The sequence below is a fragment of the Aristolochia californica genome, unplaced genomic scaffold (assembly GCF_029961685.1).
Source record: "Aristolochia californica isolate CCGP_79_NKW_82.1479 unplaced genomic scaffold, dmAriCali1.0.hap1 SCAF_16, whole genome shotgun sequence".
Lineage (NCBI taxonomy): Eukaryota > Viridiplantae > Streptophyta > Magnoliopsida > Piperales > Aristolochiaceae > Aristolochia > Aristolochia californica.
The window spans coordinates 16,371,610-16,436,106 of NW_027181837.1; the positions used below are offsets into that span (position 1 = coordinate 16,371,610).

The following is a 64,497-nucleotide window of genomic DNA, read 5'->3' on the forward strand; positions in this document are numbered from 1 at the left end:
TTAACCTCTTTCTTTTAACTCTTACTAGTAATTATTACCCTCCATGCTGGTGATCAGGGGACATGGGTAAAACGGTCATGATGAAAAATTAAGAGTCATAAAAGCAGAAAATTAATTCCTTTTTTTTTTGTGCTTTCGAACGCTTGTGTGGTCCCCCACACCCTGAAGCCGTGGGGTCCGGCGAGGAGAACAAAAGTGGACGGTCACGATTGCCTCATTGTGTATAATGGTAATTTGGAGACGAAATGTTGGAAGAGGGAGTAGCTGGTAATTTGATTGACCAAACAGGGGCAGTTGGGAGGGTCATGGCCTCATGGGGTGCTTCTTCCTTCCCTTTTTCTTTCTCTACTCGTCTCGTGTCAAAACGAGAAAACACAAGGGGAGAGAAGAAAAAAACACAAAAGTCGTTCCTGTCTCCCCCAATCTCCTTCTTCCCCGTTGCCAAATCCGATTTTCGAGCTTTCGTTCCCGGCGCTGAGGGCAGCGATTTTTGTTGGATCATCTGATTAGGTACTCGATTGGAGACTCTGCGGTTCTTCTATTGTCGTTTGGTTGTGAGATGGCTATTGATTGGAGGGATTGGAGGAGCTGCGTCGTGGCTTAAGTGAGAAGGGGAGGGAGGAAATATGTCGTGGAAAAGTAAAGGAGTTGATGTGTCTTCCAGGAGCGTGGTTTCTAGAAAATGGGCTCTTTTTCTCTGTCTTGGCAGCTTCTGTGCTGGATTGCTCTTCACTAACAGGTACGGTGTTTCTTCAAACTGCAGCGTTTTGTGAGATGTGGAAGTTGCCGTTGATGGGTGAATGGCAGTTTTTTCTTTCTTACGGAATTGGTGAAAGTGATTCAGTTCATGGTCGGAGATGGGGGATGTTGTCTGAGTGGTTTGGTCCAAACTCGCCTGATTGCTTTCTCTTTTTCCTTTTTTGGTGTTTTTTATGGCTCTGAGTATGTGCTTGATGGGGGTGGAAGTGGGCTTTCTAGGAAATGAGTGTTAGCTGCCATGAGTGCGGAATTGGCTTCTTCTTCTTTTTTCCCCCTTTAATTCCTCAATTTCATTTTCACCGTGGCCCTTTTACATCTCTGTCTTCGAAGTTGTCTATTTCTTTCGTTCCTATGTGTGGTTAGTATAAGGGATTTTGTGGATGTGCACTGGAATTAATTTCTGTAACCGATACATAGTCTTCGAAGCTGTGGGCGTTTTTTTTTTTTTTTCGTTGGATATTTTAATGGATTTTCTTCTTTTGAGACTGCTTTCCATCCCATTCATTTTTTTTTTTTGTGATTTTCTATGTCTATTGACAGAGATTAATGTTGAAGTAAATTTTTTTAATTTTATTTTTTTTCCAGAATTTAGCGTCTGTGAATTTCTCCCCTCTCTCTTGCTCTCTGTCTGTCTTACCATCTTTAATTTATTTTTATTATTATTGTTAACATTTTTGTTAAGAGATGAGGTAGGAAAAGAAGCGGATCTGTATCTAAATTTGCGGTATCAATCCGAAGCAAATGTTTAATATGGAAGGGATGAGTGTTTGTTCGAAACATGATTATTGTTGATTTTTGCGTTTGTAATTAATGTTCTGAGTGGCAGATCATCTTCTCACGTGTTTACGATTTGCATTTATATCTTTGCCTATATTCAACTAAATCGTATCAGATTTTTAGCTTTTTGGATTTAGGGTGCTTAATTTAATAGATCTGTCTGAGACCGAGAGAGTAAGATGTCCCTTTTCTGACCCATCATAAAAAAAAAAGGAAGCTGAGATTACCTATTGACTTTACTTTTGCTTTCTGCTTTCTTTTGCTAACTTTTTTGCTTTGAGGCTCAGCCATGGCCAGCGTATTTTCGTTCCTTATTCATTTGAATAACATGAAGACCCTGAATAATTTATATGGATTTGAATATTTAAATGTGGATGCTATTGTCACGTTTGATCAAATATTTGTGTCAGAATGTGGACTGTACCTGAACCAAAAGAAGTAAATAGGACAAATGGGATCGAAGGAGAAAAGCTTAAGCTAGTTGCAGATGGTTGCGGCCCAAGACCTGTGAGTTTCTTTTCTCTCCATTGTTTTACTTTCCTTTGGTTTTTCCCTGCTGTGTAATGTTGATATTGATGTGGTCGAATTTGTCCTGCACTATCCTTCTTATCATCAGAAAGAAATAAGGCGAGAACCAAAGGATATTCTGGGAGAAGTTTCAAAGACCCATTATGCCATACAGTAAGTTCTTGCTATCTTTCTTTTGTTCAGTATTTTGGTATTATTTGTTTACCACTTGTCTTGGTTTAACTTCTGCATGAAATATGTTTAAAATCTGACGTGATGATCACCTGGATATTGGATTTGCAGAACACTAGATAAAACAATTTCAAATTTAGAAATGGAATTAGCAGCTGCAAGGGCTGCACATGAATCGATACTCAATGGCGCTCCTGTATCAGAAAGTTTAAAGACAGCTGACTCCACTCGAAAGCGGAAATATTTGATGGTTGTTGGAATCAATACTGCTTTTAGCAGCCGAAAAAGAAGGGATTCGGTTCGAGCAACATGGATGCCACAAGGTTCATTTTTTGGATTAATTTGCTCGTTACTCTTGCCCTGTGAAATTTCAATTTCTGTCTCTGACTATTCTGCTATAAATGAAATAGGTGAGAAAAGAAAGAGGCTTGAGGAAGAAAAGGGCATTATAATACGTTTTGTTATTGGTCACAGGTATGAAAAATTTGCTACTGCTTTTCCAACAAATAAGAGACAAAAGGAAAATGACTTGCTCTTGCAAGAAGCATTTGTATTATCATTGGATGAATGACTAGCTTGCTGATGAAAATAATGTTATTATTCTTATGCATATGTTCTATAGGGAAGGACATTTGCTCCAAGTTTAATATCCACTAGTTACTTCTTGTGTATAATGTTGGAATGGCAGTGGATTTTCTTTTTCTTGTTTTTTTGGTTAATTTTATTTTTTCTTTTTGGGGTGGGGTAGCCAATCTTGATGGAAAGGGGGCAAAACGCATGGGTTCCCAATGTTTCAGGGATGCACCCCCTCTCCCGTCCCCCCGTCCCCTTCCGTACTCTGGCTGTCTTTATTGTGCTCATTCAACCAATATGTGGGTTTGAGCTGACTGGTCTGTCTTTGTTATCTAGAAGAAGGGAGGAGAGTTAACATCAATTGCCTGTCAGATATCACCTGCAGTCAAAATTAAGCTGCCATTTATGTTAAAGAAATCTCAATATGGCATTCATCTTTTCTCTCCTGAGTATATTATCCTGGTACTGAAAAATTGAGTTTAACTTCAGTGCTACATCTGGAGGCATCTTGGACAAAGCAGTTGAGGCAGAGGATAGAAAACATGGTGATTTCATGAGGCTGGTAATGCTCTTTTGTTTATTTCTTTCGAAGACAAATTCTTTTTCTTTGCTGTTGTTCAACTTGTCTTTCTTTTTTCTTTTTTTTTAAAAAAAGTTGCTCTCTGATTCTTATTAAATATCAGTGTACTAAATATTTAGGGATGTAGAGTCTCAAGTTGACCCATGCAAAATTTACTTGAGAAACATTCATCTTCTGAATACATTCATGTCTTCAAAATCTCTGGTTGGATGGTATTGAACATATGATTCATGGCCAAAAACTTTTTGGTATAAAAGATAGAAGCAGCCTGGAAATTCAAAATTCAATATCCTTTTTCTAAAAGCACATATGTGAGAAGTTTTGCTCCCATGATCAGCCTATCACAGCCATTGTAGGTGGGATGTTGTTAGTATCCTATACTGTGATTTCCCTGGCTTGCCCATTTAATGCTTCATGTGACTATTTCTCAAGGTACCCAATATTCATGTTTTTCAAGTTAGTTTTTGGTGGGGACCCAGTAAATAAGAGTTTGCATTCTGTGCCATAATCACAAACTAAGTTGCTATTGCAGGAACATGTTGAAGGATACCTAGAATTATCAGCCAAAACAAGAGCATATTTTGCAACAGCTGTGGCAACATGGGATGCAGACTTCTATGTTAAGGTTGATGATGATGTCCACGTAAATATAGGTAAAGAATCTCTGCAGATGTTTTTTTTTTTTACAGTTTTTGTTATATATTTTATTTTTGGGAGAGAAGCCATTATATGCTTCCTTCTGTTTCCACTTCCTGACTGCAGCATCGACCAAATCCTTTTGATAAATTTTTTGGAATGGAACAAATTATTTTTCTCATTTTTTATCATTCATTTGGTACATGTAACTACATCTGCTCTTGAATAATTGCAGCAACACTTGGAACAACACTGGTGAGACACCGATCAAAGCCTCGAGTTTATATTGGATGTATGAAGTCTGGTCCTGTTCTTGCTCAAAAGTAAATCATCTTGACTCGAAGTGCTTCAAATTTATTGGACGATGGAAAGGTTGAAATAATTATAATTTTCTTGTTTGGGTTGCTGTAGGGGTGTGAGGTATCATGAACCAGAATATTGGAAATTTGGTGAGGAGGGCAACAAGTATTTCCGACATGCTACCGGGCAGTTGTATGCCATCTCCAAAGATTTAGCCACTTACATATCAATAAATCGGTAAGCCTACTTCTATACGCCCTAGAACTACAACTATTTTGTTATTCTTGATGAAGGCTTATATATTTTGTCTATAATATCAGACATGTGCTTCACAAATACGCAAATGAAGACGTCACACTAGGAGCATGGTTTATTGGATTGGATGTTGAACACATAGACGATCGGAGGCTATGTTGTGGTACTCCTCCAGGTTAAGTTCTCTGGCCCCACATAACATAGAAAGGGTCTTCAATATATAGAGGAATACATATTTGTCCACTAAATCCCTGGAGAAATATGATAGCACTGTATCTGTCATGCTTTACTGCAGTAACTCTCAAAGAAAATAATTAGTTCATGTGTGCTTTTGAAGTAACAATTGCTTCTGATCCAGATAGCTATTTAAAGTATTTCATGCATTCAGCAAATAAATGTGGTATTGGACATTCTCAAAGATGTTGCTTAATAGTGGGAGAGCAGGAAGTTACCGTCGCCTGTGTTTTGGTCTCCTCAAAATTGATTAGGCTATCTTTATATATTCAATTCATGGAAATGTGTTTAAACTGTTGATCAAGAACTGGAATCAATTCCACTGACAATCAGATTAATGTGCATTCTAAAGACTCCCACAGTGAGCAAGGAAAGTTCATTCAAGAAACTTTAAGATGTGAAAGAAAAAGAAACTGACTTGAAGAAAGAAAATCATAGTTGGTATTAAGCTCCTAAAATGGCAATTATTCATATATTTGATTTGTTTACTTGAGATATATGGAAACGAATGTGCTGAAAACGGTTGAAATGCATGAATGCAGATTGTGAGTGGAAGGCCCAAGCAGGCAATGTCTGTGTGGCTTCTTTTGACTGGACTTGCAGTGGTATCTGCAAGTCTGCTGAAAGGATTAAAGAGGTTCACCAGAGATGCGGGGAAGGCGAGAATGCCACGTGGAATGCAGTTTTCTGATGGAATGTAGGAGTGAGAATGTAGTATATGTAGAGTGAATGTATGTAATTTTTGGTATAATGTAGAATTTATAGAGAGGAAGAGGACTGCTCATGGGGAGGGGGGACCTTTTCCATTTTAGTAGTAGAGAAGTGAGCCACCCCTGAAGCAGAAGGAAGCGAGGGAGTAAATGATAACCACGGCCCTGCCCCCATTCTTTGCAAAATTTGCTGGGTTGGCCATTTCTGTTGTATGTTAGTATGAAAGAAGGCTACCAGCCGCAAAAAAATTGTTGTTAATCTATCTTTTTGGGGTAGCCTTTGGCTGCCCAAGTTTAATTGATCAATGATTCTTTCATCCTATCTTCATTTTTGCCTTCCCCCATTTGACTCCTTGTTTGCAGTCCACAGCTTTCCTATCTAGACTTCTACTTCTTCTCCCCACCCAATCCTTTTTCTTTTTTATTGTTTCTGTTGTTTTAATGTCTTTTGGCAGGCTTGGTGTCGTAATAGCCCATAACTGGGTTAGTTCCTCAACCAGATTCATAACGGCCAGCAAAGAGTAAGAGCTTTGAGGCAAATTTTCTTTGAAATTTAATGATAGATGCAGTAATTGGTTCTAGTCACCATTATTAGCCTAGAAGACAATAAAGCCAAATTTGGTGGACCACAATTAAGGCTTTGTATTCGAGTGTCTTGCATTCATCTTGTGATTTGATTTGAACTTGGAATCAATTATGGCATTTGGTACCAGGCATCACTGTTGACTGTACTTATCTACCAAAATCTATTGAAGACCTACTTGTTTGACTCTATTTGGAATTGCCTCTCGTTCTTGAAGTAATTCTTCGATTACCTACAGCCTGCGCGCGGTGTGGGTATGGCTGTACTGGGCTATATAACCTGCAAGAGATATGTGAGATGCACCTCTGAAGACGAAGTAGGAATTTTGTTGGTAGGTTATAAATCATTTTAAATATTTTTTATTTTAAAATTTATTTTCCCTCTCTAATAAATTAATTCATCAAAAATAAAAATAATTAACTATAAAAGAAACCATATATTAGAAACATATGTATAATAAAATCTCAATTTTTTTTTACAAATTTTATAATTTTTTTTGAAAATATAAAAAATATAAAAATTATATAAAAATAAAGAATATGTACCATCAGCTGGAGGATCTAGGGGTGGCTGACTTTAAGTGTGCATCTGCATCTTTAAATTCTCCATCTTACATTCTTGCTCCTCAGTATGACGCTCTTACTCCTCACCATGACTTGTGCTCTTGAGTTTGGGACAATGCCTCTTTAGTTTCTCGCAACTCCTCCACTATACGTGTAATCGCTTAAGACAAAGATGGTCGGATATTTTTGGGTAGAGGTGGTCGAGACAAACCCAATCCTTTAATGTAGCCAGACTGAGATCCCAATGACACTCTCCATGACGCTCTCATCAACTGTCTCACCTGCATCTTGTGCCTTTCGTATCAATTGTTGCATCTTCTCTTGTGAAAAATAACATAAGTTAAAATTATTATTTTTAAATAAAATTTTATATTTATAATAAAGTTATTCTTACATATTGCTCAGATCAATGGGTTATCTAAAATGGCTCAATATCAAAGCAATTTATACCATACACATTTAGAAGGACACATGCATGTATTAATGTTAGATTAGTAGTATATTAAAAAAAATATACTCCAAGTTAAATACATACCATTTCCTCTCTAATACGTATAAAAAACTTTGACCTTGTAGTATGTCGAACATTATGTTTCCTAACATTTTCAACATTGACTTAAGAATGTCTCTGTAAATAAAAATTAGATATGAGTAAAATAAAAAATAATTGATATTTTAAAACACAATCCCTAAAAGTCTAATCACCTAGAGTTTCTCCCCCTCAAACATGTTCATGCATAGCCATTCCTAGTCCTTGAGGGAAACCCCTTTATAAGGTGTAGACAATGTCGTAGGGTGACCTCCACATTCCCTTTACCAGGCGTGTGTAGAGTTTGATGCAATCAAAATATAACACCCAATATAGAGTGCATGATAGGTCATGCACCTGCATTACCATTCAAGTCAACATCTAACTTATCCTATAACACACAACATTGTCAAGTTAATATTGTAAGATAGAAAAAATAAAAGGAAAATTTAATTGAACAATTTTTTATATTTACCTCAATAAAAGGATGTTACGGTCCTGGGTCATGGATCTTGTAACACAACACTGGGAAGGATGATTAGTGGACGAGTTCTGCACTGCAGTGGCTACCCTTGGTTTTGGTAAATGGAAAACAGAAAAAAGAGAAAGGAGAAGAAATCAGATTCGTGAGGGAACTTGGACCTTAGAATTCGTTGAGGACAACTCCAAACCCTAGTGTTCGTTGAGGAGAACTCCAAACCCTGTTTAGGCTAAAATCAAACTTGTCTCTTCCCATTCCACTTTCCCCCCTAAGTAAGGTTGGCGTCAACACAAGTTCAAGATAAAAGATTACAATAATGCCCCTACGACATATTAACTCTTCAACTGAAATAAAAATAAAGTAAAAGTAAATTGTAAGAAAAACAATTAACTAAATACTAAATAACTCAGCCACAACGCCTCTGACTGACTCGGCATGCTATTGAGTTCATAACATCACTCCTCCCTGGAGAAACAACTTGTCCTCAAGCTCAAAGGCTGGGTAGGCTTGACGAAATGTCTCCAAATCTTCCCATGTTGCTTACGCTACATTTGTGTCAGCCCACTCGATGAGAACCTCCCACCTATTATGAAGTTGTCGGGCTTGCAAAACTGTGGTTGGAGAGAGGATAACATGCCCCTCCTTCACTGGAGGTAAGAACAGAGGTGGAGGTGGTGTTGTACCCCTAAAGGGTTTGAGGAGTGACACATGAAAGACATTGTGAAGTTGAGAGTCTGGTGGAAGCTGAAGCTGGTAAGCCACCTGGCCAATGCGTTAGAGAATCGAGAAGGACCCAAAAAACTTGGGTGATAGCTTGTGGCGGGGCCCAACAATGGAATGTTGATGGTAGGGTTGGTGGCGGAGCCACACATAATCACTTGGGTTGTAAGTAACATCTTTGTGCCCCTTGTCATAGTATGCCTTCATCCGAGCCTGAGCTTTCTGGAGACGTTGGGTAGCGTCATGGAATACCTGATCACGATCCATCAGTGCTTGGTCAAGAGCTTCAACTCTGGTGGAGCTGGCCATATATGAAAGCAATTGTGGAGGATCCCTGCCGTAGAGGACCTCGAAAGGGGTAGCTTGCAAAGTTGTATGAAAAGACGTATTGTAGCAATATTTTGCCCATGGAAGCCATTCTATCCATCATTTAGGGCAGTTGCCTACAAAACACCGTAAGTACATTTCCACCGTGTAGTTAATAACCTCTGTTTGCCCATCGGATTGCGGATGATAAGAAGATGAAAAGTTGAGTTTGGTATCGCATAATCGGAAAAGTTCTCTCCAGAAGTGGTTGGTAAAAACTGCATCACGATCACTCACGATGGACTTCGGAATGCCGTGCAAATGAACAATATTTTTTAAAAACACTTGAGCTACTCTGGAAGCCGTATATGGATGAGCCAATGGAATAAAGTGAGAGTACTTTGAAAATCTGTCAACCACCACAAATAGGATTGATTTGCTAGAAGTTTTGGGGAGGCCATCAATGAAGTCCATGGAAAGATCAGCCCAAACCTGTGTGGGAAGGGCGAGTGGTTGAAGGACGCCCACTAGTGATAAATGTTCGACCTTGTTGCGTTGGCAGGCATGACACGAGGCCATGTAATCAGCCAGGAAAAATCAGCCCTAATCCGATGCAACGTCTTTGGAACGCCCTCACGAGTGCTATCATGATAAGTAGATAAAATTACTACAATCAAGGGAGAGGAGTGTTGTAAATAGATGTGATTGTCATATAGTATAATGTTGTCCCAAATAGCCCACTTGGAGTCCATTGTCCCTGCTGTAATCATATGAGACAACTCCTGGAGTGCTGGAGTAGTCTGATAGTCCTCTTTAATGGAGTCTAACAGGATAGACTTTGGCTGACTAATGGCATATACTTGGTGTTGTTCATCCAGACGTCGGGATAAGGCGTTAGCCACCTTATTCAATTTGCTTGGCTTATGTTCCACCGTAAAGTCAAATCCCATTAATTTGCTGATCCAATGCTGCTGTGGAGAAGTAGCGATGCGTCCCCACAAGTAGGGTTGCCAATGTTGAACAACCTTGGCCAACCCAATTAGCTCTCGTTCATAAGCTGGTAACTTCTGGTGATATGCCGCTAATTGGTGGCTAAAATATGCAATGGGATGCTGAGTTTCCTATAAAACCGCCCCAATACCTTCCGTGAAAGCATCACACTCTACCACAAATAAGGCCTCAAAGTTAGGCAATTGCAGGACTGGGGTGGAAGCTAAAGTCTGCTTGAGCATATTGAAGGAGTCCGTAGCTGCAACGCTCCAATTGAAGGCATTACGTTTGAGAAGACTGGTCAAAGGAATGGCCAGTGTTCCGTAGTTTTTTATGAACTTTCAATAATATCCAAAAACCCCAAAAATCCTCTTAAGGCTGAAATGTTGTGCGGTTGGGGCTAGTTGGTGACTGCTGTAATTTTTTCTGGGTCCACTATTACACCCTTTGTTGAGATGATGTGGCCAAGATATGCAACTTGGGGTTCCCCAAATGAACATTTAGAGTGTTTCAAGAAGAGATGATGTGCTCGGAGGAGTTGGAAAACAAGTCGTAAGTCTTCCAAATGCTTTTCCCTTGATGTGCTGTAAATCAAAATATCGTCAAAGAAGACTAACACAAACTTTCGGTGATAGTCATGGAATACCTCATTCATCAAAGCTTGAAAAGTGGCAGGTGCATTGGATAACCCGAATGGCATCACCACGAATTCGAAATGTCCATGGTGAGTACGGAATGCTATTTTCTCAATATTGGAAGGATGCATTCTGACTTGGTGATAACCCGATCATAAATCCAACTTGGTAAAAATTATGAGAACCTTGCAATTCGTCCAATAACTCATCCACAACTGGTATGGGAAACTTGTTTTTGACTGTTTTTGCATTTAGATCCCTGTAGTCCACACAAAATCTTTATGTGCCATCATGTTTCTTAACTAATAGGACTGGTGAAGAGAATGGGGAACAACTGTTGCGAATAAGGCCTTGTTCCAGCATTGCTTGGCACTACTATTCTATTTCATCTTTCTGGAGGTGTGGATATTTGTAGGGTCTAACAACCACCACATCTGATTTGGATTTTAAACAAATTCTATGATCACAATGCCTCAATGGAGGCAGCCCTAAAAGGCTTCTGAAACAAGTAAGTGAACTCTTCCAGTAACTTTTCTAAGGTGTTGCCCGATGGTTCCTATTTATGTAGTAGGTGGATATGATGTGCCACTTCAGTTTGACTGCCCTTTAGAATTACTTGAATTCCTTCTAACACAAAAGTCATAGTTAAGGCAGAGAAATCCCACAAGATTGGGCCCAAGGTTTGCAACCATTTGATTCCAAGTATCATATCAAATCCACCTAATGGTATGACCAAAGATTTAGTGGTAAAATGAGTGTTACCATAGAAAACTGTACCGCCTTGCTGACCCTGTAGCTAGGAACTTTCTCACCATTAGCAACTGAAACCGTGGCAATTGGGTGAGGCTAGATCCCAAGTTCAAGATGTTTAGCAGTTGTTAAGCTTAAGAAATTGTGGGTACTTCTAGAGTCCACTAGCCCACAAGTTCCTAGTCTAGAACCCTTGCCCGCATTTGCATAGTTTTGGCCGACTTCTGTCCAATAATTGTATTTAAAGAATTTCTGGTTCAACCTCCTCTTGCGGATCCTCATTCGATACAACCTCCTCTTGCGGATCCTTTTACTTTGGTGGCCTGCCCTATAAGGTTCATCACAATTATAATAGAGGTTTTTTACCCTGCGGTCAACCATTTCCAAACCAGTTAATTTTCGTATATATTGGGGTGGTGAATTGCTGGTCCTTGTATATGCTGCCACAATATTAAACAGAGTATTTTTGGGTGGCTACACTGTTGGCAAGGTCACCCGAGGCGAATAGTTCCTCCCCCTTTGCCAACCAGGTCAGATGTTCTTTCCCCCTTGCCAACCAGTCCTCTGACTTTGAACTTTCTGTCTTGCTTCCAGTGCTCGAGCTAAATATATTGGTCGAGCCAAATCAGTAGGTGAGTGGAGTTCCACCTCTAACCTCAAAGACTCATTAAAGCTTGCTATAAGTAAATTTACCTGCTGGTCGACTCTAACCATTCGGCTTGCTCGAGCCAATTTATCTTGGAACTGTTTCTGATAAAGTTCCATAAATGCGGTTTGTCTCAATAGGACCAAATCTCCCAACGGGTTGATGTGTGCTAGAGGGCCGAATCTTATGGTACATAACTCTTTAAATTCCTCCCAATCCAGCACCAATCTCTCCAATTCTACTTGATGAAACCATAGTTACGCTTCATCGAGCATGTGGAAAGCGGCCAGTCCCACCTTGTCAAACTCAGTTGTCCGTTGATTTGAAATTTTTTTATCACATCATGCAACCAAATTAAGGGGTCGTTTGACCCAGTAAAAGTGGGAAAATCTAACTTTGTGTACCTGGGTACTGTGCCTCCACCCTGCTGTGCATGGACACCAGTGCGCCCTGCAAACTGCTCCCCCCTTCGGTCTGGGGTTGTGTTTCTTTTAGCCAAATGATCCGAAACCATACCTGAGAGTCTCTAGAGTTGCAGGTTAATACTTGGAATTTGTTCTAGTTGTTGGTTGTAATTTGTCATTCTCACCTGCTGTTCGGCCTGTGCGCCCTACACCTCTCTGACCATTGCTCTTAGCTTTTCATTGCTGGATGTATCCCCCATGTTATCCTGCTTTGATACCAAGTTGTTACGGTCTCGGGTCATGGATCTTGTAACACGACACTGAGAAGGATAATCTAGAGCTTAGTGGACGAGTTCTGCACTACAGTGGCTACCCTTGGTTTCGGTAAATGGAAAAGAAAAAAAAAAAAAAGAGAAGAAATCAGATTCGTGAGGGAACCTGGACCTTAGAGCTCGTTGAGGAGAACTCCAAACCTTGTTTAGGCTAAAATCAGACTTGTCTCTTCCCATTCCATTTTCCCCCCTAAGTAAGGTTGGCGTCTACACAAGTTCAAGATAAAAAATTACAATAAAGCCCCTGCAACATATTAACTCTTCAACTGAAATAAAAATAAAGTAAAAATAAATTGAAAGAAAAGCAATTAGCTAAATACTAAATAACTCAGCCACGACGCCTCTGATTGACTTGGCTTGCTATTGAGTTCATTACAAATGATCAACACACGCTATCTAATGTTTAGTGTAAGCTTTGAAGTTTTCCATCTTCACCTCCATATAAGTTCTCATTACATGGCCCACCCAATGAGTGAAAAGTCAACTTTGGACTCCCAATGCCCTTGCAGTAAACCTCAAATCTCCATTGGGATCTTGCTGAGGTTTCTCATCAGCTCATCAACTATGGAGCCCTTGCTCACGCCTCATGATTGCCTCATCTATGAGGATGCAGATACAGTTGATGCAGATGGAGATGATGTGGATGTATCTATACACATAAAATATTAATTATTGTAGGTAAAATATAAATTAACATAAAAGAGTGATAATAATTAGTTGATTATCATACTCTTATGTCTCTGGGACACAATCATCCCTTCCAACTAACTTACTATCATGCATTTAAAATAATGGATCTAGTGAAACCTATCTCCTTGGATGATGCATGACTTGAGACTGGTTGTAGCCTAGTTAGATAAGGAGGCATGATATCTGATGAACTTGCATATTGAGTATGCTTATAATATCAATAATATTATTTCTAAAAAATAGAATAACACTGCCGATATTTAAAATAAATAATTTTACAAAAACTAACGTTGTAGACCTATGAAATAAATATTCAGATTCATCGTCGTCTAACAACATTATATATTGTTATCACTTTCTTCCACTTCTCTACCAATCTCGTCTTTTTCTTCTTATGCTTCATCTTATTCTTCACCGTACTTGTCTTCTACCTCAACTTGTCTTCTTCGTTTATTTCCACTCCTTGTTGTCTTTATCCTTAAACCACTAATACACTAATATGATTTGGGGTAACATTGGGTCTTGTACATCATCATCCACTTGGTCCACATTAGAATTAGTTTTTTTATAATTCCTACTCGTAGGCAGTCGTTTCATCATCTGTAGGTAACTGTTGTTTTAACACATCAAATACATTTCTCATAAGCACAATTTGAACTAGGCACCACAAACCACCATTTTTTGGGTCTTCCATGGAATACACTTGTTCGATTTGAAATACTAATGCAAAAGGGTCATCATTACACCAGGTTGTCGAGATATTAACACTTATAAATCACTCCTCCGTATTAATACTATGCCTACTACTACTTATTTCAAATTACTTGCACTTCAATAAATAAATAGAATTATTACCCAAGTACCATAATTTGATTATATCAGTTATGACCTCATAATAATCAAGGCAATTTATCTTCATAGTATTACATCGTTGTTTTGAGTCCTATGATTTGCCTAAAGTTGTTCGGTGTGGACGTGCATGCCAATACAAGACGAGTAGCCATTAATATAGGACCTATTGCTACATGGTAAATATTACTATTCATAAGCTACTAAAGTTTTGACATGTAATAAATTAGATTATATCAGACCACTTGCATAAAACCAAGCGATCTTGAGCTCATATAGTTGATTGATAGAATTAACTTTTATTTAAATCAAACAACAAACTTTTTTTCATGTCATTGGTCTAGGTTAGTTGTAGCCACCATTTGCAAAACTTCTCTATGTTCACTGTATAATAAAAATAAAATGATCTAAAATCATGTTCAATGACTAAACCTACGATATGAACTCAACAATCAATTACAAGATGTATTGTTTAATGTCATCACAATTTTAACTACAACCCAAAACATCTTGTCATACAAATCTGTGTCAACAAGGGCTATGAGCTGTAAATGGGTCGATAAGACTAAGAAAGACTCATTAGGCAACATCAAGTTATGCAAGTCTCAACTTGTTGCCAAAGGATTGACACAAAATGAATAAAATTTTTATTGAGATATTTTTCTCTCTTATTTCAAAGAAAGATTCCTTCTATATCATTATGACATTAGTTGCTCATTTTGCTTTAGTTTTACATCAAATGAATGTGAAACTGTATTCTTCAATGTAGACTTAGGAAGAGGTTAACACGAAACAACCTGAAGGGATTACCTCATGTGATGGTGGTCACCTGGTTGGCAAACTTAAGAAATCGATATAGGATTAAACCAATTTTCCCATGATTGATATTTGAAATTTCATAATATTATAAGTAAATGTATATACCACAAAGTTAGTTATAATAAAGTTGTCTTTTTGGTTTTATATGTGAATGATATTTTACTTGCAACCAATGATATAAGTTTACTAAAAGAGGTGAAAGTTTTTGTTTTTCAAAACTTTGATATGAAAGATATGGGTGATTCCTTTTATGTCGTTGGTTTTTAGTATCTATAGAGATAAATCACAAGGCATCTTGGGATTGTGTCATGCAATCACTAGTTACTACGTTACGTCTGGTAAATAAACTATATCTTGGAAAAATATGAAGCAATAGCTAGTTACTATGTCTACAATAGAAGCTAAGTTTGTTGCATGTTTTGAGGCTACATCGCAAGGTATATGGTTGAATAATTTCATTTTTGGATTTTGAGTTGTCAATTCAATCTCTAAACTATTAAGGACTTACTATGACAATTCAATTGTCATGTTCTTGGCTAAGAATAATAAAAGTAAAAAACAAAGTAAACCAGATCTAATAACCAGATCTAATGAAGTGCTCATCAAACACATGCATACAAATGGTTACAAATGCTTTGTTTAGACACATGCATACAAATGGTTACAAAAGCTTTGTTTAGATTGGTCACTTTACATTTGATTTCAAGTGTTGTATTTTATAGCCCCATTGAAATAAAATTTTTATTTTTATTTATTTTCTTTTATGTACGTGTATGTTTTGAGAAATAACAAATATTATTGTGTTTTATATGACTCAAGAGTTTTTACAAACAACTATTGCAAGGTAATGCCGGGAACGTAATATTTGTTTATTCAGAGGACTTACTAAAAATTAAGCGAGTGGCAAACGCACGTAGTTCGCTCTGTGCTCCCCACGCAGCTCCTTCAGTGGATAATCGTTATCCTGCGGTTTATTTATATAACACTTCTACTTAGATCTGCTTCGCTTCAGGATCTATGTGGTACTAAAACAAGTTTGAATTTTAACTGGAATGAATCTGGAAGGCTTGAACAATCCCGATGGAAAGATAAAAAGCAAGACGAAGCAGATTCAGAGTCTGTGATCAAGATTGAAAAACTATTGGATTCCATTTTACTAACAATCAGTACAGTTAACAATTTCCGTTTTTTCCAATCAATGTTATCTACTTTGTTCTTTCTAACGCAACAAAATTCATGGACAAAAGATCAAATATTTCATTGATATGAAATTCTTGCAAAATTTATAAAGAAGCAATCACCCACCATATGCCCATAACCAATTCTATCCAAGTTTCTTCTCCCAATTTTGCTCCAAGAAGCCAGTTCTGGTGAGAATAGCATTCCTCACCTTGCTGAGGTCTCTCCCTTTGAGAGTTCTTCCCACCCCTTCGCAGACAGAGAAAGAAGAGATTTGACTCCTCGCGAGCTTCTTAGCGATCCATTCGTGTGGGGGGATCCTACCGTCATCGTCCTCCTCCTCCTCCTCCTCCTCCCCGTTGTTGACGTCGCCATCATCATGATAACCATATTCGTGACCAGGATTTCCCCAGGACCCCTCTCCAGTCAAATAGCTGTCGGAGCCATTTTTCCCGTAAATTTTGGACCAGTCGGGAATGTTGACAGGCGCGGATTGTTGAACCACTTTGATCCCTTCACTGTGGGCGTTCTGGGATCTCGAGATCATTCGTGCGGCGGATGGGAGGTGTCTGGGAACGGGAGAAAGGGGGGAGTCCTTGGGTTTTCTGATCTTCGAGCTGCTGTCTTTCTTCTCCTTCACAACTGCCCAAACATCTTCCTCATCAAAATCATCGTCTCTAATCGATCTACTGTTGTTTCCCCTGCTGTAGAAACGATACTGGTCTCCCATGGATGACGAAACTCACTACTCGAAAGAAAAGAAAAACAACTTTCAAATGGTCAATGAGCCCCAAACCTCCAGATTACTCGTACCCGATTCGGTTCCTGCCGGGTTCTCAAACATCACATGAACAAAAGAACCCAAAATCAGGTACTCGATTTTTCTATTCACACAGAAACGATGCGAGATGATCTTCCTGGAGCGTCTCCGAGAATGGGTACTCTGCCAAATCTCTGCAGACTCACAACAACCGAATCTCCATATTAGCAGCGCAGAAACAGAAGAAGAATTATTTAACGATGGGCTCCCTCCACCATCTCCAGGTGAAAGAGACAAAAACCAAAAAGAAAGGAAAAAAAGTAACAAGGAAAAGGTGGAAAGATAAAACAAAGAGCCCACAGGAAGGGAGAATCAGCCACGAAAATCCACCAGTAACCATTTTCCATTAACAGAAAATACCGCCCTGGAGACATTTGTTCTCAAAATGGAGGGTCGTTTTTCTTTAAGAAGCAGAAAGAAACTGCAAACGTCTGACCTTTGGGAAAAAGTGGGAAGCGGAGAAGGGGGGCAGATTGGGTTTCTCAAAGTCTGCAAACGTTATCCTGTCAACTGAAATTCGTACTGTTTAAATGTAGGAGCAGAGGAACAGGGTAGCAGAGAGGACCTGCAATCAACGCGGGACGCGACGATCAAAACGAAGGTGGGAAAACGGGCGCTTTGTACCTGGACACTCCCCAGAGAAGGCGACGGTCGCTGATTTCTGTTCCTTTTAGCCTTCATATTTGGACGGTTCACATTTGTTCATCAAATCGACGACGGGCCCCACGTGGTCGGCTAAAGAGGACAAAGTGTGGGCTCATATCTCCAATGGATCTTAGTTCTCATGTGAGCTGGTGGAATTTATAATAAATGCCATTTAAAATAAAAATAAATTTTATATTTTATATAAAACATTTTCAATAAATTAACCTATAAATAATAATAATAAAATTTAATTCATATAATAATTAACCTAAGAGAAAATGAAAATTTAAATATTTAAATATATCGATAATGTCTCATGTATAATAACATAAAAATTTAAATTATCATTTATTCAAACATATTTAAAACAGGAAATTAAATTTTATAAATTAAAATATGATTTTAATAATTTCACAAAAAACTAATTTAATATTCATAAAAATTAATTTGGCATAGGTCATCCATGAGACAAGCGGGTAGCAGGTCACGTCCCAATCTTTCACTAGTTAAGACTTCCAAGGGCCCACTACGTTGTCCCAAGATTCCAGATTCCAGAATCCAAATATTATAGAAAAGTGTAGAGATTCAAATCACTCCGAATAAGCAAAGAGCGGTCAGGATCTTCTCCAGATAAATAAATGAAATAAGATGAGCGGTTTCAAGTGGACATCAATCAATCAATCCATCAATCAGGGTTGGGATTGATGAGCCTGAACCTGGTCTACATTTTAATCAATTCTGGTTAGGTTAAAAGTCTGAATCAGATCAAAGTTGGGTCGGCCACTGCCGCCGGGCAAGACAAAATTCCCCTGAGCTTCCAATTCAGAGTCAACAAATGGCTGAGCTATGTGCCAATTCCTGGGGCTTTTGAGGTTTAGAACATGTCCAATTAGTGGCCTGGCTTATTTGGATGGGAATCATGGTATGTAGGAACAAGTGGCTGTGTTTAAAGAGAGGAAAAAAGGGGTTAGAGATGATGCCATGTTTATTATCTTCAAAGAATGATTAGAGGTAGAGGTGGTTGATGGACCATCCATGGTGTTAGAAAAAAAGTGGTGCACCAGTGGCAGCACTTGTAATGTCTGCTTAAACAGGGAAATGACTCTTTGATTCCATTTGGGTCATTTAGGGGTCCACTTTGGTAGCTCACATATACACAATTCTGGCTTAAAATTCATAGTTTACATAAGATCATGATCATCCACATCATTTAAACATATGAACAATATGCTTTCTAATTAGTTTTGAACTTGTCGTAAAACAAGAATAAGAGTATTTTGATTATTTTACTTTATCATTATTTATATTTCTTTATGTAATCTTATTCTACATGTCAAACTATGTTTACGGACCAAATTTTATGTAAAAGAGACGTGTAGAATAGGAGATATAGAAAATTAGGATTTTTACTTAAAGTAGGGGTAATGTTGTAAATTGACCTCACGTATTCAACCTTAAATCTATAAATGGAAGTTGGAGGAAGTCCAACCACGAATTTTCATCTTTTTTTTTTGAATGTTGTGGGCTTTGTTTCGACATTGTGGCTTCGATAACAAGTACATTGTATTAGGAATCTAATGGGCTATTATCTAACATGTGTCCGTTGTAATAACCTGGCTCTGATGAGGAGAAGGCCACTCAAATGACCCGATCCAATGGGCTATTACCAATCCATTGTTGCCTTGGAATCCCCTTCAACCACTTAGGTGATCCCGAAAAATGATTAGGCCCAGGAGAAGAGTAAAGAGTTTTGGTGACGTGGAGTTGTATATAGGCTGGAGTAAGAGATGAGAGTGGAGCCTTCAAAATTCATGATAGTGCCACAAAAGATGGCCTTGCCCAAATTGTTAAGAGTACTCCCATCAAAATTTAGTTTAAGGACATCGTAGTGAAGGGCTTCTAGTTTTCCAAAGCAGTAAGGTGAGAAGGGGCAGACATATGGGGCTTCCTATAGGCCTTCGAATTCCTTTTCGATGTGGATCTAGGTGGAAATTTTGTCAATTATGTTGTTCAACACTAACTCCACATTGATGAATCTGAATTGGAAACATCGATTGGTTCTTTCTATTAGCTGCCCCAAGGAATATGTTCTAAACGTGCTGAGAGGAGGGCTTTCTCCAAGTTTGGAATTTTTGCGCAACAAGCTAGCTTACTAGTGGCATTAAGGTCTCTCAGAGGCGAAGCTGAAGTTCAATAATGTTGAGAAAGTGTCTCTAGACCCTCTAGGCGAAAGTGCAATGGAGGATAAGGTGGGAAACACTCTCATCATCTTCATTATAGAGGGGGCTTGGATGCTGGTACCTTCATTGCTTATTTTCCTGAGATTATCGACAGTGAGAATTTTATTGAGGAGGATACTCTTAAGGAAAAATCTTATTTTAATGGGAATAGAGAGCGAAGAAATGGTAGGAAAATGGGCCTTTGTGATTGGAGTCCAACTTTTGTTTTGAGTAAAGACTGAAGAGGCTATAAATTTGCCACTTTTATCTCGCATCCAGAGCAATTTGTTCTGCTCTTGGATTTTTATGTTGAATGATCCAAGAGTCACAAGAAGGTTATTGGCATTGAGAATTTAGTGTCATTCAAAACTTGCTGAAAGTGGTGGTTGCATGTTGAATTTAGGATCCCATGATTAGAACATCGAGCAAAATAAGAGAGGGAGAGGAGAAAAAGGGAGTGAGAGAGAAGCTTTAGGCTAAGAGAGAGCTTGGACGAATTAAGAGAAGGGGAGAGAGCTTGAATGCTCTACCCCAAGCCAAAAGCCTCTAATTATAGGTTTTTTTTAGGATATTATAATGTCCATAATACCCTTAGGACTACAAGCTTTACATATGAAAAGATATCAGTTGGCATGTTCCTCCTTGACTAATTACATCCTTATGCCATCTTTATGAGAAGTCTTCTTATTTACCATGATGCCACCTCTCTTGAACGTGCGAGCCTTATCCTTGGATGTGTGCGCTTGAGCCCATCTTCCAACATAGCATTGGTACACTAGGGCTCAACAATAGTAATGGTAGGACGAGTAACCAGACTAAATTCGACAAACACCCATCCACCAGTCATTCTAGAATTGAACTTTGAGACCATCACTAAAGTAGTGTTTTGTAGCTGAAATTAATGTGGGTAAAAGGGAAAACTAGGTCCTCCACAGGGGGGATAGCATTGTCCTGGTAAACCGTTGGTTTTCCCTCCAATTAAGCTTGACAATAACAATTGGTCTTCATATGGACTTGGGAGAAGTATTGATCTTCCAAAGTGTGAAGTTGGGTCTAAGGCCTATCCCAAAATTATTAGTCATATTAGAAAACATTTTTCCCAACTAATAAACTCAATATATTTGTTCTCACTAATCCATGTGGGACTATTCCTTAACACTTCCTCTCACGTGTAGGCCCTCTGGGATCTTACATATGGATAATTTGGGTGGAGGTCTACATACGAGTACTTGTTTTGATACCATGTAAAGTTGGGTCCAAAGCCTATCTCAAAATGACTAGCCATCTTAGGAAACCTCTTTCCCAACTAATAAACTCAACATATTTGTTTTCACTAATCCATGTGGAACTATTCCTTAACAAACCACTTGAGAAGTAGTGTTGAACTCATGTATTTTAAATCTCTGATTCCGAACCTGCCAAAGTCCTTTGACCTCCAAATATCCTTCCAGCTCATAAGATGGTATTTAAATCCATCATCGGCCATCACCACAAAAAAATTGTCTTGATGCTTTCAACTTGGTTGTGATAGATGTAGGGAAAGGGGTGAGAAAAAAACTCAAGGCACTAAACCAAAAACTAAAATTTAAAAATTTAATGTGCATAGATTAAGGGGGAGATATTTCCCTAAATTGATAAATCTAAGCTCCTACTTATAGGGATGTTTTTATTTTAGTTTTTCTAAATTAGGTTTTATCATCATAAAAAATGGGGAGATTGTTGATCTAGCGTTGACTCCCATCTTAACTTATCTAACATTGGCAATTCTGGCATTTTATATGCATATCCTTCAAGAGGCATAAAAGTCAAGGTCTATACAAAGAACTGGGAAAAACTATTAAATTTCTAGAAAAATGAAAAACTTCATTAACTTGATGTAATTTGATCACAATGAACCTCTATTTATAATAGAAGAAACTAGTAGAATTTAAATACAATTAAATTATCCTTTTCCCTGTTACACACAAAGTTAAATACTAAAAGATAAGTCCTAGAATAATTGAACAACTGAACATAAATAGAAGACTAACATAACTAAAATACATTTAATTGAGACTCTTCTGTGAGACCTCTAGTGAGATTTCTATAAGACTCATGTAAGAGTTCATCATATTAATTCTGGCTCTATGAGACTTCTTGATGTGAGATTCATGTAAGACTCTTCCATATTTTTCCTTCAACACTCCCCTCAAGCTGGAGTTTATAACTTCAACTTGCAATAAAGGAATTTCGGTCTTCAGTCTTGGTCTTTAGTTTGCTTTTGCTAAAAGAATTCTTTATACATGTAAAATCTTCATATTTTGTTATCCCCCTTTCTTGAATATTTTGGTCACATATAAATTACTACAACATGTGGAATAACATCTTTCATGTACTTCTTTTTCTACTTCTCCTCCTCAAGCCATGGATAAAAAAAACATAAAGACCCAACTTGGACAAAACACAATATGAGAGAAGAAAATCACTCCTAGCCATACAACAAAGATCTATTCACTAATCAAAATGGTCATAGTCTAAAACACACTCAACTCAATTTCAAAAGTGGAAAATAACCCAATTTTAGGGCTCATTAGAGACTCTACTCACCTTTTATGGGTAGTTCAAACAAAAAAAAAACAATTCTTGGGTGAAGAATAAAAAGATTTTGACTCAAGTTGGATGTTGGGCAGACTCAACTTATTAGGTAGTGAGTCTAGGCATTGCTTTGAAGTGATGAAAGTAAAAGATCTAAATTGAAAAAATACTAGAGAAAACAATTGAAATAGGAATGAGGGGACTATGTAACACTTATACTTCCAAACCAATCTATGATATGACATTTTTTGTGAAAAATAGGGAAACTATAATGGTAGAACGTTAAAAATAACTTAACAAACCAATCGACCTAAGTATGACTTTAAAGAATTTTTTGGGGTGAGGACAATTTTTTGAGTTGACGATGATTAAGATACGTAACCAAGTAACAAAAAGCGCAAAACTTGAAAATAACATCGAATAAAAAAAATTTGTATACCTTGAGCAAGCAGTCCTTGGAGTGATTAATTGTAACTAAAACTCTCTGATTAAAAGATAAATTTGGCTAAAATGCTAGAATTTTAGGAGAAAAGGAAACTTAATTCACATAAATGCATGGAGAGATAATAGGAGAGAAAATAGGAAAAAAGAGAGAATTTTGGTAGAACTGACCTTTAGTATTTATGATATCAACATCTCACACAAATATAGATGAGAATAACAAAAAAATTATTGCTTTATAAATTAGACTCAAAGATCTTTAATTTGATACCTAATTTGATATAAAATGCTTCATTCATGAATCTCTTATGACCTCTTCATTTTCTTCATTCAGTAGCATGATGGTTGCAACCTCCAATGTGAATATCTCCTTACATGTAGATCAAATTTATATGAAATTGTCTCCTACTAAAACTAGATTTCATTACCTTTCATTCAAATATAATATTTCTTCATTGAATATATTTATTTTGAGAGAAATATTATGATAGATTTCATACTTTATAATCTAGCTGAACTAAATATTATTTATTTTTTGGCCAACATGACCATTTAGTCTTCCAATATTGATACCTCCCTCTAGTAAACCCAGATTTATAATTTATTTGATAGTGAAAAAATATACTTAAAAGATATTTCTTTTAACATATAATTTTCCATATAATATCTCGTTCTTGATGGCATAAAATGCCTAAAAAATTAAGCTTTCTTCTGCTATTCAAACTTCTCTTGCACTTTGACCTTTGATGCTTCAAATATTGATTTATACTTGTAAAAAAATCTAATAGCCAAAATTCATTTGGCATTGGAAATTAGAGTTAATGATCTTTCTGTCAATAAATAAATTGAACTATGAAAGTTCAGGATGGAGGTGCGGATGCTAGGAAAAAATAGGTAGTAGGACATGAAAGAAAGAAAAAAGATAAAATACAAACATAAACTACTAGAAATATAGATAAAAAATGAATCACATTATTTTTGTGGATTGACCAAGTCAACTCACAGAACTTGCTCTGATACCATGTTGAATTTTAAGAAAAGTGAAAAACGTCATTAACTTATTGTAATTTGAGTACAAAACCTCTATTTATAATAGAGGAAACTTGTAAAATCCAAATACATCAATGTTAAACACTAAAAAATAAGTCTTCAAAATAATTGAACAACTTAACATAAATGGACGACTAACATAACTAAAACACCTTTAACTAAGGTTCTTCTGTTAGACTCCAGTAAAACTCCACCATATTAATTTTGGCTCAATGAGACTTCCTGTTGTGAGAGTCATGTAAGACTCTTTCAATTTTGCACTTCAAAAAAAGCTTCTCAAAGACATCGAGCTACACAACTGTGTCAAAATCATCTTGAAGAAGCACCTCAGAAAGAAGAAACAAAGAATTAAAGACTAGAGTTTAGGAAGTTTTGGGAAATCGCAAAAACTCAGTCTATGTAAAAGATCAACCCCAAAGCTTCTAACTTGAGGTACAATAGAAGTTTTTTGGAGCCTTAGGAAAAAAAATGCATAATCTACATGTTTTATTGATGCATACATATGTTTAAAAAATGTTAAAATAACTTAAGATCAATTTTAATCATGTTTTTAAAACACACTTAGAGATCTAGCAACTTGATTGATCGATCACCATTTTCCAATGGTCGATCAACCAGAATGTGCATAGGCCAAAAATGTAAAGCATGATCAATCAATCACGATTGATTGTTCGATCTAGCAGAACATGGCCAAACTGAGTTATATAGCATGGTCAATCATTTCTTATGGACTGAACGATAAATGATGTCCAAACAATGTATAATTATGAAGATTGATTGATCAATTACTTGACATTGATCAATCATACTGAAGTTCACCAACCAATGACATAAAGCATGATCAACTATAGGAACACCATTGATCGATCATACTTACAATGCACTGGCCAAAAGAATTCTGGTTTATTGATCATTCCTTGGACATTGATTGATCAACTTAACTTGTCCAACGTTAGAACTAGAAATCTAGTTCAATCTTAGGGGAGATCACTAGTAATCGTGTTTTTGAGCATTTACATGGGTTAAAAGAGAACCAAAATCTCTTTTGTGTTATTCCATGCTAATAGAGCTCATATTAGTGGAATTTTCTATGCATGGGTTCCTAGGTGGTGAATACCAATAGGAAAACATCGATACTAAAAAATTTAGTATTATTGTGTTGTGTGTATTTACTTTGGTTTTACTTATATTTATATTTATTTTAATGTGTGAGCACTTAGTTTTAATTTGTAAAAACTCAATTCACCCTCCTCTTGAGAAGCCACCTAGGCCAACTCTAGGTGCATAATTTTGGTTATCTCCACTTCCATTACATAGCCATTCCTTCATCCAATTAAGTCCCTAGTCACCCTTTTCAATGTGAGCCATCTATATCTACTAGTTCCACTCATTTAGCTATGACATCTCCATTAATCCTAAAGTCCAACTAACACTAAGACAACCTTCTCCCACGATACCTAACCCACTGAGTTCATGAGTCATTCCTCTAGGTAGTCAGAACGTGAATCACTGTGCAGCCAGGGTTACTTCACTGCTGTTCCCTAGGTTCACTAGAAGTCACTCTCCTCATTCTCCAAAGTCCTAGTTCAACTAAACCATCCCACACGAGTACCTCTTTCATCTTCTCAACCAACCCATGTCCTTTGGCCTTAGGAGTCCTTTATCCGAATAAATTTCTTAGACCTACATCTGGCCTCATTCCCATCTCTCTTTTCCCATAGCCTCAATTGACACATCCAATTCTACATCTCTTAACACCTATATAAACCTCTTTAATTCCTCTCATTTCATCCTCTTCTCTCTCTGCCCTCTCTAGCCTCTCTCGAGCCCTAGTTGATTCCCATCTCTCTTTCCCCTAGCCTCAATCGATACATCCACCACTAAACACTTAACCCTCGCCTTTTATAAAGCCTCACTATTCCTCATCTCCATAATAGCCCATCTTACCAGCCCTTTCATCCCTCAAAAGCCAAGGAAATCCTGGAATCAACTTGTCTCAATCAAATCCTAACTTTTCAGCACAAAAACTATGTTAAACCATCCCCTCTGTCACATGTAACATGTCCAAAAAGACCCCAACCATCTGAACTACCCCTTAGACCCATTGCTTATAAAGAAGAATCCTAACATTTTCTCCCTCCTCTTTCCCACAACCAAAGAGAAGAGAAGGACATTACCAACCTTTTCTTGCTGTTGGAGAAAATAAAAGAGGAAATAAGGAGGCTGGCAAAATATGTTCACACACACACACATTTCACTTTGATCTTGATAGTAAGCTCATTCAACCTATTTCCTCTTCCAACTAGGCCCATCTTGATCTTTCTTCATCTCTCTCCATTGTTAAGCCTCTTTCCCTCTCTTTCTCACCTTTTCCTCTTCTTTAGCCTTTTCCATATTTGTCATTTCAGGTTGTCAATTTGCTGTTTGGAAAAACAGGAGGGAGAGGGTGGGCTGAAATCAGCTAACGTAGCATAAGCTACTTAACATCTAATAAGTCATTATCTCAAAATTAAAATAATAATTCTATAAAAAAATTGATATATAAAGACTAGGCTTTTTTATAAGTCACTTGTCTTATATTAAATTTAACTTAATGATTTTGTTGACACTCTCTTTTCTAGAATTACTAAAATGCCCTTCAATTTAGTCGCAACTCGACCTAACTATTGTTAATTTAGTCTTTAAAATGGCATGTCGCCCTCTCTAAGTCAAATTTGCATGTAGTATTCTTATTTTACACATTTAAAAATTATAAATCTCCTAGAAATTTATTATAGTATTATGATTTCAAGCAAAATATATTATGTGTTTGGTACATGTTTGACATACAAACATATACATTAGATGTTGTGGATAACCAAAGCCAAGTTAATAAAGTCATAAAGATATGAATTTTAACCTAGATAAATCATTTGATTATCATGCCAAAAAGATTAAAACGGATTCTAAAGGTAATCCCAATGAAAATACTAAAATCATTGTTAATACCAACAAATATATTGACTCAATTTGTTATTTAAATATTTATTTATTTATTTATAGCTTCTTATTATTAGTTTTTATTTCTCAGTTTTAGGTTCAAGATTCCATTTCTTTAAGTTTTAAAATTTTAACCCAAATTTGACACTTGCCCACCCCCAGCTCTCATGTATTGGTAGGACAAGGAGAGGTCGACATTGACTAGATGAGTTGGGGATCAGGTTTCCTTATTTCACCACTATTCAATGGATGGAGAGGATGATAAAACAAGATCAAGGGACTGACGGAACAGTCCAAACATCCACAAGAGAGAGCGTAGCTCTCTGGTTTCACAGCGAAACGAAACACACGACGAAATCCAGAATTCTGTCCGTTGGAGATTTTTCCCCTTTCATTAAATATATATCCTTTAGGTTTTCCTGTTACAAAATGGCCCATGGGCCCAAGACAATACCCCCTCATCCCATTAAGCCTAATCAAATAACCCTATATACATATCCCAAATTATACAACAATTATGAATATAAATTACATTGAATATACATTTTAACATATCGTAACATCCCCCCTCAAATTGATGATGGTGAGTCAACCAGCAACAATTTGCCAACCAAAAAATTATGTCGGGATTGAGACAATGCTTTGGTGAAGACATCGGCCACTTGAAGATCCGAAGAAATGTACGGTAGAGATATTACCCGGCGCTCCAAAGTATCACGGATGGAGTGACAGTCAACCTCAATATGCTTGGTACACTCATGAAAAACCGGATTGGCTGCAATCTGTATAGCACTTGTATTATCTGCATGAAGCGGTGTAGAGGAGGGCTGAGAAAACTGGAGCTCAGCAAGAAGACCACGGAGCCAAATAACTTCCGAACACGCAGTAGACATAGCACGATACTCGGCCTCGGTAGATGACTTGGACACTCGATCTTGTTTCTTACATTTCCAAGAAATTAGTGCATCGCCTAAAAACATACACCAGCCTGTAGTAGATCGACGGGTATCGGGGCACCCTGCCCAATCAGCATCACTGTAGGCAACCAGATGTAGCGCAGAGCCAGTAGGAAAGAATAAACCACGAGCAGGGGAGCCGCGCAGATAGCGGATGATGCGCTGAACGGCCGCAAGATGAAGATGTCGAGGAGATGCCATAAACTGACTGACCTTATGAACAGCATAGGAAATGTCCGGGCGAGTAGTAGTCAAGTAGATGAGACTCCCGACTAGACGTCGATAGATAATCGGATCATCAAGGAGAGTCCCTTCATCTTTCCGATATTTGACATTGACCTCCATAGGGGTAGCCACCGAAGATGTGTCCTCCAACCCAGCGAGTGTGATAAGATCTTGAATATACTTATGTTGGTTTAAGAAAATACCTTTAAGTGTGTGATGGACCTCCAACCCTAAGAAGTAGGTGAGGCGTCCAAGATCCTTCATATGAAAAGTGGCATGCAACACCTTCTGAAGCGTGGAAATCAGTCCAGAGTCAGTGCCAGTAATGATGATGTCATCCACATAAACCAAGAGAATGACCATGCCTGCAACAGACTTATGATAAAAGAGGGAGGAATCATACTGACTCTGGGTAAACCGGTGGAGAATAAGAGTGCTACGGAATTTCTCAAACCAAGCCCGAGGGGCTTGTTTAAGCCCATACAAAGGACGTCGTAGCTTGCAGACGTGATCGGGAGAGGATGTAGACACACCCGAGGGAAGCTTCATATAGACATCTTCCTGCAGATCACCGTGGAGAAAAGCATTCTTCACATCCATCTGATGCAATGGCCAAGATTGAGAGGCTGCAATGGCTAAGATAGTACGGACTGTGGTCATCTTGGCAACTGGGGCAAAATTTTCCTCATAATCAATCCCATATTCCTGCCTGTTCCCCAGGGCCACAAGGGGGCTTTGTACCGATCCAATGATCCATCGGAACGCAGCTTGACAGAGAAGACCCACTTACTTCCAAGAGGCCGAATAGTGGGAGGGCAAGCCACAATGTCCCAGGTGTGATTCTCCTCTAGCGCTTGTAGTTCAGTTTGGATGGCCTTTTGCCAACACGCATGTGCTATGGCCTGTTTATATCCAGAAGGAATGGAAATAGAAGACAAAGTAGCTACCAGAGATACAGGGGAGGGAAAACCATATCGGTCAGGAGGGTGAGAACTACGTGTGGATCGACGAAGATGGAGGGGAGCAGAAGTAGAGGGAGGATCAGGAGCAAGCGCTAGGTCAGAAGGGGAAGAGGGCAGCGAAGCAGTGGATTGAGGCTCATCAAAGCTCGGCAAACTAGACAAAGAGGTAGACGGAAGTGTAACTTGAGATGGAAAGAAATATTGGTTTTCAAAGAAGACCACATTCCGAGAAACACGGACTCGACGTGCCTGAGGATCATAGCAAACATAGCCCTTTTGAACACCGGCATACCCAAGAAATGCACACATAACGGATTGAGCTGTAAGTTTATGTGTTCATGATCAGGTAAATGCACAAAACAAACACAACCGAACGTCCGAAGAGCTGTGTAGGACGGAGAGTAACCGAATAATTTAACAAAGGGAGAGACATGATGCAAGATAGGCGAGGGCAGGCGGTTAATTAAATGGACGGAGGTAGAGAGAGCTTCACACCAAAACCTAGGAGGAACGGATGATTCAATGAGAAGGGTGCGGACCATATCAAGAAGGTGACGATTTTTGCGCTCAGCAACACCATTTTGTTGGGGTGTCGAGGGACAAGAACGTTGAGAGATAATGCCTTTGTTTTGAAGAAATTCTTGAAATTCTGCCGACATGTACTCGCCCCCAGAGTCAGAGCGGAGTACTTTAAGGTGAGCGGAGAACTGGGTTTCAATGAGTGCAAGAAACCTCTTAAAAACGACAAAAACGTCAGACTTAGCTTGTAGGAAGTAGACCCAGGTAAATCGACTAAAGTCATCAATAAAGGTGACAAAGTACTTAAAGCGTGCATGCGAGATAACAGGAGCAATTCCCCAAACATCACTATGAATAAGGTCAAAGCAGTGGGAAGCATGCGAGGCATGATGCGGAAATGATAAAGTTTTACTTTTGCCAAGTTTACATGATGAACAGTCAAATGACGTGTCACGAGACATACAATCTTGATTGCCTAATAAACCTGATTTAAATAATGTACGAAGTACAACCGAGTTTGGGTGGCCTAGACGTCTATGCCACAACTTAGGGCCAGATCCAACAACATTACAAGCAAAAGAAAGTACAGGAGAATGTGGAATAACAGTGGATAGAAAGACTTTAAGTGGAAATAACCTGCCCACTTTAGGCCCCTTCGCGATCACCTTCCCTGACGCTTGATCCTACACAACACAGCCAAAGCGAGAAAACTGAACATTACAGTTTTTATCAACCAATTGACCAACAGACAAAAGGTTTGTCGACAGGTCAGGAGACACAAAGACATCAGCTAAAGATGGAGAGAGATCACCAACAGCACTGATAGGCAGAGTGCTGCCATCAGCAGTGTTGATGTGCAGATTGCCATCATACTTTCGGACATTTGAAAGAGATACCACATTGTTAGTCATGTGGTTAGAGGCACCAGAATCAAAATACCGTGGGTGAGTAGAAAAGTTCTGTTTACCTGAGATACCAAAAGTAGAAAAGGCAGAAATGATCATCTGTTGTACCATTTCAGGAGTGAGAGTGGTGGAACTGGCAGGTGCTGGTGGAACAGGAATGATAGGGACTGAAACAGCAGGTGGCAATGTGGTAGAACTAGATGTACCAATGGATGCATGATAAGCGGTAGGCTTCCTCCGTGGAGGTCGTGTAGGGCAAACGGTGATGTGATGACCCGGCTTCTTACAGTAGCTACAGAATAGAACCGACTTCTTGGGGCAGTCCCGAACAAAGTGACCATAAGCCTTGCAATGGAAGCACTGAACAGAACTGGTGTCCCGACCCTGAGGCCTTCCTTGTGCTACATAAGCTACAGGAGCCGAGAGATCATCCTGAACGCGAGGTGTCATGCTAGCCTGAGTAGTAAGGCGTTGCTCCTCCCGGAGAAGGTCACTCAAACAGGCATCTAGGGACGGCACCGGATGACGATTCATCAAATGTGATCGAGCAATCTCAAACTCGGGACGAAGCTTCATCAAGAATTGATCCCGTTTACTGGTGTCATGGACAGCTTGCACAGCAGAGAGAGCAGCAGCAGGGACATCCTCGTAAACAATGTCAGTGTAGTCAGCCCATAGATTTTGGAAGCCCGAGAAATATTCTTCAATCGAACGACTGCCTTGGGTGAAATTTGCAAGTTCATATTCAACTTGAAATCGACGGGCCGTGCTGGTTTGACGATAAACTTTGTGGAGGTAATTCCATATATCTGCGGCAGTTTTGTAGGGCCTCAGATTTGGGACTAGGTGAGGCTCAAGAGATCCAAGTATCCAAGTCATGACTCTAGCATCCATGATGATCCATTTTGACAATGCGTCAGCATCGCCAGGGGCCGGATCACTCCCATCAATATGACCCCATAAACCTCTTCCCTGAACAAATAACCGGAACTGAAATTCCCAAGTACCGTAGTTCTTGCCCGTGAACCGAATAGGAACGAAATCGGACTTATCTGCTGACATGATAAAATTGAATCTAGCAAAAGTCCTGATGCACCCCCGCAAGATAAGAAATTCCAAGTAAACCCTCACTTTTCAGAAATTGCAAATAGACCCCTATACTTACAGAAATCCAAGAGTTGCCCCCAGGTTAACAGAAATTCGAATTAGGCACCCAAACTTTCAGAAATTCGAAAAGCACCCTCGTACTTTCAGAAATGCCAGAATGGCCCCCCAAGCTTCCAGAAATTGCAAAACAGCCCCCAAATTTTCATAAATTTCAAAGCGGCCCCCAAACGTGCATATATTTCATAGCGGCCCCCGATCTTTCAGAAATTTCAAAGCGGCCCCCAATCGTTTATAAATTGCAAAGCGGCCCCCAAATATTTGAAAATTGCAAAATGACCATATGCCAAATAATCACCCGAAACGAACGCGCGGGAGAAAAAAAATTTACCTTCGCTCCCCCTTCCGGCGAGTTTCTGCCGAGAACCTCCGTCGCGCTGTAGCTTCTCCGGCAACGAAACCACCGATGGAGCTGTTCCGACGACGGAACCACAACGTTTCCGAGCTCGGAAAATACTTGCCGACAACCCCTTTTGTTTCCCCTTCCGGCGAGAGCCTCTACGGGTCGTTTCCCCTTCCGGCGAGAAGCCCCTTTCCGGTAACGGAACCCCCGTAACTCGTCCGGCAACGAAACCACCCCACAAGTATTTCTAACAGCGCACGAAATCAATGCCGAAGTGAAGAGAAAAAAAATTGGTCTGGACAACACAGGTCGTCGGACGAGAAATACGTCGGGGTTATTCTTCATAGCTCTGATACCATGATAAAACAAGATCAAGGGACTGACGGAACAGTCCAAACATCCACAAGAGAGAGTGTAGCTCTCTGGTTTCACAGCGAAACGAAACACACGATGAAATCCAGAATTCTGTCCGTTGGAGATTTTTCCCCTTTCATTAAATATATATCCTTTAGGTTTTCCTGTTACAAAATGGCCCATGGGCCCAAGACAATACCCCCTCATCCCATTAAGCCTAATCAAATAACCCTATATACATATCCCAAATTATACAACAATTATGAATATAAATTACATTGAATATACATTTTAACATATCGTAACAGAGGACCCCCCACCCTTTGACAGCGGCTAGCCAATACACCCAACCGACCGATCTATTAGGTGCGGAAAGTTATCGCCTATAAGAGTGGATGAAACTATTCTAACACCCACCCCGCCCATTCTTGACCACCTCTCACGGGATTCTAATGTGGGACGTGGCGTGCCCAGCTCTGATTAGGTGCGGAAAGTTACCGCCTACAAGAGTGGACGAAAACCACTCTGACACCCTTCCCTTAACCAAGTAAAATTTCTATAGTAATTGAGAGCAACCAAAATCTGTATAGGCGTCGGAAACTTAGGATCCCATGGAAAATAAAATAAAATAAAATTTTTGACCATTATTATTCCAAAAAATAGTTACTGAAAAGAAAATTTTGAACATTATCTCATTATTATTGCCAATATAAATTCAGCTAAGAGAGAAGAGAAATGGCAAAGGAGAGTTTTATTTTTATTTTTTATTCCATAGACAAGTTGGAAACTAAACTATATGGTAAGTGGAGAGATTAAAGGTCACACAGCTGACAATAGCTATCTGAAATAGAAGTATTGATTTTTTTATTTATAACACTCACAAGGAGAAGTAAACGCAACTTGAGAAAAAATAAAACAAAAGCTTGTCCTCTATCTCATGCGAACCCTTCAACATGAAAGACATCTCGATAATCTTGATGTTGAAGTAAGACGGATCAATAACCTTTCTGATTTGGTTCACAAGAAAAACCCAGTAGAGTAGAGAGACAAGCAGCAAGGATCTCTCCCTTCCAGATATCTTCGTAAAAAAGAAACTAACAGAACTATGGAGGTCTGAAATAAGAATAAGTAGAAAAGAAGGTCTGTGTGAGGGTGAGAAGGAGGAGGATGCCTGCTGCAATCACGGAAACTATGGTCCAAGGATTACTGAAGTAATCCGCCATGAGTTTCGCCCGCCAAATGTTAAAATCATTCAGGCAATATTCATTTATGTGGTTGCACAAAACAGGTAGATCACTGCCTTCCATTCTTTTATAGACCAGGTTGGTACTCAAACCATTGAAGATTGAAGCAACCTCTTCGTCACTACCCAGAGACTGCTCTATGATCCCATTTTGGAGAAGAATCTCAACATCCTTCGATGAGTTGATAATATAGTCCATGAAAATCGCATAGCCGGTGAAGAACTGCCCGGCATCAGGGTGACATTGCTCCCAGGCTACCAGGTTTCGCAGTAAAATGTCAGTGTTGTTGTCAATATGCAGATGTGGAATTTCCAGTAGTCCCCTGTTTTTGTTGAAGCATATTGCAGAAAACCCTGTACCTTCCTTCTTTCTGATCTTGATTCCGGCGTCTTGAACTCGTTTTGCAGAAGGGATGGCCTTTATGGTCAGGGTCTCAAATGTTGGATTCTCCAAAGAGATTGGATTTTGAGGAGGGGGAGCGGAAGGCCAGAGATTCTTCAACTTGGTCAGAATGGGTTTGAGAATTTTTAAGTGATTACGAGGGGTTGGCGGGTTCTCAGAAGGGAGGAGATAGTGGTGAACTAAGTGGAGAAGATGGTGGATTGATTCGGACTCCATTGGTGGCCTCTGCAGCTTGGTAATTTCCAGAAAAGGATTGAAGAAATGTAGACAAAGGTTTACCAGAGAAGGATAGTGAGAGTCATTGTCATTGGCAACAACCATATCAAAAACTCGTTGTAAGACGAAGAACGGAACCTGATTCTCAAGAAGGAGCAAGTCCACCCACAAATACTGAAACCTTGTGGCACAGATCTCGTCCACGGCGGTCGTCAATTTGCCTTCATAGAACAAGAGTAAGTTGTCAACGATGAAGCAACCACTGAAGACTGCAATAAGCAGACGCTTGAAGTCTACCACGTAGCCCTCGATGTGGCACTTCTCGATCCTGTCTTTCATCTCATTCATCGCCTTTAAATAGTCCTCAAAGCTTCTGTCCGGGTTCCTTTGGAGGATCGACTGCACGTGGTACAAAACATGCTTGTTCTTGATTTTTCCCTGGGGAAAGAGAGAATCGAATTTGAAGTGGATTGCGAGCGGGATGAAACGCGATTTGTAGGCGTCTGGTTTGAGCTGGGAAAGGGTTTGCGGGACGAAGTAGATGGTGGTGCTGGGGTTCCGAGCGATCCGACCCAGGAAGCTGGATTTCACATCCTCTAAGAGCCCCTCCTCGAACCCGCTTATGTTCACCAACCAGTCGCCTGCAGCTCCATCCTTCGCCATTCTTTGCTCCAGTTCCGGTAATGGACGCCCAGCAAAGAGACTTTATTTTATGTCGACAGCAAGAATTTGATCGGGAAGAAGCTGCCGAATGTAGAGTCAAAACCGTGTGGCAGCCTGGCAGGAAAATGACAACCGCGTTATTGACAGACGTGGATTGGCATATGGATTGGCATATAAAAATAAAATAAAAAATATTAATATCCAGCCGCATTACTTAGTTCATCGCCCAAAATTCGATTCATGTTGATGAATCAGATGAACCCAAAAATCATTTCTACGGTTTAATTTATGGAATCCGGATTCCACAGTATATTACGAATCATCCGGATGAAGCCGGCGTGGCGCTTCCAGCCCTCGTTAATTTTTTTTATGGACCTCTCCTGCACCGTCTCTCTCTTTGTGCTTCGAACCCTCATCAGTTTTTTTTTTTTTAGTCCCTCCCGCACCCTCCATCTCTTGGTCTCCTCCTCTCGTCTCTTCTTCCTCCGAAATTTTTTTCCTCTCTCTCGGCCTCCATCTCCTGTCTTCTTTCCTCCCTCTCAGCCTCCTACTCGCTTCTCCCTCTCTCTTCTCCCTCTCAACTTCCCTCTCTTCTCCCTCTCGGCCTCCCACTCCTTTCTCCTTGTTGCTACTCTCTTTTCCCCTAAAATACCTCCCGATTTCATTCGATTTTCCCTATTTTGAATTCGATTTTCTTCAATTTTTAACATTTTGGCATCTATTTCTTCTATTTGGCTTTGATTTCCCCATTCAACTTTATATCCTGACAAATGACTTAGGGAGTTAGCAAGTATGGAAAAGAGTGTATTTAGTCCAATTATGAAGAAATGACATTCTTTTGTTGCTAGTGTGGTTGTGGCTAGGGGTGGCATTGAGTCGAGCCGAACCTAAACTTGCCTATGTTCAAGCCGAGCTTGATTTAAATATTTCAAACTCGAGCTCAAGCCCAACCCAACCTCGAGCCTAAAATTGTTATCGAGCTCGAGCCCTATAATTTTAACCAAGTTCGAGCCGAGCTTGAGCTTTAACATTCATTTAAAACTTTCCAAAAAATACATGTCTCGAGTTTGAGCTCTAACATACATCTAAAACTTTTCAAAAAATACATGTCAAATAAATTGTATATAAAATTATGCATATATTTTACATAAAATTGGGCATGACCTCTACTTAAAATTGGGCATAAGGGTGGCATCGAATCCAATTGAATTTTAACCTTCCTATATTCGAGCCGAGCTTAATTTAAATATTTTGAACTCGAGCTCGAGCTGACCTTAGCCTCGAGCCTAAAATTGTAATCGAGCTTGAGCCTAATAATTTTAACCGAGTTCGAGTTCGAGCTCGAGCTTTAGCCCAGTTTGAGCTTAACTTGCATTTAATACTCTATATAAAATATATGTCAAATAAATTATATATAAAATTATGGATACATTTTATAAAAAGAATGATAGGGGAGGTTCGAGATTGAATCTCGATAATGGATTAGAACACAGCAATATTAATCTTTTTTACCCCAAATGTTGTGTAGCTTATTTTGTATTTTTTGAATCTGGCCATAAATTTACTATGGCCTCCTTAGTGCCCCTAGTTGAAAATTTATATTCTAGGAAAAACTAGGATACATATTTTCAAAAAAAAACCTTTAAATAAAATCCTATTACTATTAGTGACTTACTAGAAAATTACAAGAACTATTTTAAAATTTTCTTATGAAAGTTAAATGGACCTCTCATTGCCTCTTCTAGGGAAATAAATAAAAATTAATAATCAATCTAATATATTACTATACTTATCAATAAAATTTTAATCAAATAAAATATCAAACACAAAATTGCTATGAAAATTGCCTCATGCTAAAAGTATTACAACATCAACTATCAAATACTTATTTAAAAAATTTATATACGGTTTTTCTAGCCCTTCTGCCGAGATGATGTGGAGGGAAGGAGGTCTAGCGACGCCAGCAAGGACCTGTCATCGGGGATGACAGCTACGATGGAGGCAGTGACAACAGAAATAGAGGCAAAGACAAACGAGAGGAGGAAGAAATCGAACTGAGCAACGACTAAGGCAGTCGATGAGCAGTTGTCGACGGCGACAGAGGTAGCCACAACAACGGACGGGAGGAAGAATCCCCCCCATCCCCCCGCTCTTGGTCCCAACTCTCGACCCCGTTAATGAGCCGACTCTCGAACTTTCAAACTGAACCATATTTCGGTCGAGTTCGGCTCATTAACTTAAACCGAACCTTATTTGGATCTCGAACTCGGTTTAAGATCTAGATAAATCGAATCGAACCGAGCAAAATTCGAACCGCTCGCGAACCGGTTCGATTCGATGCAACCCCTAGTTGTGGCTACACTTCATACTTGCTATGGAAAGTGAATTAAAGCAGTTCATGGACAGTATCACAAACCTCACACCAGAAAATGTGCAAATCTTGTAAGCTGCTGACAAGTTGGAGAAAGACCTGGTCCTGATTGCTGTTGAATATTCTGTGGACAATGATGATGGTGGGAAAGCAATAATTAGTGAGATGCCTCCTTATGAGGCTGAAACCAAGGTTGCTGATCTGGCTAGAAATTGGATAAAGACAAGAGTGGACACATTAAAGGGATGGATTGACAGAAACTTGCAGCAAGAGATAGGTTACTATGCATGCTCTGTTCCTTGATTGTTGTCTGATCGTATTTAGTATTGGTACTTCGCCTAAAGTTAAGAGAATCAGATTTATCTGAGAAAGCTAGTGCGTTAAGAAGTACATGCTTGTTTGTGTTCATTTTCATATGCACAGCACAGTGTGCTATCAGATTTAGATGTTTAGTTAGAAGAGTATGCACATACATCTGTCCTTTTTCCATGTTCAACAGGTGAGCATCTGTTAGAGATATAAAACACCGTCTAGGGTTGTTGGCTATATCTGTGGTGCATTTGGGTAGTAGTCATTTGCATGCACATGCCTTGAATATTCAGTATGCGTGTCAATAAACTATAAGTTTGTTCTGTTCAGTTGTGATTTAAGCAGAATGGAGGAGGATACATGAAGCTGATCTCAATATATGATGACAAGGCAGTTCTTGAGAATTGGTTGCATGGGCTCCCCCTCAAGAGATTTTGAACTTATCCTTAGGATACTGTGATGGAGAAAATTCTTACTATATCTATGTTATTTGTTTCAAACTGGGATCACTGCCATTACCGCTCGGGTTGAGGGGGAATCGTGGAAGATATGAATATATTAGAGTGTCATTGATGTAATTAGTTTATATTTTTTTGTCTCTTCTTCACTCTTACTAGGGTGAATGGTATAATTATAATATTAGTACTTTTATCATTCATAAATAGAGCTCAAGGGGGAGAGTTTGGACTAAGCCCATTACCCTATTCTTCCTCCTCTTTTCTCTACAAATTCGTCTTTTTCTTCTTTTCCTCATATTCTCAGCTTGACTCTCTTAAATTTGTCTACCATGTCATGAAATCCCCTAAGGGCAAAAAATATTTTTTTTTTAACAAATTTATGAATATATGTAATTATTTTATTAGCATCATGAGCTTTTGGATAGCTGACTTATGCCACCAAACTTTGAATAAGAATCTAAACTCACTTGCAGGGCCCTCAAAATGACTGAGCAATGTAGATGGGCTTTATCATTGGGCTCTCTAGGAGTGGATCACAATGCCATAACCCAACCCAAGGGCTGGTCCAGTGGAACTCTCCTCCACTTGACCGGTCTAATCCAGGTTTTATAAAACTGATTTACTGTCATACTTAAATTTTCATCTAAAATTATGTGGCAAAGCGAAAATTTGTGTAATTTCTATGTGCTTTTTGTGTGAAACTGTGAATTGAAGAAAATAAATCAAAAAGGTGAACTGCAATTTTCGTTCCCCAGTGGCAGGCCGGTGGGCGATCGGCAGCAGCATCTGTTAATTATTAGTCTCGCAGACAGTGGTGTACTCTTTGGAATAAATTTGGCTTTGACGCTCATAAATCTCATTTAAATTCGTGGTTTGGTCTTCTAGGGTGGAAATCTGGAAAAACACAAAAAATTTCCACCATGAAAATGCTTATCCGGAGTAGTTCAAAACTTCGTTCTCATCTGTCACAAGCTACTAGTAAAGCAATGTCGCTCACTAACTCAACCATCTGCAGACCTCCCTTGTCATTTCGAAGACATGCTAGCTTCAGAAGGTTCACCTCTTCTATTCCCTTTACTAGTTCGTTTTCCACTCTCTCTTCTGACAAGGTGCGCCCCAAACTCAACCTGCCTATTGTTTCTGCTCTTGAAATTGGGGGCGTCAAGATTGCGAAAGATGGTGAGTCCTATTTGTACCAAAGTGGATGCTGTTATCTGGCTTTGCCCAACTAATTCTCCTTCTGTTGATATGTTGACTTTAGGACGATCTAATCAACCCATTGCTTGTTCTTTAACGTGTTTGTTGGGCTCATTTTGCTTGGTAAATTCTGAGTTTGAGAATTCTGTGATTGGAGTAGCTTGTAATTGATGGGAATGCATTTATCTTTGCCAGTTACTCCCAAGTATTTATCTTCATTGCAAATGTTATTCTCCATTTCAGTAATAAACTAGAAGGCCTGTGAGGAAATTCTGAATATTTGCCTTTTTTGTGATTAGCTTTGGAACTGTTTTAATTTCTATTTCAATTTTAAGTTTGTTAATCATAATTATGGTTTCTGTAGTTCTTTACCTTCTATCTTGTTCAAAGTTGCTTAGATAGATAAGCGAGTCAAATTTCTTTTCTATCTTATGATTGCGATTCTTTCTCCCTTTCATAGGACTGGAAGTGATTTATAGGAACCGCAATACTTATATACAATATATACATGTCTTCACAAGTTTAATCATTTTATCTTTGATGTTGGGCTAATGGATTTGGAACTCTTTCTTGGTAGATGTGGTGCGCGAGAGTGACCCCACCAACAATGTTCCAGATGGGATATTTTCCAAGCTCGGGTTGCAACTTCACCGAAGGGACAATCATCCAATTGGAATACTGAAGAATGCCATCTACAACTATTTCGATACCAACTATTCTACAAAATTTGTCAAATTTGATGATCTTTGCCCACTTGTTTCTGTGAAAGCGGTAACAAAGTGATTATGTTTTGGCGTGTTCACATGTATTTTGTTCCATATGGATGAGTTTGTTTGATGCTATGGGTAGTGTGCATGATTAAGTACCTTTTAGTTATATTCTCGCCTTTAACGGTTGTCTTACATGGTTTGACTTAATGCTTTAGGTTTGCAATATGTATCTATTGTGATTTCTTATTCATGTTCCATACTGTAGCTACTTTGTTTCTTCCTACAACTTCAATACTTGAAGAAGTTTCCTAGCCCATTTATGGTCACCTAAGGGTTAATTCTTTTCTATATTCTAACTCTTGTTTAAGAGGTCATGACTGTGGTTGAATAGTGTATCGCAAAGACCATGTATTTTAGATAATACAATTTTTTCCCCTTTAATCATTAGTGTATATGGAGCCCTTCAAGGATAGTAGCATTTGATTTCCCATCTCCTTCTCTCCAATTTCTGGATGTTCATTGATTGTATTTGTTTTTGTAGATTTCCTTTGTATTTTGATGCCTTTGTCCATGACTTTTGGCCTGTTTTTCTCTATTTCTTTTCCTCTTGATACTTCCTTCTATTAATGAAATTTTCACTATTATAAAAAAAATTTCTGTTCTACATCCAAATAATTGTTCTTTTGAGTATGACATGGGTGAATATGGTAACATAGTGTATATGGTTTAGATGTTTTCTGTAATAGGTCCTGACAATATTTATTCTAATCTCTGATGAAATTTGCTAAAATGATTTCTTTCCGTCTTCCTCTGTTGTTCATCATGAAATTGTTTTCATCTAAAGTCTGGGGGCATTATACTGTGACTCAATCTGTGGGTTTATCTCCATTGCAGAACTTTGATGATGTACTTGTTCCTGCTGACCATGTGAGCAGAAGTTTCAATGATACATACTATGTTGATGCCAATACTGTCTTGAGGTGCCACACAAGTGCTCATCAGGCGGAGCTGTTGAGGAAAGGCCATACCCATTTTCTGGTAACTGGAGATGTTTATCGTCGAGATTCAATTGACTCAACTCACTATCCTGTATTTCATCAGGTATTCATGTCAATTTTTGAAAATTTGGGGTTTTGATTATTTTTTTTATTGGTTTATACATTATTTGTGGTTCATATATGGTGATAGCCCATGGAAACAGATGGAAGGTGTTCGAGTTTTCTCACCTGATGAGTGGGCGTCATCTGGTACAGATGGAACCACCTATGCAGCTAATGATTTAAAGAAGGCACTTGAAGGTTTGGCTCAGCATTTATTTGGTAAGTTTGACCCCAACTTACTTGTTTTTTTATGAAAAGAAGATCATCTTCTGGAAAGGAATAAAGTTGACAATGGGGAAGCTTCTCACTCAAGACAGATACAAACATTTAGCAGCCAAGTGATGGGGTTCTTGCAATAAGATCGTGGCCGTGAATTCCACCTTTTGTTCATTATGTGGGACCTGCTCATGATAAGATTTTGTATAGGCTGGTTTCTTGAAAAAGAGATAATAGCAGGGAGGATAGACTTCTTATTTGGGAAAAACCATGGACAAAAGATCCAATAAACTTAGAATGACAAGAAGTTATCAAGGGTTCCTATATGTGATTGTCAAGCACAAATCAAGATGGGATGGAAGTAGATTTTATTTAACTTATCTCTCTGGCCAAGGAGGAGATGAGTATATTTGTGTGTTGAAGATGAGCTCTGTCTCTGTTTCCAACTCCATGACTCCAGCGTGTGTAATTTATTATTATTTTTTGGCCGCAATGAGAAAAGAATGGGTATATTCAAAAAAAAAAAAAGGTCAATCAACAGCAAGAGGTCAATAGAAAACACAATAGGAATTGATTGGGATGGAAGTTCCTACAACAAGGTGTTGATGGGAAACTCTGCTTCTAGTCAAGGAGTCAGAAAAACTTTGATTTATGTGAACTGAGCAGTAATTTGGAAGCCTGCATAAGTTACATGGTGTAGAGCTATAGTTGGATTGTTTTTCTTTCTTTCTTTTCTTACTTTATGTATAGTTCCTGTTGAAAAACAAGTACAAGGGTATTTCGGTCATTTAACCTTATCTTTATTCATATGTCTTGATGTAATCTTGTTCCTTATCTTGAATTATGTCCATGGTCCAATTTTTATGTATATAGAACATGTAGAATGAGAGATATAAGAAGATTAAGGTTTCACTTAAGTGAGGGGCATATTTGCAATTCTGCTCAACTCCCTTCTCCACTCCCTCTTTCATTCTCTCTCTCCAAATCTCTCTCCTTACTTTTTCAGTTCCATTAGAAAAATAGAATATTCAAGTATGAAGAAGAGGGCTAGCCTCAGCTGGAAATAGGGAGAGGAGGGATTCCCCAACTATGATTGTGGCACAGGAGAGCCTAGTCTTAGCTCATTCATCTGAGATACAATTTGCAGCACAAAGAATACGGAAATGGTGTGCTACCAGAGAATACAGAGAGGACCGTGAACATCTGAAATTTCATCAAATGCATGCTTTAGCTTCCTAGGAGGAGGACTTTGCTTCGATAGCCAATGGACAAGAATTGAATCTCCTTCTATGAGTACTGGTTCTGTGAAATTCTGAGAAAATAGCTTGATTCATTTGAGGAAGGCTTAGCTTCCACCTCTAGTGAATCAGCATCGCCATCAGGACCTGAGAAAGTTAACTGTACTTGACCCCTTACAACTCCAAACCCCGCTGGCTCGGGATTCCCTTAGGAGCTCCCTACAAAGTTCAGCTAGTGTTGGATTATGAATGGAATTAATCAACTAAATGAACATAACAGAAAAGAACAAAACAGAACCTCAGCAAAAAGTGCTCTGGAATTTTATTACTGTCAGTCTACAAAACCCAGTTACAGAAGTTCTCTTGAATCCCATATTAATAACACCTCCTAAAACAGAATTTTCTATTGAAACTTAGCTGTAGACTTTTTAACTCAAGTAACTTACTAACATAAGACTTTTTTAGGACTGAACTAATTAATTGAAGTTCTATTTGCATTTTGTAAACCGGGCATGGAGAAAATTCCGGCGACTACATTAGGATATAACTAATTAGCAAAGGACTTACCAACTTTGCCATTGTTTTTACTTACTGTTGTCTTTCCAAAAATAAAGGATATTAAAAGTCAGATTTCTGATCTGATTTCTTCCTCTTTCCTTGAGTAAGTTACCATAGAATTCATCTGCTATATGCCTGCATCAGTAAGTCTTCAATCTCATCATGAATCGCAAACAACACCAAGGAGGAGCTTTCTTTCTGAAAACCTAAGTGATGATGATTGTTAGTGGAGTCAGATAGAACTTTGTGCTCATTCATAATATATTTTCTTATATCGAGCAATTTTGAATCGCATTTAGAGTAGATTCAAGTAGCATTCTGTACATGACCTGGGTGTTGGTGGTCCGGTGGTTGTGGACTATTATTAACAGAATCCATTATGGACATGGGCCTTTATAAAATATTTTGGAAATCTCTCAGATTGTCGAGTTACTACCGAGCTTGAATTTGGAGTTTTTATGACATATATAATTTAACCAATAAGGATTTAGGTGTATCTTAGACAATATGAGTCCAGGGTGATTAAGGGTCCATCTTCTCCTTAATGCTGTAAAGTAGCAACAAATGGACTGTATCAGTAGGACCATACCAGTTCTTGCACCTACTTTGAACTGTCATTTACAGCCCTGACCTTTTGGTCAGTGAAAGGGTTTCTTCAGTAGTTATCACACTGATTGGATGGGAGAGTTGTCTACCATGTGATGGTGAGACCCTTTTATATCTGTTGTGTTACTTGAGCCACTCTATTTGCATGCAATCACATCTTTATCAATATGTCAACAACTGTTTTCTGAAGGATGCAATCCAATCTGTCCGACATCTCAACTTGCAGGTGCTGTGGAAATGCGGTGGGTTGACACTTATTTTCCATTCACCAATCCGTCATTTGAACTAGAAATTTATTTTCAGGTATTCAATTATTTGTTATACTTTGGTTTTCTGTAATTGGTAATCTGTTGTCCATTGGGCATCAGAGAAGCAATGATTTTTGTGTGATTGTGGAGAAATGGTTGTAGGAATATTGCATAATATTTGTCATAAGATTTTGAAAAGCATAGACGATCTTGTTTTGGATTGATTATCATATATAATGTTGTCCCAGGAGAAATGGCTGGAAGTTTTGGGTTGTGGAGTAACTGAGCAGGATATATTGAATCAGAGTGGTAGAGCAGATGATATTGCCTGGGCTTTTGGACTAGGGTTGGAGAGGCTTGCAATGGTTCTCTTTGATATACCTGACATTCGGCTCTTCTGGTCAACTGACCCAAGATTTACCTCCCAAGTAATGCTTTGAACCTGTCAGAGGAATTCTGTTGTGATTCTCTCTCTGTTATTGCTTTATTCTTTATCTTATGAATGGTCTTTTTGATTTTTTCTATGTTTACAATAAAACATTGAAACTTCCAGTTTATGTTTTACCTTAGTTTTCACCTTTTTGATACTAGTTTTTGGGATTTACTCATTCCTCAATGTTGAAACTTAGGATTCCATGATGTATAATCACGGTAGAAGAGGATTAATGGGATGAGAAGAAGAAGAAGAAGAAGAGTTGTGGAGAGAAGGTTTTAGGAGGAGAAGAGGAAGAATAGGGTAATGGACTTATTCCAAACCCTCCTCCTTAAGCTATATTTATAGATGATAAAAATAAAATATTACAATTATACCCTTCACCCTAGTAAGAGTGAAGAGGAGACATAAAACATAAACAAATTACATCAATGACACCCTAATTACATTATATCTTCCAACACTCAATTTAGCAGATGGTATTGCTAGACTCTAGTGATGCTGCAATTCTGTCTATGGTTCTTCTCTGTCTATTTCCTTGCAGCTTTTTGATAACATTTGATCTTCTTCAAAGAGCCTACTGCTACTCCTATTCTTTCTTTCATGCTTTCACTTTCTGTAAAGTTCAATGATGGCCAGTAAGAAAAGAAAAAGTACCTGATTTAGAGTTTGTCACTTGCAGTTCTCTGAAGGCCAGCTTGGTACCAAGTTCAAGACATTTTCCAAGGTATATTTATTTTACAATGAGAGAACTCTATCAGTTGACACAGTACATAGTTGTTGAAACATACATGTAATCTACTGGTATTTGAGAGTCCACCATTGAAGTCTGTATGAATAATCATGAGAATTTTTTTCTACAAGTGAAAGAACCATAGCCATCTGAAGTTAGTGACTGTTTCTGTATGCTTTGTTCATCTGATTTGAGATTTTAAATGTTGCTTTATGCACTGCAGGATCCTTCAAGTGAAAGTTCTGGATTGCCTACGTGTCAATTAATATTATAGCTCTAAATGCTTTACTAATATACGCTAGGTCCCATTACACCTTCCTAAGTGTATGTTCTGTTCCCTTACATACTGAGGCCGGTTCCTTTAAATACATTCTTGCAGTTTCCTCCTTGTTATAAGGATATGAGTTTTTGGATCAATGATTCATTCACGGAGAATAATCTATGTGAGATTATTAGAGGGATTGCTGGAGATCTTGTTGAAGAGGTATGTCCATTCTTTCTGAGTTACTGTTATGAGCACACTCATTTTAAATTGTTTAAGAGTTTAGTCGATGCTTGATATCAGCATTTAAGTTAAACGGAATTCTTTTACATTCTCTTGCTTGTTACCAGTTCAGAAATTAAGAAAAAAAAGTGAGAGAGCAAAAAAGATAAAAAGAAAGTAGAGATGTTTGTTTTGGAACTTAAGTACTTGACAAAAGACAGGTGGCTTCCATAATTGGGAGCCCTTATGTGCAAGGCCTACCAGTGGATGAACCACTTTAAAAATTCTCATACTTTCGGCTGGTTATTTGTGCCAGTTTCATCTCAGAATGGCTTGCCAAAGTTAGGAGTGAGTTTGTTAGTTAGTGAATCAACCCCATTATGGTTTTGGATGATCCTGAACAGCTGGAAGATGGCCTCTTACCATGGCTGGTTATTTGTGGATGAGACTGGCCTAATTCAAGAATGGCGGTCTTCTATCTGTCTGTAATGTACAAAGATATCTTCATCCACATTCAAATTGCTTGAAGTTCATTGATGAGATCATAGAAGTGTTTTTTTGTAGGATTTTGGGTTTTGCATGTGCAGCTCGGTTGTCAGCTTGTGTTATGAATACACTGTCCAGATTGGAACACCTTGAGTGGCCTCAAAGTGACTGTGTACATGTGGATCACCATAAATTATTTAGTAAATGCATGATGAGATGAAGCTTGTGGGGACCTACGTTACAAGGATTTCACCACAAATGGATTGAACCCAATAGTCTGTACAATGATCCTAGCTCAACTAAGTTGTTGTTATTTGTAACCATTGATTTGAACAGTTAACTTGTACAAAATTGATTGACTGCAGTTGAGCAAAAAACATGGATTTTTACCATACATCATCCCACATTGGGGATATTACAGTGTGTTCATACTAACTAATAGCTAACTTGAGTTTCACTTCTTCCTAGCACAAGAACCACTGACAATACCATAATCGTTTCTTCTGTTTGTTTTATTTCTTTCTATTCTTTTGATTGGCTAGACCAAAATAACCAAATGATCAAACTTATAGCAAAAGCATCTTGCTGCGCTAGCTAGTGCACAACGGCTTTTCAGCGGCCTGATATTATATGCTGCTGCAGAAGTAGGGGGTGCAGGATTAACAGATCAACACATGTAGAAAGCATGATAAAACCGTTACTTCTTCATGACACACCTACAGTTTATTTATTTAGACCCTCTTGACTGTCATGCTTTTACTTTATTTTAGCCTTTTTCCCTGTCGCCACTTTGTTTCCTAGCCACTTTAAACTTCGTATGCTGCATTTTTGTGTCTCTTGTAATGTGATGAGATTCACTTGGTTGCATAATCCGAGGGTTAATTACTGAGCTGATCCATTGCTGTGGAAGATTCTTTACCTTTTCTGGATAATACCTAGAATTTATGTTTTTTGATAATTTTTAGTAATCTTTTATACCCTGTTTTTTCGTTAGAGAACTTTGTGTTCCTTGCCCCTCTTGAGTACAGTTCTCATTGTCTCCCAAAAGAAGAGCACGCTTGAAGTTGCTCAGTGTGGAAGCATAGTTTGTTAATTCTTTTGAACATAAAAGTTTTGCATGCTGTACAATTTCGTATTTGCTTCTCTTTCTTTCTCTCTCTCCTACTTTCTTTATTTTCATCACCCCCCTGATTCCTACTAGATACTCCAAACACCCGTGGAACTCGAACCAAGACATCACATAGCAAAAGGCTCAATTTGCCACAATACCCATGGGCTCAAGTCACTTTATTATTACTGTTTCAATTTTAAAATACCTGCAGACTGCTTTTGTTACTGTAGTTATTGAAGTCCTGCCTAGTGTCCAAACCTGTACTTGTACTTGATGACGAACATATTGCTATTTCATCGGACATATTTGTTAAAGTTTCTTTGAACGAATTATTCTTCATCTTAAGTAGATGTCTGTGCTTGAAACCAGGTCCAACTAATTGATAATTTCTCCAACAAGAAAGGAATGACCAGTCATTGCTACAGAATTGCATATCGGTCAATGGAACGTTCTCTTACAGATGACGAGATCAATAAGTTGCAGGTAAATAGGAAAGAAAGGTTATTCTATGGAACTAGGATATAATAGCAAGTAACTGTGAAAAATTATGGAAGAGTTTACTTCTTATAACATTCTTTGCTCTTAATTTGATCAATTTAATGCAATTTTTCTTTTCATGTTCAATGAAATGGAATCTCTTAGTTTTCTTTGTGAATGGCAAAATGGAAACAATTTTTATGGTGTTGACTGTGTCAATTTTAGGCCTGATGTTATTGATGGTTAGGGAAAGCTTTCTTTATCACTATTTTTTTTTTGTTTTGTTTTTTGCATGGTTGTTACTATACATATTGAGAAAGAGACTTAGCTAATTTATATATGAAAAACATGTATAAATTCTTCTCAAGGCAGTGGAACTGCTTTTGGTGTGATGAGGTGGGTTCTACTGTAGGTTTGGGACCTTACATGTTTCACCATTTCTTTTTCTTTTTTTATAGAATTTATATCTGCAGGTTTTCTAATGCATTTGATGCTCTATATGCAGCGGGATGTCAGAGAGGCAGTCCAAGGTAAGTTGAATGTAGTTCTAAGGTAGAGATAATGCTACCTGAATATGTCAGAGAGAACAAGAGAAGCTAGATGTCATTCTCATAGAGGTATTTATACCTGATAATGTGATCCAATTTTTGTTTTCTTTGTGCAATGTAAACAATTAGATGTCAAGTTATTGAATTGTTTGATGTTCCAAACATACACTTTTGATTTTGTGAAGTTTGTAGGATGTGGAAATTTTACTTATCAATTTTCATCTCTGCTTCTAATCATTGTTAATTCTGGATCACAGAAAGAAAAAGGAGACAAGCCACTCACAGTACTACAAAAGCACATTTTTTCATAAACAAAGCGAAAAGAAAGAATAGCTAACTACCTTTGCTTTTGGAACCCCACCACATTGTCTACCAAATATTAGAGATTAATGTTCCAGCAACAGTAGGGAATAAAAGGAAAGGATGAAAAGAGGAGTAGAGAGAAGAAAAGAGAATTGCAAGGACAGAGAAATTCAACTAAACAAACTTTTAGGTTGTAATTTGGACAAAACCTTGCTAAAAAATTCACGAAAGACATTTTTGAGCCAACTCTGACTTCCCTGTCTATAAAGTCTAGGTTTAATAAAAAGAACCAACTTTCTGAAGTCAAAACTAAGTCTGGAAAGTTCACTTTAAAAAGGTTTGCAACCATTCAGTTAATCAAAGTCTAGGTTTTTGCTATCACTGTTGTAGCTCTTCCTCGAGACTCGTAGGTGTTGAAAAACTAGTAAAAGGGCATTTTGATCATTTCACCTTATCCTAACTTTTATTTTTTGTCGTAATCTTGTTCCCTATGTTGAATTATATCTATTATCCAAGTTTCATGTAACATGTAGAGTGGGAGATATAAGAAGATTAGAGTTTCACTTAAGAAAGGGGTATTCCTGTAATGTTATGATAGCCACTTAAATTAATAGGTTGGGGGTTGTGCACAACCCCCAACACATCTCATGCTCTTGACTTTTCCCCAACTTCTATCTTTCTCTCTCTCTCTCTCTCTCTCTCTCTCTCTTTCATTTTTTCATGGTATCAAAGTGGTAGATCACTTTTGGGAAGGTCTTTTGTCAATCCTTATCATCCTTTGAAGCACGATTACATAAAAGAAGGATCTCCTCAGATTTTGTGGCTATTAGTTGTTCAAGCCTTACGTTACCTACGCCACTACTTACTTCCAGATATTTTGTGCAAGGTTAATTATACAAATTATTTTCATGCACAATGATCAATGGTACTCACAAACGCAATCACATATAAAATACATGATTTTTAAGTGGTTCAAATTCTTTCCAAAATTGCAAGTCCACCTCCTAGGATGTTTTAGTACCTTGAGAATCCACTAAGTTTGGATTGTCTTATAACATCTATAATAAATCACCACTAAGGCCAATTATAATATTGCCTACACAACTAATAATAACACTCAATTGACCAGAACATCCAACTTACAATAACACTACCTTAGATTTACAATATTTAACTAAGCATATTAGTCTAGACCCACAAAGGTTTCCAATATTTCACAAGATTACACAAGCCTATACCTACATAGGAATTTACAGTAGCTCATTAGGCACACCAGCCTAGACCCATAAAGGGATTTTCAATTCCACTTGCCTATAATAGGTCTTATGGCTCACATAGCAACAAACACAATTTCCTAACTACTACTCCTCAGTCGCAACAAGTTTTTCAAATAATCTTGGGGTGAGGGTGGTCTTACATACATACTCAAGGCTTGACCCAATTGCAAAAATTACTTTCATACAATGCATCCCAATGTAAACTACCTCTCAATAGATAGATTTTAATAATCAAAGTACAAAGAAATAAGTACACCAAAACTAAATACTTACCTAATGTAATCAATAACTTAAAATAATTATTAGTGACTTGATTTTAAAATCTAGGTAGGATAAGATGCCTTACTTAGAAAATATAGGCTCCATGTAAATATGGGATTAGCTTTTCATGTTGGAGAATGCACACAATGCTACTTTATGTAATAATGATTTCAAACTATAGCTCACAAGTAGTAATATGACTTTTAATGAATGATTTTAGAATGTACTTTCACTTGTTCACTATACTCAACCAAGTAGCATTATATCTCATAAGTATATGCATGCAAATACTTGGATTTGAAATCTTATCTCAAATTTTAATATTTTACAAAAGCACTTTCAAATACCCCCAATAAATTTGCATCTAGCATGTATTGATATGATTGAAAATAGAAGTTGTAAAAGAAATTTCAAGTGGTACTCAATCATACAACTACTCACCCAACCATGATTGAATCTAATATGATATTAAATAATTTGGTACACATTTAACAAACTAAGATCTATGTATTCAGTAAGGATTTAAATGAAGAAAACAAAAATACTTAGCTCAATGAGAATAATTGTCAAATTTGGATTTCTTTTAAGCTTTAGATGAGGCAAAAACTTCTCAAATCATGTGAGAGGGCTTAAGAGGCCTAGTTTTCATTGTGGGGAAAATGATATTTCATTTAGGGGAGTTTGTGATAAATAGGATAATTCCCGATTATTGAAGAATAGGTGTGAAAGAGTCTTGCATGATTTTCACAACAAGAAATTTCACAAAGCATGATGGAGTCCTACAAGAATTTCATGAAAGGAAGTCTCACAAAATAATTTTCGTTAAAAAGTGTTTTAATTATGTTAGTCTTATATTTTTGTTCAGTTGTTTAATTACTCTAGGATTTATCTTTAAGTCTTTGACTTTAAGTGTAACTGGGATATGGGCAGTATAATTGTAATTCGATTCTATTTCTACCCTAAAGAGGTATTAGTTGAGTCAACAAGTTAAACAATCTATCAACACTACAAGGGGGGCCTACCACATCGTGCCAATGGTAGATAATCATACCTTAATCGTGATTGCATATTTTGATAAATAATGTTATCTGGCTTTATAATGCTAATCACCCTTGAAATCAAACTAATTGATTGAGAAGATTTTGCTTCATATATGCTCTAAGCAACATATACGATTTCTTTAGCGTTATTGATGCTTAACAAATAGAGGAAAGCACCATTAACAGCCTCTTTATGCTGCATGAACTTCCAATCAGGGTCACCCTCAACAATCATTCTAATTGAGATTACCTGAGACCTATACTATGTCGGATATGTGAAAATAGATTGAATCTTTACAAAGACAATTGCAAAAATATTAGAATAAGATGGTCTGAAGATGGTTAGTTCTTTGTGATAGAAAACTATGATTCACTTTGAAAGCCCAAACACCCATTTCTGCTTCCTTGTAAAGTAGGGGTTATTCCCTAATTTTTCATCTAATTCATGCCATCTTTCAAGCGGAACAAGTTGTTTACATGGACCCTAAAAATGGTGGCTTGTAGTGTACAGTTCAGAACTTAATTATGAGAATGAAGAAATTGAATTAGATGGCGATAAATCCAAATAGTTTTCAATAGTTAAGATGGTTATTGTGATTCCAATTATTTATCTCAAATTCGTTGGTGTTATTATCTTTTTATTAGTAGCATTATTGATATTATGAAAATACTATGTAAGTTATCTTATATTTTTATTTTTTATTTTCAGGATTGAGAGACGACATATAGGGAGAAAACAGGAGGAAGAAAGAGGTTACGGACTTGTGTCCTCCCCCTCTCCCTGAGGCTCAATTTATAGATGAATAAAAATTTAATATTACAATAATACCTCTGAAACTTAAACTAATTACATCAATGTCATCTTTATGAGATGACTCTTTATATACCATCATGTCATCACTGTGTAGGCCTGTGGGTCTTGAGCCTATCCTCCACCTCTCTTGGATGTGTGGGTCTTCCTTGGTCTTGTGGGTTTGAGCCCATCTTCCACACACTTGGAAGTGTGGGCCTTCCTTGGTCGTGTGGGTTGGACCCATCTTCTAACACTCCCCCTCAAGTAGGGGATGAGAGAACATCTTGAATGTCCAACTTACTACAAATGGTGTATAGGATCTTCCCATATAAAATAATATTCCATTTTATCTTCGAACACTCCTCCTCAAGCTGGTGGTCTCTTTGTTCTTTACCAAGAGACCCCGTTGGCAAAATATAAGAGAGTAAAATCACTTGTAGTTGTAAGACATAGCGTCATACTTTAGTCAAATGATCATAGTAAAAAATATTATTCGTTCAATTTCACAGGCACAAAAGTAGTCCTATTATGGGGTACAAAATCTACCCACTTTCTCAGGGTAGCTTAAAAAAAAACACCTGTTAGGTGAGTAATAGACTAGACTCACACTGAATGTTGGGCACACTCCTATCCTCTGTAGGTAGTGGGTCTATAGGCATTGCTCAGAAGTATAGTAATAAACTCCTCCATCATGTTGTCCCAACACAGAGCACCGACTTTCAAATGGAAGGAGTAAAACTGCAAAAGGTAATCACCAGAAGATAATATTTTGGGGCCACCATATGCTTTCTTCTTCATCAAAATAATCAATGATGACAACAATCAACAGTTGAGGACTCAATAACAGTAGTTGAAATGGGCATGGCCCAAATAATGAAAATCCTTAAAAAGGGACCCATAAAAAATCCCAAGATAGTCCATCACTAAATAAGGAAGTTGCACTAAATAATATGCTGGAACCAAGAAATAAGTTACCAATACTTCAAGATAATAATTAAGCCGAAGACTAGGATTGAGTCGAGTCAAGTTAGGTATCAGACCAATATAGCCTAGTCGCAAAAGAAATAGGTATAGAACTCAGTACTCACACACGTATAACAGAGGCAATAAGCAAGTGGGCTGGGCCGAGTTGACAGGACCGGGTTGACTCGATCCGAGTTGCCTCAAGTTAACTCAATTAGGCTGGTGCAGCTTGACAACAGTGAGAAGAGTTGCCGAGTTCGTTGGGTTGACTCGGGCGGAACTCAGCCACCCAAACGTTGCTTGACTCGGACAATTTAAATGAAGCGAAATTAGTGTCATCCTCCTCACTTCTGAATAGAGTGGGACATCCGAAAACCATAGATGGTAAGCAAATTTTGAAAAAATAGCAGAAAGATAAGCCAGGCAGAGACTTCGTCTTCTAGAAACAACAACGTAGCTGGCGCAATGACTTGAATATCAATCTGAGCCAAAGACGGAAAATAAGTAGCAAGAATCGACGGCAGAGACAATCTTGGAGAGGCAACAACGAAAAAAGGGCAGTTTAATTGTAATTGGACTCTACTATTTTCACCTATTATAAATAAAGATTCATGTACTCAAATTACATCAACTTAGTGAAGTTTTTCTCTTTTCCAGAAGTTAGCGAAGTTTACGAGTCCTGTGCTATAAAACATATTGCATACCTAATATTTGGAATCTTGATTGCTATCCTCTTTACGAAACTAGAGGTATTGAGATTTTCTATTTTGACACTTAGACTTTGGGTCTTCAATTCTTCATTCTTCACTAAGGTGCTTCTTCAATGTAACTTGAGTCTTCATTTTGGCTTAAGGCTTTGTGTCAAATTATTTGTTCTTCCTCATAAACCTTGTAATTGAGTCACTTGAGGGAAAAAAACTGATGAATTGTAAATTGTCAGCTTAGCTTGAATTTTGTTATCATCAAAATCTAGGACATAGGTCAACCTAGGGTATGCAACTTCATCTCATAGAAATTGCAAGCTAGAACATATCTCAAACATGCCACATCTCAAAATCAAGTTGTTGATATCTTCACAAAAACAATTGCTACAAGACTTCATTCTACTTCTTCACTAAGGTGTGTTGAATTTATGAAAAAGATAAATACTTAATTGACTTATTATAATCAGAGTACATAAACCTCTATTTATAATAGAGGAAAGTAGTAGAGTCCAATTACAATTAAACTAACCTTGTCCCAATTACACCCAAACTCTAACACTTAAAGATAAGTCCTAGCATAATTAAATAACCTAATATAAGTAGAAGACTAACATAACTAAAACACCTTTAAACTGAAACTTCTCTATGAGACCTGCTTCTATAATAACTGTTGTTCTGTTAGACTTCTTATTATGTAAGACTTCTTCTGCCGCCTCACGTGATCATGGTGGGTCTCATATCTTATGAACTTGGGCCCAACACTCTTGGATATGTGGGTCTTCCTTGGTCTTATGGGCTTAGGTCCATCTTCTAACACACTTGGATACATGGGCCTTCCTTGGTCGTGTGGGTTTGGGCCATCTTCCAACTCTCCCCCTCAAGCTAGGGGTGAAAGAACATCATGAACTCCTAGCTTGCTGCAAATGATGTATAGGATCTTCACGTATAAAATGGCAGTCCTCTATATCTTCCAATACTCCCCCTCATGCTGGTGCTCTCTTCCATGAGGCCCAGCTGGCATAAGATAAGATAAGTGAAAGTAAAATCACTCCAAGTCGTATGACATCACTCCATACTCCAGTCATAACCCATGCCGGATGTAGGTCACACTCCTATCATTCTCAGGTAGTGGCACTTCTATCTTTCGCAGGTAATGGGTCTATACGTAGTGCTCAGAAGTGCAGTAAAAGCTCCTTCATCACCGTGTCTCTCCACAGGATAAACGACTCTCAAGTGGTAGGAGTAATAAATGCCAATTAAGAGGGGTAAGATATATGTAGTAATAAGCTCCTCCATCACGGTGTCCCAACTGGGCACCAATTCTCACAGGTAGAAATGGGTGATAAATATCTGTCATTCACAAGACGGCTATAAAAGATGTGATACGTTATAAATGTCTATCATTCATAAGACAATGATAAAAGACCCATGGGTACATATATATATATATATATATGTCTCAAAGGATTTAAAACACCCAACCATGATGGACTTAAACTCCCAATCAAAGCAACACACGAGTTTAACCCAAAGATGTTTGTGAGAGTCAAATAAAGGATGAAAGGAGATAGGATACTGAGGCCACCACTTCTTCAATAATAATGTCTTCCATAATAATTGTGGCTATGTTAGACTTCTTATTGTGTAAAACTTTTTATGCCACCTCATATGATCATGGTGGATCCCATATCTTATGGGCTTGGGCCCATCTTCCAATACTCTTGGATATATTGGTTTTCCTTGGTCTTATGGGCTTGGGCCCATCTTCCAACACACTTGGATACGTGGGTCTTCCTTGGTCGTGTGGGTTTGGGCTCATCTTCCAATACTTCCCCTCAAGCTGGAGGTGAGAGAACATCATGAACTCCCAGCTTGCTACAAATGGTATAGGATTTTCTCGTATAAAATGGGAGTCCTCCATATCTTCCAACAAGGTGTTTCTTCAATGTAACTTGAGTCTTCATTTTGGTTCAAGGCTTTGTGTTAAATTATTAGTTCTTCCTCATAAACCTTGTAATTGAGTCACTTGTAAGAAAAAAATCTGAAAAGTTATGAATTGTAAATTGTCAGCTTAGCTTGAATTTTGTTATCAACAAAATCTAGGACATAGGTCGACCTCTGCAACTTCATCTCAGAAAAATTGCAAGCTAGAACATGTCTAAAACATGCTGCATCTCAAAATCAAGTTGTTGATATCTTCACAAAAGCAATTGCTACAAGACTAAATTCTACTTATTCCAAGTCAAACATCTATGATGTATATACACTAGCTAGAGGGGGAGTGTTGTATATATTTCAGACTTTGTGTACATTACTTATTCCAAATCTAGTGGGATTCTTGTAAGTTTTACTTGAAATTATTATAAATAGAAGCTAGGGGAGGAAGGGGAAGAACTGTAAACCCTAACCTAAATTCCTCTTTCTTTCTCTCCCCTCATCCATCACATACACTCTCTTTCTTCTTCTCTTCTTCCAAAAATTCATCTTTTCTCTCATTCCTTCTTCCACACTTTATCTACAAGCTCCCTAGAAATTGTATTAATGGAACCCTAGAATCTAACACCAAGTAAATGTTGAAAAAGTTAGAAAACAAACAGTTCAACATACTACGGACTAGAAGTCATTCATTTGCTTTGGAGAGGATATGATATCTATGTGTTGAAGTTGAAGTATGTTTTTTTTATTTCATTACTAGTGTAACACACTCACTTTTTTATTTTAGAATTTATCAATTCAACATACTATGGGCTAGAAGTCATTCATGTGCATTCAAGAGGAGATGATATATACGTATTAAAGTTGAAGTATGTTTTTTATTTTATTATTAGTGTAACACACTCACTTTTTTATTTTAAAATTTGTGGGTTAAAATTGCTTTGAGATTGGTTAATTTTGGATTAATCATTAGTCACAGTATGGGTGGACTGAATGATCTGAAGAAGAATACTTAAGTGTATAAATTTAAGTATTATTTATTTAAATGTTTTATTTTAGGGGAGAGTAATATTATAATTTAATTATGCTTATTCAATAGGTTGACAAATGGTGCGAGAGGCAAAAGAAGTTGTTGAGCCAGTTGATGAGTATGGCATAGTGCAAAGTGCATGTGGTCCCAAGTATTCTTCTTAAAATTTTAAAATTCACTAGTGCATTATTACCTTACACCAGTGAATTTTAAAATTTTTTACCTTACACTCACAAATTTTTAAAATTCACTAGTAAGAGGAGAACCTTAACCAGTGAAAATTTAACTTTGTTGGTGAAGAACTTCATTGTAAGTTTCGTTAACAACTGCACCACTAAAATTTGGAAGTCATTAGTGATATAATAGTTAACTTCATCAATGAAACATGAAAATCATTGGTGCAATTACAATTTTACCAGTGAATTTAGAAATTCGTTGGAAGTAAGTTTTTTCCTGAACATGGAATTTTTTTAGGCCAACAACTACACCAGTGAAAGCCAAAAATTGCTAGTGTAATCTAGTAATTAATCAACGAAATCCAAAATTCACTAGGAAAATTTACAATCACACTAGTGAATTTCAGAATTTGTTGGAAGTAATGTGCTCCAAGAATGGAAAAATTTCATTGGAAACTTTTCACAAAAAAAAAAAAGTGAAATTCGTAAGTATAGCTAGCACTACACTAGCAAATTTCTCATTCTTTGCTGTGGTCCTAAACTCATCTAATGAATTAAGTACCAGTAGTAATAATTCGATAGTGAAATTTAATTTATTGGTAGTAGTATTTATTTACAAATCCGATTTTTTTTGTAGTTGAAGCAAAAGAAGTCAACCTCTTGTCATAATAGAAAGAGTAAAGAAGTTACATACAAAGAAACAAAAAAATCTGAAAGAAGAAGAGGAGTCAACTCCACTGGGATGAGTCAACCCCATCAAGCACATAGGAAGGGAAAAAAGAGTCAAACCCTAGTTACAGAAAATTTTGAAAAGAAAAAAAGAGTAGATCCCTCAATAGGAGTCAACCCCATAAAGCAAAAGGAGTCAAGTCCCAATGATAAAATTTTCTTGAGAAGAAGAAATCGACCCCATTAGGCAAGAAAAAACGAGAAAAGAGTAGAACTCCACTTAGAGGGACTTTTGAAATAGAAAAAAGAGTCAGCCTTTATACTGAAGAACATATAGTAGGAGTCGACTACATGGGAGGAGTTGATCCCATCTAATCAAGTGAAAAATAGCAAAAAGGATTCCACTCCACCTAATAGAGACTTTTGGAACAAAAAAGGAGTCGACCTCTTTAGGGTGAATAAGAAAGAGGAGTTGAACCTTGGGGAGGATTCGATTACAAAATCAAGTTGTTGGAAGAAAAAGATGTCTGACCCCATGCTCAATAGTTGCTCCCCAAACTAAAAAAAAATCAAATATCCTGAATGTTGAACCAAAATCCAGAAATTGTAGGTTTCTAAAATTTTTAAGTAACCTACCAATATGTTCAACAACAAAAATAGGATTTATCGATTATTTTTCATACTTTTTGGATCTAGTTTTCATCTATTGCTAATTGCTAAAAAGCCTTATCCACTCATCAACACAAACATTTAAACATTGGAATTCATGCTCTTTAACCCAAACATATCCCAAATGGAATCTCTCTTTCCCTATAGTGAAAATCAAGCCTCCTAAGTCCTCACACACGATTTGAGAAGTGTTTTTCTCCTCCAAAACTTCAAAGAAAACTATTGAAACTAAATTCAATAGTTTTCTTTGTTGAGTTAATTATTTTCTCTGTTTGTTCATTTAAATCCCTATTGAATACTTAGATATCAATTTGGTGAATGTATACCAAGTAATTTTAAGATAATATTTGATTCAGTCATTGCATTATAAGTAGTTGTGTGATTAAGAACCATTTGAAATCAGTTTTATAGGTTCCTCCATTTTTTAGATCAAAATAACACATTTTTGTATGTTATTTTATTGGGACATTTGAAGGGCTTTTATCAAGTATTAAATTTTGGGGATAATATTTTAAATACAATTATTTACATGCTTATATATATCAATGATACTTGGTTGAGAATAGTGTACTAGTGCTAAGTATACTTTGAAATCATTTATGCAAGTTCACATAACTACTCATACTATACTTTGAAATCACTTATTGCATTGAGCTACATTATGTGCATCCTCAACTTAAAAAGCCAATACTAAATTTACATTGAGCCTATGTTTTTAAGCAAGACATCCTTAGCTGCCTATATTTTCAAGTTAAGTTATTCAGGATTGCTATGAGTTGTTTTCATTTTAAAATCAAGCCACTAAGGATTATTTTAAGTTTTTGAGTACAATACTTAGGATTCATGTATTTAGAATTGTTTATACCTAGATTGTTAAAATATGTCCACTGCAAGGCAATTTACATTGGACTATGTAAGCAAGTAATTCTTGCAATTAAGTCAAACCTTGGGTAGGTAAAAATCGTCCTCACCCTAAAGTTATTTGAGAAAAATTGTTGTGGCTGAGGAGTGGAAATTCGGAAGTTGTGTTTGTTACTATGTGAGCCATAATGAAAATCCCTATGTGGGTCTAGCCTAGCGAGCAGTTGAAAAATCCCTTTGTGGGTCTAGCCTAATGCACCTAGTTAATTGTTTTAAATCTTAGTGAGGGAGTGTTATTGTAAGTTGGCTATTTCTGTCCACTAAGTGGCTTAAATCTTTGTGTAGTCAAGATTGTAACCTTGGAGTCAATTTGCTATAGACACAATAGCGCAACCCAAGCTTAGTGAATCATCAAGGTGCTAAAACATCTTGGGGTGAACTAGCAATTCACAAGAGGATTATGAACCACCTAAAAATCTTGTATTTATGTTGTATGTAACGTACCATTAATCATTGTGCATGAACGTAATTTATAAAATTGATATTATAATTGAATTAATTAAAAACACATAGGAAGTAAGCAAAATGAGTTAAAAATAAGGACAAAGGTGAACAAATATAAAACGAGAAGACACTCAACATTAAAAATTCAAAGCTATAGCATAAGAGAGAAATCTAACCACAATTTTACATATTTCGTATTTGATTTCTGTCAAATAAGACTGAGTTTTCCTTTACTATCCTATTTGATAATGGGCATGCGCATCAGTTTCTTACAGATTCTCTTAAATTTACAGAGAGCCAGCTGATTACAATTATGAACGAACCAAAACAGAAATCTCAGGAAACAAAGTGGCAACATCTTGTTTTCATGTCAGTAGATGGATCAAATTTAGAGAAAAGTTAAGATATAATAAAGGGCAAACAAACAGAAAGAACTTGTAGTTTTTCAAATGCGAAGGCATCTCATGACACGGGAAAGGCTGGGAAGGAGACAAAGCAGGAGGAGAAGAAAGAAGATGATTGCAGGTAGCCAACAACTAAATTAATGGAAGGTCCCCACTAGAGGATGCAAAGGTCCGTGCGACAATTTATTGTTATTGAACGACTGCTGCAGGAAGATAAGGCCTCCCGACCCAACCACAGCACTTTTACGTGAATTTCTTAAATGCTTTTTACAGTGACGGTTGGTGAGAGCAGACACCTCTCCATTAACGTTTACACTGGTAAGAAGAAGTTGAAAGAGTATTTTAGCCCTGTATAAACTTGTTTGTTTCATCTCCTTCTTTGTTGGAGTCTACTAAACACCACCCTATTATCCTCTGGATGCCTTAAAGACCATTCTTAAAGTATCTGAAAGACCGCGTGGAAGAGACAAGACATATTAAAACAGGATCACTGATAGTGAAATGATTTATTGAATCCAGGGATGAAAGCAACGTGTGATTTTTTCTGAAATAAGTTTGTCATTGGCTTGGCTGAAACAGGAATGACATCAAGCAAAGAGGTTTTCATTAAAGAAAGTGTCTCTTCACATCTGATACGGTAGTTCAAGTGGCATTTTCATTTTTCGTATTTTAGTTTTCAGTGTAGAGAGAGAGATCCATTAAAAATCACTTCAAGATACCAGGTCTACGAGCTGTCTTTTCTAGACATTTATTGTCACCTTGTCAGAGGTTAATAAATGTTTCCATTGACTATTCTTTCTTTCTTTCAGATATCCAATACTGGGAAGACAAACGCCAGTTTTTCATGAATCCTCCAGGGAGATAAAAGATGGAATTACGAAGAAATGGAAGGAGTTAAAAAAGAAGGGGACTGTTGAATTGAACAGGAAGGGATGCATATATGAAACTGTTTTTAGTTCTCCGATCATCACCCCCAGAATTTTTTACTCACAGAAATGAGAAATGGCGACACTAGAGTAAAGAAAAATGGAATGGCGGTTGAGACTTCATCCCGTCCGGTAAGAAAAGCCTGGGAATCACTGTGGTAGGAGGAGAGAACGGAGAGATGTCAAACTGAAGAATGATAAGAATGACCAATCATCAAGTCTTTTACAGAAGAAGTCTTAAAAGTCAATGATGCTTTCAGACGAACGATTAAACGCTTACATGAAAGCGAAGAACAAAAGAAGAACATGACAGCCGCCATTAAAGCCAGCCTGAGAAATCAAAACCCATAAGACCCACGGTAACATTAAACCTTTTTTTCATTTTTTTCACTTACAGCCTTTTGTTGATCTCTTTGCATCGATGGCAAGCCGCATAAAATAAAATAAAATTCCTTTTTCAAATGCAATAATGTCACGTGTGGTCTTTATATTAGGATCACCTAGGAAGCGAATCTAGATCATTAAGATTATGTGGGGACTAGTTTCAGAATTGGGCTCTTTGAATTGATTTTATCCAAAAAATATTCTTTTGGGGCCTTGTTCACTTTTTTTTGGTCTAGATAGTAGGATAGGTAATCCAAAGATGCACCAAAATGATGGTGTGAGAATTCAAGTTCGAGAAGCTTAGCTAAAGTAATCTCAGCTGCCGACCTCAAACCATTCACTGTTGATCAGTGAAGAGGCATCTAGTTGGAAGCTAAGACAAGGAATCTCAGGCTTCTCTGCGCTCGAATTTAATGCAAACCAAAAGCATATACCTATGCTACCCGTCTGCTCCCTCCCTCTCTCTCTTTCTACTGTAATAATCTGAGTATCCTCATCCCTTGACGTGCATTTTTCGTTCCAGGAATTGGTTGTTTAAGAAAGCACACTAGTAATAAATAATTAATGTAGTCCGCATTATTGGAAGAAGCCAAAGGATGGGCAGACCCATATCACGACCATTAGATCCAAATCGGATGATCGAGCACGAGCCCACCTGGTTTGACTTCAATGGCATGGTGGGCAGTAATGGCGGGTGACGATCCCCAGTTCAAAACTCAAGCTAATTCGGCATGAAATGTTGAAAATCAAGCGTCTCTAATGGCGGGTGACGTGAAAGAGAAGAAGGGGAAATGGGGAAGAAGAGATTAAATACCTTGTTGCAGAGCCCAGCTTATCAGGGAGAGAGAATTGAAGGAGAAGGAGATATTGACGCGGCTCAATCAGATCACACAGCTACGGTGCATATAACCATGTCTTCAAATTGAGCCACGCCAATACCTCCTTCATTCGGATCATCTTCTCCTTCTCCGCCCTGTACTTTCGACGGCACGAATGCGATACGTTCGCCCTTCCCGTTGCATGATCGTTGCTTTCTCATAAGAGAGCGAGGACGCGGAAGTTGAACCTAGCAGGGACGGAGCAGACAAGTTGGCAAAACTCACAAGGCCTCGCTGCAACTCACTGATAAAGGTTAGATTCCAGTGACCACCGGAATAGGGGGAAGAGAGAGAGAGAGAGAGAGAGAGAGAGAAAGCGGAGTTGGGGAATCTGTAACTGATGGGGCCAGACGCTGGTTTTCTGGCGCAAGGGGTCACACGAGGAAGAGAAGGAAACGGCTGCAGAGGTTTTTTTCATAAGCGTTTGCCATTAGGGAAAGGAAAGGGTCCGTTTTATATTGGTTCCCTCTGATTCCTCATTAAGTGACACCAACTGCTGCCTAAAAGGAAGCAGATGGACAAGAGAGAGAAAGACAGCAGAGCCAAGATGCAGTAAAAACTCCACGGCAGACACAGTTGTAACCAGATAAATTTAATAAAGTTTCCGAGGTGAGAGAATCAAGAAGTAAAATCACCCAACCGAACCAGGCCTCACCATAATCATCAAACATGGAAGAAGAAAAAACAGTCGAAAGAGATGGTCTCCATGGTCTCCTGCTACTGGCACAATCTCTCATTTATCATTCGCCCGTCCCTGTGGAAGTCGGTTGCAGATATGAGACACCCTTTTCAAGAAAATGATCTTTCTTTCTTTTTCTCAGACAGATGAGACTTGGATAAAAATTGTGTTTAGACGAAAAGGCAGGCTCTAAGTTTTGGTGAGTAGGTGCAACTCCATCTTCTAATTCCACAATTAGGTGAGTAGGTGCCTTTCCCCACTCTCTCTCTCTCTCTCTCCCTCTCTCTTCATCATGGATCCCACCATACAAAGGGTATGGATCACAACATGTCCCACTTCCAGCATGAGAATCCAAACAGGTTGTTATTGACTATGGTGAAGAGGAAATATAGCGATCGTCACCATGGCATCAGTTGTTTCGGGGCTGCTGCTTACTGCTGCTCAAACTGTAAATCAAAGCAAGAGTCTTCTAGCAATGAAGCTAGACCTCTCCATGGATTCCCCGTTGGCAGGCCTTGGAGATTTAGTAGATTTTGGGTTTGTTGAGTTAACCTCCCCTATGTTGATTCACCACTCGACCTTTTGTAAACTAAATCCATTAACAAGCTTCACGGATGTGATAATCCAATACTGGATTTGATCAAACCAGATGGAAACTAATCCAAATTCACATTGTTTAACGGAGAGGGAAGGGGGAAGATTCTGTCCAGCAAGAAACAGGTTAGGGCATGTTTCATTTCCATAATTGAACAACTAATAATGTGGAAGACAAACCCTAGAGAGAAAAAAAAAATAGAGAATCCAATATACCTAATTCTTCCTCTAAATCCTCACAAACCACTAAAAAAACTAACCTAATAAACCCTAGAAAAAACCAGGATAGCCAAATAATTGAGAGAGAAAAGTACAAAAAAAGAAACCAAAGTACATGGGGAGATGCCTCTTCTCCCTCAGTGCTACATGATTGGAGTTGTACAAAGGACCCACCCATGAATAAGAAAACCAAAACCCATTCATGTCACTTATGTTTTCCACTCTTCCTTCCTCTAATTGACCCATCTTCTTAACCTTTTTCTCACAGTCACCTCAACCTGCAAACAAGCAATGATTTACTTAGAGAACACGAAGCAAATGGAACCCCACATTTCATGTGGCAAACATGTGTAAAGGTTGCTCCAACTGCTGTGGTGAGTCTGAAGTGCTGAACAATTTATAATAATGAATGATAGTATTCGAAGATAATCGTTTTTAAAAGCATCAGGAAGCAAAACGGACTGGGCCTGCTATAGTAGCATTTGAGCAGAGAATGGCACAGGGCAAACTGAAGCATCATACACAATGTAACTGATCTACTGTATCACCTGATACTCTTCTCCTATAAATGAATTGATGAGTTGGAGGGAAGAAATCAACTGCAAAGGCACAGCCTTGCATGCAATTTAATCATAAGCTAAAAGCAATAAGAGGGAAAATCAACAGATACATACTTACCTAGCCTTGGCAAAATCATCCTTTCCTCTTGTGCTGGCCACATTCCTTTGGGCTCTTTAGAAGGAGTGTAACCATAGAAGCTTCAACTTCAAATCCAACAATACTGACATGATTTCCAACAACATAATCAACCATGTTGCCTCTTGGTTATCCACCAGAAAGGAGTTCACCTCTATCAGCTCCCCCCTTCTCATCAATTGGAGCCCATTTCAGAACACACTTGCTTGGACCTCGCCTCCTCTGGCATTCTCAAGCTGATTTTTGATGGTGTGAGTGCTTGAGGGTGTCCTGGCATTGTTGGTTATGGGGGTATCTTCCGGAATGCTACGAGTCATGTCCTCTTCACCAATTTCGGCCCTTTGGGACTTGTTGACTTCAAAGATGTCGAGCTATTAGCTTTGCTATAAGGACTTATCTTTTTCATCATTGAGGGTCTTCTCCCCTCCTTAGAGACACTAGAATGTAATCAATAATTTTTTTGATATTCTACCCCTTTTTGAATGTTATTGGACTCATGTTCTGAGATTAACTAACGCCTTAGCTGACTCGATTGCTAAAGACGAAGCCTCCCTCCAACCTCTTGTTGT

At 38.0% G+C, this 64,497-nt stretch overlaps 4 protein-coding genes across 5 annotated transcripts; 2 read left to right on the top strand and 2 right to left on the bottom strand.

Annotated features, from left to right (window-relative positions):
* The first annotated feature begins 361 nt into the window (after window positions 1–361).
* Window positions 362–5,829, top strand: LOC137952894 (probable beta-1,3-galactosyltransferase 2). The gene is made up of 11 exons (XM_068799997.1): window positions 362–739; window positions 1,947–2,043; window positions 2,153–2,217; window positions 2,347–2,558; window positions 2,646–2,709; window positions 3,298–3,370; window positions 3,921–4,041; window positions 4,260–4,347; window positions 4,436–4,561; window positions 4,645–4,754; window positions 5,356–5,829. The coding sequence occupies exons 1-11, from the start codon at window positions 627–629 to the stop codon at window positions 5,502–5,504; spliced, it is 1,218 nt and encodes a 405-aa protein (XP_068656098.1). The 5' UTR covers window positions 362–626; the 3' UTR covers window positions 5,505–5,829.
* Window positions 5,830–16,010: 10,181 nt separating this feature from the next.
* On the bottom strand, window positions 16,011–17,349 carry LOC137953917 (protein S40-4-like). The gene is made up of 2 exons (XM_068801470.1): window positions 17,256–17,349; window positions 16,011–16,953 (listed from the first exon to the last, which is right to left on the bottom strand). The coding sequence occupies exon 2, from the start codon at window positions 16,727–16,729 to the stop codon at window positions 16,145–16,147; it is 585 nt and encodes a 194-aa protein (XP_068657571.1). The 5' UTR covers window positions 16,730–16,953; window positions 17,256–17,349; the 3' UTR covers window positions 16,011–16,144.
* Window positions 17,350–33,258: 15,909 nt separating this feature from the next.
* LOC137952664 (UPF0481 protein At3g47200-like) lies at window positions 33,259–34,680 on the bottom strand. The gene has a single exon (XM_068799729.1). The coding sequence runs from the start codon at window positions 34,678–34,680 to the stop codon at window positions 33,259–33,261; it is 1,422 nt and encodes a 473-aa protein (XP_068655830.1).
* Window positions 34,681–38,594: 3,914 nt separating this feature from the next.
* On the top strand, window positions 38,595–51,637 carry LOC137953326 (phenylalanine--tRNA ligase, chloroplastic/mitochondrial). Of its 2 annotated transcripts, XR_011112366.1 has the most exons (11): window positions 38,595–38,997; window positions 39,593–39,786; window positions 40,620–40,826; window positions 40,927–41,044; window positions 43,670–43,746; window positions 43,940–44,119; window positions 44,807–44,851; window positions 45,237–45,341; window positions 47,308–47,421; window positions 47,921–48,032; window positions 51,554–51,637. XR_011112366.1 is itself a non-coding variant. In XM_068800670.1 (10 exons), the coding sequence occupies exons 1-10, from the start codon at window positions 38,739–38,741 to the stop codon at window positions 47,969–47,971; spliced, it is 1,350 nt and encodes a 449-aa protein (XP_068656771.1). In that variant the 5' UTR covers window positions 38,596–38,738; the 3' UTR covers window positions 47,972–48,200. The 2 variants fall into 2 exon arrangements, 1 of the variants encoding a protein (XP_068656771.1); XM_068800670.1 differs by lacking the exon at window positions 51,554–51,637 and having other exon boundaries at window positions 38,596–38,997; window positions 47,921–48,200.
* Window positions 51,638–64,497: the final 12,860 nt, after the last annotated feature.

Coding starts and splice junctions, on each gene's coding strand:
- LOC137952894 (XM_068799997.1), top strand. CDS start 627: ATGTCGTGGAAAAGTAAAGGAGTTGATGTGTCTTCCAGGAGCGTGGTT. Junction 2,218..2,346: donor AAGACCCATTATGCCATACA/GTAAGTTCTTGC, acceptor TTGGATTTGCAG/AACACTAGATAAAACAATTT. Junction 2,559..2,645: donor AGCAACATGGATGCCACAAG/GTTCATTTTTTG, acceptor TAAATGAAATAG/GTGAGAAAAGAAAGAGGCTT.
- LOC137953917 (XM_068801470.1), bottom strand. CDS start 16,729: ATGGGAGACCAGTATCGTTTCTACAGCAGGGGAAACAACAGTAGATCG.
- LOC137952664 (XM_068799729.1), bottom strand. CDS start 34,680: ATGGCGAAGGATGGAGCTGCAGGCGACTGGTTGGTGAACATAAGCGGG.
- LOC137953326 (XM_068800670.1), top strand. CDS start 38,739: ATGAAAATGCTTATCCGGAGTAGTTCAAAACTTCGTTCTCATCTGTCA. Junction 44,852..45,236: donor AGTTCAAGACATTTTCCAAG/GTATATTTATTT, acceptor ACATTCTTGCAG/TTTCCTCCTTGTTATAAGGA. Junction 47,422..47,920: donor ACGAGATCAATAAGTTGCAG/GTAAATAGGAAA, acceptor CTCTATATGCAG/CGGGATGTCAGAGAGGCAGT.